General features: G+C 46.7%; 2 protein-coding genes across 3 annotated transcripts; both read left to right on the top strand.

Moving 5' to 3' along the window:
• The first annotated feature begins 20,756 nt into the window (after nucleotides 1–20,756).
• LOC138789319 (uncharacterized) lies at nucleotides 20,757–21,254 on the top strand. Its single transcript, XM_069967923.1, has one exon. The coding sequence runs from the start codon at nucleotides 20,757–20,759 to the stop codon at nucleotides 21,252–21,254; it is 498 nt and encodes a 165-aa protein (XP_069824024.1).
• A 19,587-nt stretch (nucleotides 21,255–40,841) lies between these two features.
• On the top strand, nucleotides 40,842–56,268 carry CCDC71 (coiled-coil domain containing 71). Of its 2 annotated transcripts, none has more exons than XM_069966802.1 (2): nucleotides 40,842–41,086; nucleotides 55,106–56,268. In XM_069966802.1, the coding sequence occupies exon 2, from the start codon at nucleotides 55,134–55,136 to the stop codon at nucleotides 56,247–56,249; it is 1,116 nt and encodes a 371-aa protein (XP_069822903.1). In that variant the 5' UTR covers nucleotides 40,842–41,086; nucleotides 55,106–55,133; the 3' UTR covers nucleotides 56,250–56,268. The 2 variants fall into 2 exon arrangements, with proteins under 2 accessions (XP_069822903.1, XP_069822902.1); XM_069966801.1 differs by having other exon boundaries at nucleotides 40,843–41,086; nucleotides 55,103–56,268.
• Nucleotides 56,269–56,486: the final 218 nt, after the last annotated feature.

Here is a 56,486-nt window from a genome sequence, read left to right as displayed (position 1 = left end):
AACCTTGTGTTTACAGCAAATGTACAAAGTGAATCAATTGCTTTTTTGGATCTTAATTTGCATTCCTCAACGACAACTGGCTGTATCACAACTTCTTTGTACAGGAAGCCCACTGCTGGCAATACAATCTTACATGCCAGCAGTAATCACCCATACCACACTATTAGATCTATCCCTGTTGGAGAACTAACTCGTACTAAACGTTCTTGTTCAGATCCGGAGGAATACGAAACACAATGCAAACAGGTGTCTAAACGCCTAAAACAAAGAGGCTACAAAATGTCTATAATCAATAGAGCCATTAACATCACACAACAAAAAGAAAGACAGACACTATTAAAGGAAAAAACAAAACTTACTACAACTACTAACAGGGGTGATAACCCTCTCACCTTCTCCACTCAGTATTCAGTAGAGTACCAGGAAATTACTAAAATACTGAACAGAAACTTACCCATTCTCAGACAGGACCCTATACTCGCTGAAATTCTGGAACAGGGACACCGCTGTGTGGCACGCAAGGGTCGCTCCCTCAGGGATCTGCTATCACCAAGCATGCTACAGGATAACATTCAGATCACTAAGTGCCGCAATATAGGAAACTATATGTGCGGTACCAACAGGTGTCAAATTTGTAAATACATCAATACCTGTAATGTTTACACGGACAGCAGCAATAAAAACTCATATAAAATCCAGGATTTCATCAACTGCAACTCCCACCATGTAATATATGTAATCGAGTGTACATTATGCCATTTGAAATATGTAGGCTGTACTATCAGACCACTGAAAACTCGTATTGGAGAACATCTCCTCAACATCAGCAAAAGTATGGGACTCAGCTCATCGGGAGCTGCAAAACACTTCATTGAACATCATGGCAGAAACACCTCCTCCTTTTCCTGCTACGGCATTAAAAAAGTCCATAAACCACAACGAGGGGGTGATTGGAGGAAAAGACTTCTACATAAAGAGGCGGAATTCATTTTTAAGTTGAACACGAGAGTACCACATGGTCTAAATTATAAAAATGACTTGCTTTACCATTATAGATGAGCTCATGGGTATTCTCGTGTGAACTGGGTTCAACCTAATATGTGCGGTATATTTTGCATGCATTAATTTAATTTTTCCATTAATTTTTCCATTTTTTCTTTTCATTTGTTAGATACTCACCTATATGTATAATGATTATCTTATTTATTTATATTCACAGGAGTGCACAGTGTATACTTACCTTCACTGGTATATCATTTATTATCATATGGGTTTGAGTTACCGCCCCGTATGCATACGAACATATCGTCACGTGAATTCCACACCGGCCCAACCAATTTGATTGATTTATTTTGCAGGCTGTGACGTATGCTGGGCGGATTGGTTTACAATAGCTTTTAACCTCACTAGTTTTCCTCTATCTTTGCATACAACCATGATTAAGCGCGACAGCGCGAAACGCGTTGGTTTTAACTAATTTTTACTATTAAAAGTTATGTTTTAATTTCATCCCTCTTGCCCTGGGAGTGCCGGCCTATTTGCAACTTCTCTACTATTCCTTTGAATCCAGCGTCTAGCACACGCCAGGACTCGTGCACCCCGCCTAGCACTCTTCATTCACCTGGAGCAACTCGGCAACTTCGCTTGGGTGAGCTGATCCATATCTCCATAAACACGAGTTATTATTTGGATTTTGTTCGATCGCACTGTAGTTGTTTTGCTTTCCTGGAAATACTTGTATTTACAAGAAATGAATAGAGATGAGTGCAACTCGGGCATGCCATGTTTTCCAGAACTCCTTAGGGTTGCATCCAATTTCTCCAGCCACCGGTATTCAAATGCCGATCGGACTCGAGCATGCTTGAATTGCGCTCATCTAGAAATGTACATTGTTCCTAACAATAGTTATCAAGAATAGCCACAGCAGTGCTGAATATGTGATTCATTAAGTTATCATCTGTCACACAAAGGCTACTACTAATTTTGCTCAAGAATATCTACTTGCTGAATAAGAAATTGGTGCCAAACTTCTTCCTTATTTCACCTGTCCAAAGGTATGTCTGTCAGGTGTCAAGATGATGGGTGCCATTTTGCACTGTTAGCACTCTCCCCTATTCCTATTGCGCAGCTGAAAGTAGGGGTAATTGTCACCTGGGAAAACCTTGCCTATGAGATAACCGTCCTACAGATACTCAAGACAATCCATCTACCAAGGATTGATCCAGAGTGGAGCAAAGTGCCTAAGCTGACAAACTCCATTCATTCCTTTTCAACCTATTCAGGGAACCTTGAGGGGTTAGCTACACCCAGTTGTTCAACCCTGGGACTCGTACTACTACACCTGACACTCTGTTGGCTCTTCTAGCAAAAGGTGGTCTTTTTCTTCTTTCTTCTCAGTCCTATCAATGAGTACTAGATTCGTCACTACAAGTCACACACTACAAGTGTCACGACCAGTCACACCAAACACACAGAGACAGTGAGCCCTGAGCTCAGCCCCTCCCACTGTCCCTACCTAATTGCCGCAATCTGCCCTAAAATGGCAGCGGACAACTTGGCGGCGATCCCTGGCCTGGATACGTGATACAATAGACAAGACAAAACGAACAAACACAATAAGAATGGTCAGCAATCTGGGTCACAACAGTCTGTCAGCAAAGGTACAAAATCAGGATCCAAAAGAGTAATCAGAAAACAGGCAATAAGGTCGGGGGCAGGCAGCAAGCAAGCGAGGTCAAAAGAAACTAAGCAGGAGTCAGGAGAAAACAGAACACACAAGCAGGCAGAGACAAGTCAATAACCGGCAAGGCACAGGCAGAAGCTGAAATCATAAATAGGACACCAGGAACCAAGTCCAGAAGATGATTGGAGGGACCAGCTGTCAATCACTGAGGCAAAGGCAGGTTAACCGTTACATGACCAGGGAAGCTTAGAAGCACAGACATGGGTGGGGCAGGGAAAACAATTAGCAGACCAGAAGGAATAAGACACAGTTCAGACAGGGCAAAAACAAGGCAAACTAAACACAGAATAAATGGAAGATTATGGACAAAATCGCAGTTTTTGGCGCAGAGGTCTAATCTTCACAGCAGAGGGTGGCACTGATGCCTTTTCAGGCGCGATCATGACAACAAGTTCTCCCAACAGAGTTATGCACTACTAGGCAAGGCCCCAAGACAGCCCCTTACTACACCTAAGTAACACCTACTACCTACTATTTACTACCTACACTACAAGCACCTAAACTAAGCACTCTGTGTTGTCCATCAGGAGAAAAGACATTGTTGTATGCCCATTTATGTGACTATCTTTTGCACATTTTCGCCTTCTACTGTATTGCACTAAAGATTCTAAGTAAAATGTCAACCTGGTTAAGTGCTGGACTCTGTTCTCATTTTGCACCTGCACCCATACACCTAGTGCTACCTTTACAAAGCCTAGTGTTACTTGTAGTATACCCGGGGGTCGGCATCACCACTCCTGGCCACCATGACAAGTGCCCAGTCAAAACACCACCACCTAAACCACTGCTAATGCGATGCCCTGGCCCCTGGGGGCCACTTCCGCAGTGCTGGTGTTATGAGCGGGCAATGACCGGGGCAGCTGCAGGGGTTATACTTGTCACGGTATAGGCCTGAGGGCGGCACAGCTGTAGGGCCGGTCTGTGGAATCTGCGGGTGATGATGGGCATGCGATTCTTCGCTGCACTTAGTCAGGGCGCCAGTTAGTGGACACCAATGCCAGGGTTCAGTAACAGCGGTTTTATTATAGATGAGGTAACTAGTAGCAACAGTTCTGTCCGGATGCAACCGGGTATATAGCAGGCTTTGACAAATAAGGCAGGAGTGGTGCTGCATAGGCTGTGAGAATACGTGCCGGATGATGGGAGTAGGAGTATGAGAGAAATAGCATTGCTGGGTGGATTAGCTTGAGAATAATACTTGCTGTGAATCCTTGCAGCGATGAGGAGAGATAACGGAATGACACCCAGATGAGAGAGGAGACTCCGGACACTTGAGCAGGCAGATACAGCCAAAGACTTGAATATAGCAGAGCACCTGATCCACACTTCTAGTGGTGAAGTGGGAGCTGCAGAGAAGAAGCCCAACTCCTCTGAGGCAGGAGAGGGACGACACACATCCTCCTTGCTTGGAAGCAGGGGGAAGACTAACTTGTCAGGAGGAAGCGGGAGGTCACATGGTTGCTCCTGGCCAGAGCTAGTCGGCCATTGGAGGAACCATGGTTACAGGTCACGTGATCGACAGCCTTGCATACCACTGTACAATGCAATAATACACAGGAATACATGAGAATACACATGAGAATGCACATTACCAGAGAATACTAGGGGAAAACCAGCAGCAGTTGCAGTGCAAACACTTACCAGAACAGGCATTGACACAGCAAGAGAAATGGCCATAACAGGAGCAGTAGTCTGCATGTTCTGGGACACTGCATACCTCCCTAGCAAATTTGAGCCGACCTCGGCGAATCTAGAAGGCAGCAAACATGAATAGACTGGACAATCAAACAACAGGAATGAATGATGAGAGTGAGTGTGATGAAGTGTGTGTTTCCCACGCCCAAGGCACAGGTGAGAAGAGAGAGAGGATGAGAAACCCTAGTGGCAGGACTTCATCTAGGGGTGCCTGACGTACTCCGGCGACCAGGTAGCTAGTGCGTGAACCATCTGACGTGTAAGCCAGGACAACTTAACTGCTGGCGGGTGACCCTCCATATTCCAGCCAGTTAGACAGTAGGTTTTCTGTTAAATGTGTTACCCTACTGGAAAAGAGAACTGTGAAGACCTGTGTACTACCTTGGCGTGTCTGAGTAGTGTCTTGGATACCTGGAAGAGAAAAGAACAAAATAATAAAAGCAAACATACATGGGGAGCTCCCTTTCATACCACTCAATCACACACACAAGCACTCCACAGGCCAAACACACGAAAAGGTATCCAAGGTGCGATATGTATGGACAAGTGTGAAGGTTAGGTATGACTATGTGTGATAACTACTGTGTTGGGACAAGACAGAGGTGAACAAATACTGGAAACAAAAAGGAAGGGAAACACAAAAGACAACAAATACTGCAAGGTCTTGAGGAGAACTGGCTCACATGAATCTGAATGAAACCTGAGAGAAATCTGAATGAAAATCTGAGGAAAATCTGCATACGAACTGGCTCAACTAAATCTTTCCAGCTATAGATATGATAATAATACACAATAATGAGACTGGATGAGAAAATACACTCCTACATAAACTGGACTTTCTCTGAGGTATATGTAAACTGACTTCTCTTACTCAGAGGAGGAGCTATCTGACTTAGACACTGGAAAATATACTGTTTTACAAAAGAGGCGCTCTACTCTGAGGCAATCTATGTAACCTTGTGCTTACTCAGAGGAGGAAATACAAAGACTTCGATAACACTGGAATACAATAGTACAATAAGTGCAATAATACCCTGTGTGGAACACACAATCACAGGAAAGTGCATTAAGAAGGAATGGATTAAGTGTCTCTGTTATGTAGAGTCTCTTTTAGGTAATTAGACATCGTCCATGTAAAAGGCTCTGGGACAGGCACTAGAGAACCTTTTGTTATTGTAAGTGTCCATCAGCTCATGGCTGGTTAGTACAGGGAACTTGGTCAGGAGAACCAGGCACGAACCTTGAACGTTGCAGGAACTGGAACAAAACAGTTAGACAACAAAACAGTTTAAGGGCTCTGGTCTCTGTAGCGGATACTTAGCAGAAATGTCCTGGAGGACCCTGAGCAGGCTTCTTCTTTTTCTTCTTCCACGGATAGCGATAGCGTGAAGGGCCTGGAGCAGAAGCATCATTGGATGTCGTAGTGACTACAATGCTGGGCGTCACCGTGGTGATAGGAGAGATGATGGGGGCCACATGATAGGTGACGGTCGTGGTAGAAGAGGCAGCCTTAGCCACAGCAGTGGGGGCAGTAGAGGGGTCTGCGGTAGTAGACGGGCCCGCTGTAGTGGAAGCTGCAGGAGTAGCGCTAGGCATAGTGGTGGCAGCTGTAGTGGCAGGCGACATGCCAGCAAGGGCCTGCTGAATGTCCTCGATCAGCTGCATAATCTTAGGCCCCGGCCCGAGCATCCATTGCGGCAGGGGCGGCGAATCACGCCCTGGAGGTTGCCACAGACCCGGGGATATGAAGGCCTTAGCAGAGTTCTCCCGTTTAGGGCCAGGGACTGAGGACAACAGAGTCGGTCCACTTACAATCTGTTCGCTGTCCGGTGATGAGGACCCTCCGGTACAAGAAGCGAGGTCAGCGGTGCTGGAGTGACCGGGTCCCAGAGAAATGCTGGTCTCAGGTATGGGCCCCTCATTCTGATCAGCAGAGGCCGGGATGAAGGCCCGGCAAAGACTTCCGTCGTCCGGCGGGGCAGCGGCCCAGCTGGTGTCGCTGTAGGATGGGAGCGGTGCTAGCAGGCAGGCAGGATTGCTCTCCGGCAGCTCCGGCATCACTGGTGCTGCGGCTGCAGGCAAACGTTTCTCGGGGGCCGCCATCTTGTCACACTCTGGACGGAACTTGTAGCAGGAAGGGGAGGAGCGCCAGGCTGGAGGATCAGGTTCCAGAATCTGCCCAGCAACAGTGACGTCATCCGGCCCAGGCAGCCAATCAGGAGCAGCCAATGGAAAGTCTATGGCGCCGGACGATTCCCGCGCTTTGGCAGCATGGCTGTCAACCCCCTCCTCTCCGGGGTATGGCGCAGCCAGAAATTGAAGAAGACGGCGGCCATCTTGTGTACTGTTTAGGGCCCGAAACACCTCAATCACCCCATAGTAATCGGCAAAGTCTCTGGGGGGGGTAGCAGTACAGTTCTGGGGACACTGACAGTTGGCACAACACAGTGTGTATCCTGTTCGTGACGCCAAAAATGCGATGCCCTGGCCCCTGGGGGCCACTTCCGCAGTGCTGGTGTTATGAGCGGGCAATGACCGGGGCAGCTGCAGGGGTTATACTTATCACGGTATAGGCCTGAGGGCGGCACAGCTGTAGGGCCGGTCTGTGGAATCTGCGGGTGATGATGGGCACGCGATTCTTCGCTGCACTTAGTCAGGGCACCAGTTCGTGGACACCAATGCCAGGGTTCAGTAACAGTGGTTTTATTATAGATGAGGTAACTAGTAGCAACAGTTCTGTCCGGATGCAACCGGGTATATAGCAGGCTTTGACAAATAAAGCAGGAGTGGTGCTGCATAGGCTGTGAGAATACGGTGCCGGATGATGGGAGTAGGAGTATGAGAGAAATAGCGTTGCTGGGTGGATTAGCTTGAGAATAATACTTGCTGTGAATCCTTGTAGCGATGAGGAGAGATAACGGAATGACACCCAGATGAGAGAGAAGACTCCGGACACTTGAGCAGGCAGATACAGCCGAAGACTTGAATATAGCAGAGCACCGGATCCACACTTCTAGTGGTGAAGTGGGAGCTGCAGAGAAGAAGCCCAACTCCTCTGAGGCAGGAGAGGGACGACACACATCCTCCTTGCTTGGAAGCAGGGGGAAGACTCACTTGTTAGGAGGAAGTGGGAGGTCACATGGTTGCTCCTGGCCAGAGCTAGTCGGCCATTGGAGGAACCATGGTTACAGGTCACGTGATCAACAGCCTTGCATACCACTATACAATGCAATAATACACAGGAATACATGAGAATACACATGAGAATGCACATTACCAGAGAATACTAGGGGAAAACCAGCAGCAGTTGCAGTGCAAACACTTACCAGAACAGGCATTGACACAGCAAGAGAAATGGCCATAACAGGAGCAGTAGTCTGCATGTTCTGGGACACTGCACTAATAACATCTAACACCCAAAGGTTGCTGCAGGTTCATCTGCGGAAGCTGTGGCTGCAGTCGGTGGGGGACCCAGAGACATGGCAGGAGGACATAGGGGGAATGTGGAGAGGTAAGCAAAACATCTTTATTATTTTTTACAGTTACTGTTGACAAGCCGATAACAATGATTTATTGGCCACACAAAAGATCCAGTCAGCCATGGGCCCTTTTACATTGGCCAATCAGCGGGAATTCTCATTCACCCTAAAATCCAACTGTATAAACATCCTTTAAACAGATCGTCCTTCAACATGCTAGACAGAGATTGTCCCAGGGAGCAGGTGTTCTATTATCTTGCAATACCTCTAGAGAAGGAATGAAGCATTACATACTATAGGCCTATGGCTTTATCTAGTTTTTCTAGGCAGCGATAGGCCTGCATCACACTTCTTCAGCCACCGGTAATCAAATGCAGCGACTTCCAGATTCTTTCCGAATCTAGAAGTCCCGGCGTGCTTGAGTTGCGCTCATCTCTATGTCCAATACTGTATGACATGAAAATGATTCTTCACTGGACTTTGGGTAAAATATGTTTATTGAACAAATAGGTCCTCACTACTAGTATTTCTGCAGTGTCATTTGCTTTATCCCAGTTCAGCAGCATCCATACATTTCTTTATTGTATCTGGGTCATGTGATCACCATCTCACATGTTGGGTGAAAGTAAACTAATCTGTAATTCCCCTTTAAATGTAAATCTGAATGTTTTGATCTGATTGTCATGTTCACATGCATGCTTAGATCCATTAATCTAATCAGATATGGGTAATCCGTGGGTACCTTACCAAGGCTGTCACTACATCTTTATCTAGCATAGTGCATTTACATGTTACATTACATGTCCTGTTCCAGTCTTATCTTATTAGTACGCTGATTAAAGTGTCTCTCCATGAGCAGCGTCACATTCCCCAGAGATCAGTTTTACATGTTTAGCGCTTCCCAGTTTGCTGTTTAATGCCTTCTGTCTTCCTTATTAAGACTTAACTCGATACAAACTACTATTACAAGCTGTTATCAAGTCGTGCGGAATTGCTCAGCGCGCAGGAAGATGAGAGGCCAATTAATTGCCTACATCTATAAAGACTCCTGGATTACAGAATGGGCCACTGGGATCAAATGTCATCAAAAATCTTAGCAAGTGCTGTACCATTAGAGGTATGGGCGGCAAACCAGAGGAGGAGCAGATGACACCGGGGCGAAAGATGTAGGATGTAGGATGGCTTGGGCTTGGACAATAATGTATGTGTGTGGTATAGGTGTGTGGAGTGCCAGTGATGGTGTAGTGATGTGCACACCACACACCTATGCCACACTCTTTAATAACATGAACCAGGCACATTTTTACTGTAGATCACAGAAATATTCCACAAATGGAAACACTGCCTTTTAATACAAACCGTGGTGATAACTGGAGCAAGTGTAATTCACAAAGTTCTAGGTATATTTCAGGGTACCTGAAGTTTGCAGTCCTTACTCTGGCCCATGGTCACCCAAAAAGACTTATAATTTCAGTGGTGTATTGTCTCCGGGCTTCAGTTCTGCCATGATTTACAAAAAATTGCAGCTTTTATAACGCAATTTTTCACAATTCAGGACATCATGACATTATCTGTCCTGTACTGAGCACTACGCTAGTGCTACCATAATAACTGTGGGGTTGGGGGGCCCAGGCTTGGTGAACAGCCCGGGGCCTATGGTAAAGTTAATCCGCCCCTGCTGGTAACTCTTGTGTAATGGGTTCTCTGGCTGTATGTTAGACAACCCACTATAGTGTGTCTATTCAGAGTCACACTATTTTTGGACTCCCAGCAAGCTGACACTGTCATGATGGACAAGTTTCTTTCCAGCTGGCCTACCTATGCTCCCTAATGAACAATCCCACTCTGACCTCCATTTCGATCAAGCATCTTTGACAAAAAGCTCACCCCCCCCCCCCCCCCCCCAACCTAACAACTTTTCACAATCTAACTGCAGGACTGCTTGACACCACACATGCATCTATGCTCTGGTCTTGGGCAAGTACACACATGTCGCCTGTCCTATCAGCAGCTTAGCAGCAGAAAAATGCAAAGGTCTATTTCAGGCTCTTCCTGGGCACCCCTTCCTGCCTGTCAACAGCTGTAAAACTAACCATTCTAGCTGCCAGCTGTTATAACAGTACATGGCAGCACCTTGCCAGTTAAGCAATCCAGGAACCCTAAATCACATGTACATTGCTTTTTATGTGCACTGTAAATACAGTCTTAGTGAACAATAAAACACTAGACACCAGACAACTAAATACCCTTTTAAATGAAAACATATTGCCTCTTTTCCTGAAAGGGAGGAAATTTAAGTCTACCTGCCTTAAGGTCCCCATACATCTTATGCTTTTGCCTTCGGGTTCGGCCATCAGTATAAAGGCCCTATTCCACAGAATGATTATCGGCCGTATTATTTGGCCGTATACCCGGGCAGCCCCCCCCCCCCCCCGCAGCTCCCTCCGGACTCACCCGCTCACTGCCTGCCGCGTGTAGTAGCGGCAGCAGCAAGCGGGGAACGAGGAGCTCCTCATTTTTGGCCCGTGGAATAGGGCCTTAAGATGTATGGGGCTCTCCCATCCGACCATAGATAGATGATGTTCTGGGAGCGATAAGTCAAAGCCAGAGCGCTCTGGCTGCGGCTTAACCACCCCCCATTGAGAACAAAGGATCGCTTTGCCGTGCCGAATGTTCCTGTGTATGGAAAGGACAGGCACGAGACAGGAAATATGCTGGGGACCAGGAATGACATAAGGAGCCATGCTGAGGACAAGGAATAAGATAAGGAGCCATGCTGGGGAACATAAATAAGATCAGGAACCATGCTTGGGAACAGGAATAAGATAAGGAGCCATGCTGAAGACCGGAAATGAGATGTGGGGTCATGATGATGACCAGGGATGAGATGAGGAACAATGCTGGGGAACAGGAATGAGATAAGGAGCCATGCTGATGACCAGAAATGAGATGTGGGGCCATGATGAGGAACAGGGATGAGATGTAGAGCCATGTTTAGGGCCAGGGATGAGATGGGGAACAATGCTAGGGAACAGGAATGAGATAAGGAGCCATGCTGGTGACCAGGAATGAGATGTGGGGCCATGCTGAGGACCAGGGATGAGATGGGGGAACAGGAATAAGATAAGGAGCCATGTTGGGGACTAGGAATGAGATGTAGACCCTTGCTGAGAAACAGGAATGAGATAAGTAGCCATGCTGGGGAACAGGAATGAGTTAAGGAGCCATGCTAGGGAACAGGAATGACATATAAAACCATGCTGGGGACAAGAAATTAGATGAGGAGTCATGCTGGTGACCAGAAATGAGATGTGGGGCCATGATGAGGAACAGGGATGAGATGTAGAGCCATGTTGAGGGCCAGGGATGAGATGGGGAACAATGCTAGGGAACAGGAATTAGATAAGGAGCCATGCTGGTGACCAGGAATGAGATGTGGGGCCATGCTGAGGACCAGGGATGAGATGGGGGAACAGGAATAAGATAAGGAGCCATGTTGGGGACTAGGAATGAGATGTAGACCCTTGCTGAGAAACAGGAATGAGATAAGTAGCCATGCTGGGGAACAGGAATGAGTTAAGGAGCCATGCTAGGGAACAGGAATGACATATAAAACCATGCTGGGGACAAGAAATTAGATGAGGAGTCATGCTGGGGACCAGGAATGAGATGTAGAACCATGCTGGGGATTGGGAATGACATTGTGAGCCAGGTTTGGGAACAGGAATGAGAATGCTAGCATTACTCTGAGACTAGAAATCAGATTGTAACAAGGAATGAGAAGGGAGTTGTGCTGAGGACCAGTAAAACACATGGTAAAAGAATGAGGCAGTATTATGTGGTTGTTACCTAAGTTAGGGCCCTCACTCTATCCAAGATCAGCACTTGCTTGCAGAGCTTTTACAAGGCTCCATTAATTGGGCAGCCAGGATAGGGATCATTCCAGTTTACACAGGAAGATGAGCGGCCAACTAGCGATGATTTTATTGGTTGCGCAAGAAATGTATTAGGCGAAGATTAAGTAATTTGTCGACTGATTTCTGACCCTTTTACACAGACTGATCAGAAGTGAGTGTTCCTGTTAGCAGATAATGAGCCCCTGTAAAATGACCTGTAGATAGGCACGTCTACATATACATTGGCTTAAAGCGTATGGAAACTATGAGGCAACTTCTGAAATAGTGCTCATTATGATATCCTACCATTTAGCTTTTCAGAGAAGAAAGGTCTCAGACTTATTTCCAGATAGTAGCGGGAGGGAAAGAATCCTTGGACAGCAGCTACTGTAGAAGCGAGAAATCCTGTCATCATAGACCGTCATCATATGGAGAGAATTCAGGTGTGTTTGAAATGTTCTGCTGATAGTTGGAATAAAGCTCATCCGTCCATGAGAAAATGCTCTCAGACGGCTCCCAGAAAGATCCTTGTCCTTCATATGATGCCACTGATAGTATATGGCCAGTCTGCACTAATGGCCAATATGGATTATAATATGGGGGTCTGTGTCTGCAAAATGATTGCTCTCCAGACGATAATTTGTCCTACAACTGGTCAACTATCAACCTATTGCTTCGTAATGTGTATGGATCAAACAATATGTGGTTATAGTTATAGGCTATGTTCACACTACGTGAACGACTAGCTGTTCCATGACCCGGCCGGGTCACGGAACGGCCGGTCTCTGCCAAGATCATCCTGGCCGGTACTGCAGAACCAGCCAGATGATCTTTCCGGCCACAGTGTTCTGATGCGGGTGCATCAGCGCGCCCCCGTATCAGAACCTCCCACAGCACACAATGAAGCCAGCGGCCGGAGCCACTGGCTTCATTGTGTGAACCGACATAGGTTGTTGCGGCTGCAATTCACTGAATTGCGGCCGCAGAAAACTGTCATGTCAGTTATTTGCGGGTCCGCATGGGATCCCAGCCGGAGTGTATACAATGTGTATACGCTCCGCCCGGGATCCCATAGAAATGTAGGCAGTGTTCACAGGTGTAGAAAGTACGGATGTTGTTGCCGATGGCAACAACGGCCATACTTTTACGTAGTGTGAACATAGCCATAGCCAGCGAGATGGGAATGCTATCTGTCTGTATTTCCCTGTACACATAAAGTAAAGGTGTGCCATATGACAACTAACCATGTGCTCTTTATATCTACATCCTTTCCATTGAGAGATTACGCTTATTTTCCTGGATTAGCCTTGCAGTATTCTGGTAATTACAGCTCTGGTCGCTTATGTTTGGAAAACAACCAATTTGGCTCAGTATCAAAGATACTTTAGATATAAAGGATGTGATTTAATTACAGGTAACCAAGTTACATATCCAAGTGGTGGAGCTCCCACAGGGGTGCATCTCCCTTCTACTGTGGTCTGACACAGTGCTTTCTGCTGCCACCTTTGTGCGTGTCAGGAACTGTCCAGAGCAGAAGCAAATCCCCATAGAAAACCTCTCCTGCTCTGGACAGTTCCTGTCACGGACAAAGGTGGCAGCAGAGAGCACTGTGTCATACTAAAAAGAAAACGCCACTTTCTGCAGGACATACAGTAGTGGCTAAGTACTGGAAGACTGGAAATTTTTTAAATAGTAATTTACAAATATGAATAACTTTTTCTTTATTTTTTCTCTATCCAGAGTACCCCTTTAAGAAGGTGTTTTGAAAAGATCTCCATTTTTATCTAGAGGTGATAGCAAAATGAGAAAGGAGAACACCAAGGGAGACATTTATGAAGCGTACGCCTGAGGCGTACGCCACGGAGAAAGGGGCGTACGCCTGCCGTACGCCCCGCTTGCCGGATGGGCGGGCTGGGGGAGCTTTGGGGGGCGGGGAGGAGGCGTGGCCTCCTCACACGGCTCATTTATCACGATTTACACCTGCTCGCAGGCGTAAATCTTGATCCAAATCTACATCTGCTGGAAGCCGGTGTAAATTTCGTACACCGGGCACAGGTTCAGGCGCCCGGCTTGTACTTGTACGCCAGTCTTCATAAATCCCCCCCCCCCAAGTGTCTTATACTTTCCGTGCCTGCATAAACTAGTAGCTGAAGACTCCCAAAGTAGCTGAAGGTCCCAAACATTTCTCACACAGCTGAGGATTTGTTACAGTGTTTTAAGCTGGGCAATCCTGTGTGACGTATATCCTCTATAATAGACTGTTACCTACTTGTCTACAACAACAACCTGAACAAACGTCGCCTGTGTAAGATAGGGATTAGGTCTGTAGGACTGTTCAGCCTATGTGTACACTATATAGTGTATACAGCAAGCAAATATATGGGAAGTGATGTGTATTTGAATCTGAAGTATATTAGAAGTGGAAGAACTTTTGAATTTCACATGATTAAATCGAGTTTCTAAATGACTGGAGGAGCCCTCTAAACTAAAGCTGTCCATACACTACACATTACATAAACATTTGTTTACTGGACCCTCCCAACCATTTAATGTGTGTGGTAGCCCCCTGACTCTCCCCCGATAACAAATGTCAGGAGAAAGAAGGGAATTTACACTGCCAGATATCCCACCATTACAGGTGTCTGGCAGCGGCTTACTGCCCTTTTTCATTAGAAACATATGCATGACTGGCTGAGGGTGCATGTATATGCAGCAATTTACCTGACAGTCATCTGATATGTATAACCATTAGCCAGCTTAATACTGGTATCTTATAACTATGCAGCGATATTAAAGAAAAGGCTAATATCAGCCACACACACTGATGTAATGTAAATGTATACAGTCATTTACAAAACTGGAAATATGTGACATAAAAAAGTCACCATGGGAGACAGGGACTTTCCTGAACTCGCTAATACTCATCTCTAAAGTCTACTCCTGACGTGGCTGATAACAGAGAACAATAAACAGCAAGCAAAAAAAAGAATGAGTTCATGTCCCTTCACAGATACTGTTAGATTTCTGTGTAGACTGGTATGTAGGTTTCGGCCTACAATCCATGATGACAACCTCTTTGGTCACCTCTAACGTCCTTGGATTGCTGCAGTCATATACCTTTAGTAACCCATATCCTCTAATCTTACATCACTGTAAGACCATGAGGCCTGGTCTATCCATTCTTTGTACTGCTGTGAGCAATGCAAAATTTAGGCCATTGTTTAGGGGTCGATTAGGTATCGGGGTGCAAATTACAGTAGATCAACCAGAAAGGGTTACTCTATGTGGCTAATGTCTTTCTGCAGAAGCAGATGTTCAGCTAATCCACCAGCTGTGTCCACAAAGGAAAAAACACTCTCAGCTCTCCGAAGGTCCATGCAGATTTTTTTTCTTGTTTTTAGATTTATTTTTTTCAAATGTCCCTGAGAAATGAAAGAGTGTGATGAAAGGAAAGAGCCAACCACCAATCCACAGCACATAATGCAAAGCCTGCTCCAGGCGGTGGAGACACAGCTCACTGTGTGTGGGGGAGGAGGAGGAGAACTGCAGTATGCAGTGGGGGAGGGGAAGAAGTATTATCCGTGTTCACCGGAAACCCCGTGGCTGTGCCTTTGATACATTCCCTAACTGACAGCACATTAGCATTCAGCAATTGTGCCCTTCGCCCTGCCGGAAAGAAGAAGAGGTATGATTGAGAATTTCACATATCCCAGGGGTATCAATGGGCTTTTTGCATTAGAGGCATCTGTCATGCATAAAAAAAGGACATCCTCTAAGACTGTGGATGGAGGGGGCAGGATATTTTTAGGCTGCACCTCATCCATAAAAGGATGGGAGCTCCACCAGCCTCAGTGCAACAATTTAGCTTGGGTTGGGCATGGACATTTGTGTAGAGGAGAATGTCTTACAGACAGTAAGGAATAAGGTAGATAGAGAGGGCCAAGTAGCCATGACATTCTGTGTAAGTGTTGATGGAATTTTCGCCTAGGCCGCCTGCTGTAGTCATCTACTGTGCATGTTGGTTTATGGTTACTAAATATTACGCAAGTCTGTGAGTATCGGCTGTATTTATAGCCGTAGGCGGCCTTTAAATGACCGATTTGAGTGTGGCCTATAGTGCACTACAGTGTACAGCAGGATCTGCTTAATGTAACTGCCAGGATAAGTACTGGTGAGTATGCATTAAACAGATCTATAGTACCCCATATGGCCAATGGAGGGAAAAAGTGCATCATTTTGACTTCTGTTGAGGACAAATGCAGTGGGATCTGCTGCACTCTGTGTTATTCTATTGAGGAAAAGGATATATACTGAACAATATACAGCATTTTAATATGAGACCCTATGTATGACAGATGTCACTGTGCCATGTTGAGGACTTATCCTGATGTGTATGCTGGTGTGAAGCCTTAGATTTTTTTAAGCCAAAGCCAGGAATGGATTTGAAAAGAGGAGTACTCTTAGGGCCCTATTACACCAACAGATTATCTGACAGATTTTTTTGAGCCAAAGCCAGGAGTGGACTATAAACAGGGAACAGGTAACAATGGAAAGACTGAGATTCCTTGTCTTTTCAAATCCACTCCTGGCTACAGATTTTCAAATCTGTAAAATAATCTGTTGGTGTAATAGGGCCTTTAGTCTTTCCTTTATTACCTGTTCTCTGTTTATAGTCCATTCCTGGCTTTGGCTCAAACAAGTCTGTCAGATAATCTGTTTGTGTAATAGGGCTCATCAGACACCAGCCCTTAACTAGCCAAAAATGTCCAACTTGAATGTATTTTTACCTGATCTTAACCCCCTTGTGTTGAAGGATTTTCCCTCAGTGATAAGATAATCACAGAGTATCCTTCTGCTGCAATTTGTAATCTGAAGGGGAACTCTAGCAGCAGGTCTAAGGTTTCTGCACAGCGCCTCCACAGGACAAATGAAGCTTTACACGATTTTCAGACTGGGGTTCCTTGAGTCCACACTAGAAGGGATGATCCTGAAAGGCCCCCTCCACAGATCACGTCACATCTACATTTAAAGTGACTGTACCACCAGGCCCAGGCTGAAGCACTGGAGGCGGGCCGACCCAGCCCCAGTGGGAAGAAACCCCAGCCCCTCCATGACATGACTCCATTAGATACCCTATCATAGAGGGGCAGGGGTTTCCTCCCACTAAGGGTGGGTTGGCCCGCCTCCAGTGCTTCAGCCTGGGCCTGGTGGTACAGTCACTTTAAATGCATGTTGTTATCCTTGTACTCCAGATATATCAGAAATATATGCAAGAAAATAAACAATATATTTAAGAAGTAATAATCAGCTATAATTATTTTCTGAGAATCATGGACTTTAGTGACAAGTGGGTGGCTTCAAAGTCAGTTCCAAATGGGATGACCTCTGCTTGATCACTGGAACCCATCACTGTGTCATAGCTAGAGCCCACATGGGAATCTCCTAGTACCTCTAGTACTTTGATGGGCCAGTCCAACGCAATGTACAGATGTGCGTAATAGGTCTTCCAGATTAAAGGGAATGTACCATCAGGCTCGGGCTGAAGCACTGGAGGCGGGCTGACCCACCCCCAGTGGGAGGAACCCCCCACCCCTCTTTGGCGCGGCTCCATTAGAATCAATGGAGCCATATGATAGAGGGGCGGGGGTTTCCTCCCACTGGGGTTGGGTTGGCCCGCCTTCAGTGCTTCAGCCCAAGCCTGATGGTACATTCCCTTTAAGGAGCTCTCTCTTCTTGAATATTGGCTAATGGTGTGTTTACACAGACAGATTTATCTGACAGATTTTTAAAGCCAAAGCCAGAAACAGACTATAAAAAGGAAACATGTCATAAAGGAAAGACCTGCAACTTTTCCTCTTTTCAAATCCATTCCTGGCTTTGGCTTCCAAAATCTGCCAGATTTGTCTGTCTGTGCCCCATGAATCCTGTATAGCCCCACCACCACACAAACTCACCTGTCCTGCAAGCTGCTGACAGTGACAAGAACCACCACCCCCCCTCCTGGATGTCAGCTTGCAGCGCGTCTCCTCGCTCTTCCTATGCCGTCCTTACAGGTCACTTTTCATTGGGTGCTGGTGCCAGCCGCTGCAAGTTGCCGTCCAATGGGGGGGGTCTTGTCACTATGAGCGCTGTAGCTACCGTGAAGGCTGACCACGCTTTGCCAGGGCCCATAAGAAGTTGCATGGAAGACCTGTGGCGGAGTCTTTCCCCTCTTGGCAACATGTATTAACATGATGCTGGGAGCTGGGAAAGTGTTTGAATATTTGCGGTAATATTTAAGAACTTTCCTCGCTCCTGGCATCATGTTGATGCCTGATGCTGTGTAGGAAAAGACTCTGCTACAGGGCTTCCCCAACTGTGCCATCCGTGTTTCATGGAACATTGGAATAAGCCCTATGGGTCCTTTTACATGGCCTGATAGGGGGGCATGCAAGGATGCAAATGAGCGCCAATCAGCACTTGCTTGCAGTGTCAGCAGTTTGGAATGTGAATGGCAGCTGACAGATTGCCATTAAAGGGAACCTGTCACCCCCCGTGCCGGGGTGACAGGCTCCCGACCCCCCCGTTAGAGACCCCTATACTTACCTCATCCCGCCGGGTCCCGCTTCTGGATTCGGTCGGGTCCCGGAGATCTCAGCCGCTGCAGCCCGGCGCGCGAGCTGAGAGATGAGTCCAACGCTCATAGAGAATGACGGAGCGCTGGACTCTCCTGTCATTCTCTATGAGCATTGGACTCATCTCTCAGCGCGCGCGCCGGGCTGCAGCGGCTGAGATCTCCGGGACCCGACCGAATCCAGAAGCGGGACCCGGCGGGATGAGGTAAGTATAGGGGGCTCTAACGGGGGGTCGGGAACCTGTCACCCCGGTACGGGGGGTGACAGGTTCCCTTTAAGGCTATATTCACACAACATATTTTTATGAAAAGAACAGCCATTGTTTTGAATTTACACAACAGCCGTTCTTTTCATAATGAAATGATTTGTATTGAAGTCAACGCAAACAACGGCCATTGTTACACACAATGGGGGACATTTGTCAATGAAAAAAGGCGTAGTTTTCAGCGGAAAATGGCCAATAAAATATTCTCATCTGGCCATTTTCCGCCCGCTACGCCAGGTGGGCGGGGAGGGGGTGTGGAGGGGGCGGAACAGGAGGCGCGGACTCAGAGTCCGCTCTTTTCATCAATTTGTTCGCCATAAAATAGTCAGGAAACCTGCTCCAGCACTGAGCTGGCGTAGGTTTCCTGGCGCGCAAACTCGCCCGCACGGGATTTATGTAGAGGCAGTGCGCTTCTACATAAATCTCTGTAATGTTGTAGCTATGGGGACATTTTTAAGTCAGGCGCAGAAAACACCGGCCTTAATAAATGTATTGAACAATGGCCGTTGTTCGCAACAAACGTGAAAATCATGATCATGTCAATTATTTCCGGACGTTGTCGATGCAACTTTTATTTAAAACAACGGCTGTTGTTTGATACTCAAAACAACGTCGGGAAGCCTTTTTTCCCCGTGAGAAAATATCCACTTACCTACCTGGCTCCAGTGCTTGGACCCGCATCATGCTGCTCCGGTCTCCCCGGCTGCTTCCTGGTCTGAGACGGGACTTGAGACATGACGATTCAGGCCTGCATAGCCATTCAGTGATGTCATGTCACGTCTCAAACCCCATCTTAGTCCAGGAAGCGGCCGGGGACAGGGGGAGGTGAGTAGATCTTGTTGCTTTTATCCACCCCCTCCCCAGCTATAGTGAAAAAAGGACTCCGGCCTGGATAGCCCGTTTAAATCAGTTTGGCGCACTGGGAGCAGGACTACCGCCATCAGTGCACCAATATGCCCCCTGCCGACCCATCCCTTCTAATGCATAGCAGTGGTAACCCCACCCCCAGTGTATCAAACTGCCTTTCTAGCCTACAGATTTAACAACAAATTGCATGGAAATGGCCCTGAGATGAAGGTATAAAACTTGCCTTCATCCTCAACACCCCATGTGCTATAAGGAGATATCAGCAGGTTAGAGTCCTATAACCTGTTGATAGTTTTCCCTTAAGTTAAATATTTTTGCAAATATATTTATTTAGCAAACTTGTTGCTGCAGGTCTGACCTTGGAGGAAAAGGAGACTTTATCAGTACTGCTGACAATCAGAAGAGCAATTTAGTTCAATGCAAAGGGTGGGTAGGTGGGTGGTTGGGGGGCTTAACAAAGGGGTAAAGGCTTAGCAGGAATGCAGACAGAGCTTAGTGGTGTACAGGAATCTTAGGTGCAGAGGTCCTGCACCTACTTTTCTATTACAAGGTTAATCAGTCAACAACAACAGGTGAAGGCACCATTAGGGAGCCCCTCCACCTTAATCCGATTACCCATGCCAACCCATAATTTACTTATCCTTTGCTATAATGTGCCTCAGCCCCCAAACGCTGACCCTCCAAGAACCCTTTTCAGCCCAGGCCACCTTGAGCCCCCTAACGCTGACCCTCTGAGAACCCTTTCGAGTTCAGGCCTGCCCAAGCCCCCTAGCGCAGACCCTCCTGGCACCCAGACCCACCCCAGCCCCCTAACACGGACCTTCCCGGTGCCCTTCCCAGCCCAGGCCACCCCGAGCCCCCTAACGTGGACCCTCCTGGCGTCACAGTATATGTCCATTGTATTTTACTTTTTTTTTTAATTTCTAGGATTTCTTTCTTCTGGGTGCCTTGCTTACTATGGCCTTTCCCCATTGACCTGTCTGGCAGGGTGACCCCACCAGTAGAATTACTCCCACCAGCTTAGCTCATTGGATCACCAAAGCACGCAAGCTCCCTCACCACGTCAATGTGAAGGCACCATGAGGGAGCCCCTACACCCTAACCTGATTACCCATCCCAACCCGTAATTTACCTGTCCTTTGCTATAACGTAGACCCCTGCAGCGCCCTAATAAGCCAAGGGCATCTTAGCCCCCTAATGCAGACCTTCCCAGCACTGTTCCCAGTCCAGGCCCACCCCAGTCTCCTAACGCAGGCCTTCCCGGCGCCCTTCCAAGCTCAGGCTCGACCCAAGCGCCCTAATGCGGGCCCTCCAGGTGCTTCCCCAGCCCAGGCCCACCCTAGTCCTCTAACGCAGACCCTTCTGGCGCCCTTCCTAGCCCAGACCCAGCCCCTTAACGCAGAACCTCCTGGCACTGTTCCTAGCCCAGACCCACCCCAGACCCCTAACTTGGACTCTCCTGGTGCCCTTCCCAGCCCAGGCCTGCCAAAGCCCCCTAATTTGGCCCCTCATGGCGCCCTTCCCAGCTCAGGCCCACACCAGCCCCCTAACATGGACCCTCACGTCGCCCTTCCCAGCCCAGGCCCGTCCCAGTCTCCTAAAGCAGGCCTTCCCGGCGCCCTTCTAAGCTCAGGCCGGCCCAAGCCACCTAATGTGGGCCCTCTAGGTGCCTTTCCCAGCCAAGGCCCGCCCTAGTACTCTAACGCGAACCCTTTTGGCGCCCTTCCGAGCCCAGGCCCACCCCAGCCCCCTAATGCAGAACCTCCTGGCGCTTTTCCCAACCCCCAACGTGGACCCTCCAGGCGCCTTTCCCAGCCAAGGCCCGCTCTAGTCCTCTAACGCGTACCCTTCTGGCACTCTTCCCAGTCCCCTGCCCCCTAAAATAGACTCTCTTGGCGCTCTTCCCAGCCCGGACCCTCCCGGCGCCCTTCCTAGACCAGGCCCACCCCAGCCGCCTAACCCAGACCCTCCCGGAGCACTTCCCAGCCCAGGCCTGCCCCCTAACACGGACCCCCGTAGCACCCTTTTCTGCCCAACCCCAGCCCCCTAACGCAGACCCTCCCAGCACCCTTCCCAGTCCAGGCCTGCCCCATCCCCCTAACACGGACTGGGATTGGGATAGGTTGCTATTACAGTGGTACCTTGCTTTAAGAGTAACTTGGATTAAGAGCGTTTTGCAAGAAGAGCTCCCTGTACTGGGTGGGAGGGAAACTCAGGGAGGGGCATGGTCTGCATAGCGGGGTTTATAGCACTGTACTCTGACCCAGGAAGTCTCCCTCACCTTCCAAATCATGGCAGATCCACTTCACGCTGGAGCTTACATCAGGGGACAGGATTGTGGAGGTAATCTCTTCATAGCTGTAACCCCTATTTCCCTGGACAGAGAGCGCTGCTATACTGTGCTCACATATGTTCTACTCATTCCTTCATGCTCCCTGCAGTCTGTCAGTCCTTGTGTTTCCCATTCTATCCATTCCTGCTATTACGTGCCTGCACTTACACTTAGCCATTCACATTGCTGTATAGAAAAGTTTCTCTCACTGTCCTCCTGCACAGCTCTGTGATTCTCCCTTCCTGATTTGTCCATGCTGAACACACGCCCCTTCCCCACTGTTGTCATGTGACCACACAGACCTCTGACAGCAGCCCTGCTTCTCTATTCTAGCCTGTTATACTACACTACTGCATTGTGGGTATTTGCATCTCCATCCTGTATCTACAAACTGCTGCAGTTTTTTTTTCAGGTTTATGCACATAGTATACATTATTACACCACATGCTGATTGCTATACTCTACAGCAACCTATAATATTACATATTCAGCTGTTTCTAAATGTTTGTTTCATTAGTTTTACATGTTATTCAGAATAAAAAATGATTTTTTGGTTTGTGGAACCAATTGTCTGCATATCAATGATTTCTTATGGGAAAATTTGCTTTGGTTTATGAGTGTATTTGGATTACAAGCACTATCCCGGAACATAATATGCTCGTAATCCAAGGCACCACTGTATTATAATTTATTTATAGAGCGCCCTTAATTCCAAAACACTATACATGAGATAGGGGGTAACAAACAGAAACAATACAAGGTCAAAAACACATTACATGAAGGCAAATGGCAGACTGATACATGGGGGAAGAGGACCTTGCCTGCCAGGGCTTACAATCTTTACACACACAGCCCCACACGCAAATGTTCCATTCTGACAATTTTTTCCAACATGTCAAAACAAATATAATGGTTGAGTTTGCCTTTAAAGAGGATGTACCACCCGGCACGGGGAAGTCGGTGCTGCGGTCCGTTTTTTGGACCTCCGCCCGGTTCCCGTGCACGGCATTGTTCGATCCAGTGGTACCGGCCGGTGCTGAAGCACTGGAGGTCGGCCGGGCCGCCCCCAGTGGGAGGGAATTCCCTCCCCTGTATGACGCTGCTCCATTCATTCTAAGCGAGCCGCATCATACAGGGGAGGGAATTCCCTCCCACTGGGGGGGCCCGGACGGCCTCCAGTGCTTCAGCACCAAACGCTACCGCTGGAACGAACGGCGCCGTGCACAGGAATCGGGCGGCGGTCCGAAAAACAGACCGCGGCACCGACTTCCCCGTGCCGGCGCCGATCGATCCGTGGGTTCAGGTTAAAGAGGATGTACCGGGTGGTACATCCTCTTTAAGTATGCTAATTGTGTATAGCAAGGTTCAACATTGTGGAGTAGCTGAACTTTTTCCTCCAGTTTAGTGGAGAGCGGACTTGCCAAACTGTTTGGGTCCTACAATGTTGTCGGAACCTGAACACTGGGCATTGTTGGATGTTGAAGTTGGATGTTATGCTGTATCCATGTTTTCCTGGCAGCCCTAGGGTGAACACTACTCCAGAGCTGTTCTCTATTCTGAAATTGAAGGCAAGAAGGTGCATTTATACACAGCTCGTCTCAGTCACCACATACAAGACCACCACCTCGTCCAGACTTAATTTTAAGTTAAATTTTTAATCCATCATACATTATGCATTCTGTCCATTTTCATTGATAAGACCACTCCTATAAAATACCACTTTTCAATAAAATTTTGATTATTTTATCAAAGGGGCTTCACTGTATTTCCATGTTCCCCTACGCCTCTATCTCTGTGACCATGCCTCATACCACTGTGTCTTCTGTGTCTAGTTGCATCAGTCTCCATGGAAAATAAATTCCTACACTGGGGTACAAACATCCACATGACAGCCCACATGCAGAGCAAGCAATGCAAATGCATCCTGTTTGGGTTTCCATTCATTTCCATAGAAGGCACAGCCTGTGAGGATACAGCTAGAAGAATATGTAAATAATATAGTAATATCCAGCTATCTCAGCCTTACCTTTATAAGCTGTTCCCAATTTATAATCAGCTCCCGACTCTGGCTTAAATAATTGCAATAATCCTACATGGCCGCATGGATTGTTCGTTGATTGTTCCTGTAGTCCAGCCACTTGTTTAGTCTGGCTTTTTGAAGGCTCTGTAAATGAGTGCTGATCACAGGGATCACACTTGCTATCTGGAAACAGCATTGTACTACGAGCTATGCTATTTCCTTAATTCTCAAGTTACAGTAGTAACTTGGTGTTATGCTCTTTATAGAACTTCCATTAAAGGGGTTGTCTGGGATAATTTCTTAATTAGCCATGCTGCGGGGAACTATCAGTAATGTATACTTGTCCCGCTCCCCCGCCACTACCGATTCCCTGTCCCACTCTGCGCCACTGTCAGCGCTTCCACAATATCCACTAACATGCTGTTCCTATAAGAAATAGGTGGTCCGTATAGACTCTATGCTGAGAGGCATGTCAGTGGATGTTATCAAAACAATGAGAGCGACGCAGAGTGGCATAGGGAATCGGTAGCAACAGGTAGGAAAACATAACTGATATGTCCCCTGCAGCCCCGGCAGCATGACTAATTAAGAAATTATCTTGAACAACCCCTTTAATGGACTTATCAAGACTTAGAAAAATATAGCCTATTTCTTCCAGAAACAGCACCACTCTTGTGCCAAGTTTGGATGTGGTTTTGCAGCTCAGTTCTATTGAAGTGAAAAGAGCTGATTTGCAATACCGCACATAACCTGGAAAGGTTTCCCTAATTCTGGATTCACATATCCGCAAATTTGCCGACCTTACAGATCTGTCACTACAGTTCCGCGGCAGGAAAGTTTCCCCGCTGCCAGCATGATGTGTCAATCTGGCTAGATTTTCCTAAAAGTGAAGAGGGCTTTAGGCGATCTATTAGATATGCCATAAATGTCTAGATGTAAATTCTCCTTTAAATCCCTTAAAGGGGTACTCTGGCAGAACAAATTATTATTTTTTTTATTTTTTCATTAAGTTATATAACTTGGTAATTTAACTTTATTAAAGAAAATATACTTTTTTTAGTACATATTTCTATTGACTGGCAGCAGTAGGGGGAGTCCTCTTGCTGCCACCAGTGGCTGTGTCGGAATCAGCAGTACTATTTATATGTAACTGTGCCAGGACCAGGGCTTCTGCAGTTCGCGACACAGCCACGGAGGGGCCTTGTCACTCTTACCGCTGCCAATCAAATAATACATTGAAAAGCATGACATTTTTAAAATATTTTCTTTAATAAAGCTACATTACATTATTACTTTTTTCATTGGAATACCCCTTTAATGACCATATTTAGACAGCCACAAAAAAACGCCAAAAAAGTCAGCGCAAATTCACAACAAATCTGCTATGCTTCTAAGCACCCACTGTGAAATGTTAAGTGGGTAGGTCTGAACTGGCTCTGATGGATCTGATTAGACAGTAATGTCTGGAGTAACCCAAGGAATTAAAGAGATTACTCCGAGCAACCTCGCCAGCACATATACATTATTTCCTTCACGGCTTGCCTCTTACATAAACCTGATTAATCCTGACATGTAAAGATGCTGCATGACCCAGGCTTGTAACATCACAGCTGGTCTTTTATCCCGCACAAGTGTAATGTATATCCGGACGAGCGGAACTTCTCCCTAATGAATAAAATATAATATATGAAATACTATACTAATAATCTGGAGGTTTCTATCAATTACCAGTAATGGACTCCATGCTGCTGTGTTGACCGAGAGGTCATTTGCTATAGAAAAGCTGTAAAAGTTCGTAAAAGTTGTTGCAAGGCTACCTTCAAGAAGTGCCAAACTGGGCATTTAGCCTAGACCTGTTACTTAGTGGGCATGGGGAAAAGAACGCCAGGAGAAAACTGAACCCATCCAGTATTATATAGCGTTATATGGTTTTATTGTTTAGGATTTAAAGGGAAACTCCATGTAAAGCTTAAAAAAAGCTTCCTGGTTGAGCAGTTCCCAAAATGCAGTACTGGTTCCAGAATGCAATGCTTTCCCTCAGCTGTTCATCACAGTCCTCCACCCTGCCCATTTCCAGCCCAAATCAGTTGTAGAACATCTAGGCTGTGTTCACACATTGCAGTATCATTGCGTTAATGAATTATTTGCAGTATTTTATCATTTCATTGTAGTCCCACCAACACAGCGCACTACCTGCAACACCACACTGTATTCTCTACCTGTAACACCACACAGCTCGCTGTATTCTCTACCTGTAACACCACCCAGCACGCTGTATTCTCTACCTGCAACACCACACAGCACGATGTATTCTCTACCTGTAACACCACACAGCACACTGTTACTACCTGTAACACCACACAGCACCCTGTATTATCTACCTGTAACACCACACAGCACACTGTATTCTCTACCTGTAACACCACAGCACGCTGTATTCTCCACCTGTAACACCACACAGCACACTGTTACTACCTGTAACACCACACAGCACCCTGTATTCTCTACCTGTAACACCACACAGCACGCTGTATTCTCTGCCTGTAACACCACACAGCACGCTGTATTCTCCACCTGTAACACCACACAGCACAGTTACTACCTGTAACACCACACAGCACCCTGTATTCTCTACCTGTAACACCACACAGCACACTGTATTCTCTACCTGCAACACCACACAGCACCCTGTATTCTCTACCTGTAACACCACACAGCACACTGTATTCTCTACCTGTAACACCACACAGCACACTGTATTCTCTACCTGTAACACCACACAGCACGCCGTATTCTCCACCTGTAACACCACACAGCACACTGTTACTACCTGTAACACCACACAGCACGCTGTATTCTCTACCTGTAACACCATACAGCACGCTGTATTCTCCACCTGTAACACCACACAGCACACTGTTACTACCTGTAACACCACACAGCACTGTATTCTCTACCTGTAACACCATACAACATGCTGTATTCTCTACCCGCAACACCACACAGCACTGTATTCTCTACCTGTAACACCACACAGTGCACTGTATTCTCTACCTGTAACACCACACAGCGCTGTATTCTCTACCTGTAACACCACACAGCACACTGTATTCTCTACCTGTAACACCACACAGCGCTGTATTCTCTATCTATAACACTGATATTGGAATTAAGTAAAAAACTTTTTGAATTCTTTTTTTTTTTTTTTTTTCATCTCCAGACACATATTATAATCAAGCATATTTAATCTTTGAGGTTGAGCCCTTTTAGCCATTTTGCTGGCGTACGCCAGAAGTAACCCCGCTCGTCTCATAGGTGGGGAAGGGGGAAAGTCAAGGCAGGGAAGAAGGCATGGCCCTCTGCCGCGCCTAAGCTATCATGGTTTCCAGGCGTAAACCATGCAGAAATCTTCATCTGCTCTGGAGCAGGTATAGATTTCTGTGCAATTCCTGTGACAGGCGCAAATCCCGCCAGCTTTACAAAAAGGCATGCTTCTTAGTAAATCCGGCCAGGTAACAATCCGGTTGGGGACACCTATCTGAATACTGTGACTCCCTGTAATCTGGAGAGTAAGACCCTGTATGAAGTGACAGCTCACAAACCAGCACTCCCTTCATTGTCTATGGGAGAAGCAAAATGCTATGTACAAAGGTGATTTTTTTTTCTCCAATAATAATTGAAAACTAGCGCTTTTGGAAACGACCTGAAATTATTTACCAGAATACACAGAACGATGGTTGCTAGTTACGATCGTAATCCCGATCATTCGCATAGTCGTACACTAGAGTACACGAACGATCGTAATAACAAATAAACAATGTGTACATGCACCAAAAGATTTGTGAACAATAAATGATTTTATTGTCAGCTCAAAAGATGCTCAAAACACTATTTGGAAATAAAGCCCACAAAAAATGCCATAATGAAGTACCAAAAAACACAAAAAAAATCTGTGATGGCCTAAAAGTTTTTTTTTTTTTTGTTCTTAACACCAAAGAGGGCGGTCAGCAATTAGCAATTGTCATATTACATTAGTGGTTACCATGTGTCACATGGGCTGTCAACATTGACCAACCTCTAATAAGAAAAAGACAATGTAGAAAAGGTGAAGAAGGGAAGAATGGCCTAGAGCCATGCAGGAAAGTCAGCGGGCAAGTCCTTGTGTGTCATGTGTATTTTCTCCCGCCAGAGGAGGGTTAATGTGATGGGATTTGGTAGTAGGGTGGCTTCGGATGTGGCTGGGATGGCGGGAGGGGTCACAAAGTTAGGGGTTGGTCAGCAGGGGGTGGAGGCCAGTTTGCAGCTCTGCCCAGGAGCACGTAATACTGTTAAGATGGCCCTGAAAGTAGTGTATAATATAGAGGGGAAAATGATATAGCGCCATACAGTGACATACTGTATATGGCATCATACACACATCTCTATAGCACATGAACAATTATTCAGCATCCCTGAATACCTTGCTAATCTTATTTTATCTAAAGCCGAGCTGCTGTATGTGAATGAGTAGTGTGCACTGTGGGATAGATCTTCATCACCAAGGACGAGGTATTGGCAGGAAGTCAAGGCAGCGCTCATTTGTGTAGGCAAAGATGAAGCTTAAATATGCAAATTACCAATGAATGAATTACTGGTGAATTTTGTCTGAGGACAACACAAACCCTTGGTAGCATTTAAAGAGCTGGCTGAGATTGCATAAACATGGATTCTATCTACAAAAAAACAACGGCACACCTGTCCATAGGGTGTGTCTGGTATTGCAGTTCCATTGAGGTGAATAAGGGTGTTTTTTAGGCTGTACGCTTTGTTGCTGACTAGTTTATGTGCTTCCCTTGTTGGAGGATTTCATTATGTGTCTGTGCAGCATGGCAGTAGGGAGGTTTCTCGCTCCATGGCTACGCTGCTGGACTACAGAGCAGGGGCTTGGGTGGGGAACCCTGTATTACAAATAAGTGGGAAGTGGCTGCGCTTTCATTGTCCTGCTTTTGTTTTGTTTTTTTTCTAGCATTTTCTAATTTTAGTGTAAATTACTATAGGTGTTTTTATCCCTTGTGGGTTTTTCAGTACATCGTGTGATTTATCATGCAATTCCTGGCCTTATTCCCACGCTGTGTGTACGGTCTGTAAATATGAACAATGTTCTACAGAACATTTGTCATAATGTCGCGAGCTCTAAAACTGAGGCTATGTTTACATGCTGTCAAAATGATGACCATTTTTATTGGATGGCCATCATTTAAGGACAAATAATGGCAATTGTTTGTATAGTATTGACTATTATAAAATAACGGCCGTTGTTTGTTTTTAAATGACAGCCGTCCAATAAAAATGGCCATTATTTTGACAATGTGCAAACATAGGCTGAATCTTTGTGATACATTACTGACACTGTGTGCGAAGATTTTAACTCCATTCCGTAGCACATCATCTGTATTTACAGACTGTGCATGGAATGTATGAATAAGGTCTAAAGGGAAAATATGCATATAGATATGACTATCTTTCTGGCATTTATACCTACTCTCCTAGAAGTCTGAAGGGCAAAAACACCCATTTTTCTGTGGAAAAAGCCAAATGCAATAATTCAAAGACTGCAAACACACTGAAAAACATCAAACTGCCCTGAAAAAAACTTCATTTTTCATATTGGCTGGATTTCTCCTTTAATAAGGGTAAAGGCCTTAAAGGAGAAGTTCGGGCAAAAGCATTTTAAAAAATGTTATTAGTTTAGACAAATTCCTAATATACATTATTTATGGGAAATGCACATTTACTGCTATTTCCCTTAATTTAGTAGATCACGGAGACTTCAAAATCTCAGAAATAGCGTGACGTCACAAACCAGGGTGTAATTTGAATGGAGTGTCCAGCAGGGGGCGCACTATATATATAGAAGTCAATGAGTACCATTGACTTCTATATATAGTGCGCCCCTGCTGGACACTCCATTGGAATCAATGGCTGTCTATGGAACAGGTGAGTCTGCACACTGTACTACTCCCCCATCATCTGCTCATAGTATGAGCAGATGATAGGGAAGTAGTACCAGGGCCATCCCCATTCCGTCCCCCTACCCTGCTGCCGCCACATATGCCCTGGTACTACTTCCCCATTATCTGCTCATACTATGAGCAGATAATGGGGAAGTAGTACCAGGGCTATCCCCATCACCGCCGCCGCCCCTGCTCATCTGGCGGGTCCGCTGCTGTAATTGAGGCACCTACCCCCCTGAGACTGGGGCCTCAATTACAGCAGCGGACCCACGGGACGACCAGGGTCGGCGGTTATGGGGATAGCCCTGGTACTACTTCCCCATCATCTGCTCATAGTATGAGCAGATGATGGGGAAGTAGTACCAGGGCATATGTGGCGGCAGCGGGGGGTGGATTGGGGATGGCCCTGGTACTACTCCCCATCATCTGCTCATACTATGAGCAGATGATGGGGGAGTAGTACAGTGTGCAGACTCACCTGTTCCATAGACAGCCATTGATTCCAATGGAGTGTCCAACGGGGACGCACTATATATAGAAGTCAATGGTACTCATTGACGTCTATATATAGTGCGCCCCCTGCTGGACACTCCTTTCGAATTACACCCTGGTTCGTGACGTCACCAAATTTCTGAGAATTTGAAGTCTCCGTGATCTACTAAATTAAGGGAAAAAGCAGTAAATGTGGAACAGGTAATGTATCATCCCAGCGGCAGGGGGTCAATGGGGCGGGGATTCACATACCCGCAGCGGGATGACAGCAGTCTTATACAGTACTGTACAGGATGGGAGATGGTGGTGCACTGACTGTACTGTATATGCACTCCAGCAGTCTTATACTGTACTGTACTGTATGTGAAGCCTCACCAGTGTTAAACTCACCACGTACAACCCACCATTCACGCTCACAAAAACCTTCAGATACCAAGTGCTTCAAGACTGGGTGCCCAAAAAGTGTTTGAGAACCGAGCAAGAATTTGGGAACCAAAGCAAACTTTTCTGGAAAAAAACAGTTTGAGTTCCAAGCAGTTTGAGAACCGAGGTACCACTGTACTGGGGTGCTCACTAAGTGCATATGTCCATATACCAAATGATACTTTCAAAAGATAAAGTAGTGGCACTCACCAGTATAGATTGTTGTGCAGGTTCCTTTATTTTAATAACGCGTTGACATGACCAGGGCGGACGCCAGACAGGCGCAGGTACTGACAGGTGCAGGACTAACATGGACTAACTGGCTGAGCTGGGTCTATCAGCTGGGTTGTGACGTCTGCTCTGGTGGAGATCCCTACATGGGTCCCAGAGAGGCAATCCAGTGCTGTAGAGGCACGGGGAAAGGTGAGTTGGTCTAGTTTTTTTATTTTCCGCCTGCCCCTGCTGTTAGGAAAATTTTGCCCCCAGCCAGACTTCACCTTAATAAATAAGGGAACTCAGGCGAGTCGGGCAGATAGGTGCAGCAACATAATGAAGAATGTATACTTACCTATCCCCGTGCCCCCCGCAGCGTCACTGACTGCCGTCGGACATAATTTTCTCCTAGCTTCCTGGTACCTCACAACCCGCTCAGCCAATCAGTGACTGCAGCAGGGTCCCCTCCCACTCACTGATTGGGTGAGTGGGTATTTCATAAGCCAAGTTGTGACGTTGCAGGAGCTTCAGGAGGCCAGTGAGGGTCCGTGATCAGTGATCCAGCACTGCAGGGGCACTGGGACAGATATGTATACATTGTTTATTATGTTCCTGCAGCCCCTCCCCCACAGTATTTTTTGTTTGCCGGAATTGTCCTTTAAAATAACAGCTTGACTATCAAAATAAATAAATAAGAATTAATGACAATAACTAGCTTAAAACATTAAGGGCTCGTTCACACAGAGCAAAAGCAGCTGAATTTCTGCGATGAATCAGCGCTGAAATTTCAGCCGTTAAAATAGGTGTGTTGAATGGAAATTCTGCTCTGCAGTTCACACGGTGGAATTTCCGCACTGAACTAATCCGCTTTCCGCCAGAAGAATGAACATGTTCATTCTTCTGCTAGCGGAAGCCTACACAAACCAATGGGGGTCTGATTTTCTGTTTCAGCGAGGAATACGCGCGTATTGAGCGCGGAATACAAAAGTATCAAAACGGATCCGTTTTTTTTTTACGGACACAAAAACGTAGCTGACACTACTTTTGTGTCCGTCAAAAAAAAAAACGGATCCAATTTTTTTACAATGGAAGTCAATGGAAAAACGGATCAAAACGGATGCACACAAATGCATCCGTTTTTTTGAGAAAAAAAACGGATGAAAAAAAAAACCCGATTGCAAAATGGCAGTGTGAACCCAGCCTTACACTCTTGTGGGAGCTCTGTAGCTGTCACTGTTAAGGAGGCACTGTTGTGGTCACTGTTAAGAAGGCATTGTTATGGGGGCACTGTAGCTGTCACTGTTGTGGGGGCACTGTAGCTGTCACTGTTATGAAGGCACTGTAGCTGTCACTGTTATGGAGGGACTGTAGCTTTCGCCCTTTGGAGGCACTGTAGCTGTCATTATTATGGAGGCACTATAGCTAACACTCTAATGGAGGCTATCAATCATTTATCAATTAAAATCTCTGCTGACTCTGGGTAAAATAGTCAAGTGGGTGTTCCTACTCAGTGACTGACAGCTCTGTACAATTCTACACAGTGGGCAGTAACCTGACCACTCACTTGACTACTTAGCCCAGAATGAGCAGAGATATAAACCTAAAGTATATATCAATCTGCCCAGCTCCTCCTGCTCTATAACCTGATGCCTGAAGATTGTGTTAATTCCATTAACAGAAGCCACAAAGTTTCACTGGATCTGCAGTACTATGAATACCAGGGAAGCCTGACAGATCCTATGGTTTAAAATGGAGTCCATCAGGTTTCTCATTTTGGCGGGACAGTTAACGCTGTATGCATGGAGCCTTATGGTCGCATTGCAGCTGGGGCTGTTATGGGGGCACAGCGGACACTTACTATGGCCACAGCACTATTAACTGTTAAACCAGTATATAAATAATATATCTGGGACCCATCTGAATCATAGTGAGAAATGTTTCTGTTTCAGCGAGGAATACGCGCGTATTGAGCATATTATACAAGCGGAAATTAGGCGCTGAATCAGCGCGGAAATGGGGAAAAAAAGGAGGGAGGAGGATTCTAGTATATATTCTGGTATAGTCTAGTTTACTCGCAGAATACTCGCTGAATTTCAGCGCTGAATGCATGCGGATTCAGCGCGGATTCCTCGAGTAATCCGCGCTGAATTTGTCAAGAGCTGATTACGAGCTGAACACTTTCCTAGCGGAATACGCAGGGATTCTGCTTACATTCTGCTTATATTCTGCTCGGAATTCAGCGTCAGTTGATTTCAGGCGGAAATATTTTCTCGCGTAATCCGCCCCTTTTGCTCTGTGTGAACGTAGCCTTAAATGTACTGCTTCCCACAAACAAACAAAAACGCAGTGTGAACCCCGCCTAACCCTAAAATATATACATTTGTAAAAACTAATTAATGTGTGTGCGTATTTTTCCCCAATTTTTATCACCACCCAATACATATGTATAGACAATGGTAAAAACGACATCACAATGAAATTTGATGATTAATATCCATCCCTACTTAAAACCACTAGAGGTGTCGCTGCTCTGCGTCCACCCACGTAGTAGATTATTCTGAGGCATAAACAAGCCACCACTGTGCAGATCATCTCTCTGACAGCAGCATCAGCGGGAGGTAACCTGATTTCCCAGCAAACATAATAGAATCCAAAGTATTTAAATGTCAACTTCTTATTTGTTAAACTGGCAGCTTTATGGCTTACGCAAATTCTCAGGCCGTAAGCGAGACGTGTTTATATCTGGAGTCGATAAAAGGGCAGACTTGCTGCCCATTGTCCCTACAATAATCCTCCTGTAGCCATCTTTATTTAAATGGATAATTCCATGACGACGAAGCTCATTTATCTTCTTCACGGTATAATCCGCACAACTTCTCACCGACGTTCTGTAGCGCAAATGTCCAAAATTACATCTCTGTTAAAAAAAAAAAACATTGCAAAAATAAAGAAATGACAGGAACAGCTAAACATGAGGATGACCAGCTTCAGCCCATTAGGTCCCTACGTATATAGGATGACACGTAAATGACCTGTGGCCATTGTTTCTATGGTGATTGTTTCCCGTTGACCATAAATGTCTATAAAATTTGGGCAGATGGACCCAGTGTAATCCATTTTAGGAAGCAGAACGGCCATCCTATTTATCACTGACCACAGGAGACCACAGTAATAAACTGGTGATCAAAACCGCATTGATTTTCTGAGGTAATTTAGGGGCAACGCTACTTACCCAAGCATAAAGAGGACTTCTATATAAAATGTAAAAATAATGGCCATATATTAGAGATCAGAGCAGAGGGCATAGTTTAGTCATTAGGTTTTATTTACTTACAGAGATTTTTGTTGTCGTTGTGGCAGCCATTTTGCTAAAGTGACAGGAAGTGCAACCATATTGGTTGTCACTACTAAATTGGCTTCACATAGCCTGAAAGTCTACTGTTATTCTGTCTCTATGTTCACCCCAAAATACAAAGTAATACTTATATTATCAGCTTCTAAGATGATGACTTAAGAGACGGCCAATATGGCTGCACTTTCTTTTGTCACAAAATGGCCGCCGTAACAAAGATGGAGGAATACCAACATCTCTGGAAGTAAAATTAGTTATGTAAATAAAGGAAATATGTCACCATACTATGGTGTCCTGTACTAGAGACCCTAGAGTAAGGACCGGTCTGCTGTACTATAGCCCAAGCAGTATGGTAAAAAAGTGGGGGAAGGAGAGTGCTCCCCTATAATACATATCTATAGACTCCAGTAGTTACACAGTTACCCTGGCAAATTTACTTTCTGTCAGTGGGGCACTGTATGGGGAAGCATTTTCTTCTTCCTTATTGTTGCCTTATGGAGACACCACAATGGGAGCACTGTTATGATTCCTATGTGGCTGGCAGTGTTTTGGAGGCACTGTTACAGGGGCATAGATAAGAGGTTTTTTTTTGCTGTCACTGGTATGGGGGCACTGTAGCGGTCACAGTTTGGAAGTGTTATGGGAGCACTGTTATGGGGGAACTGTAGCTAGCTCTGTTGTAAGGGCACTGTAGCTATCACTATTATGGGGGCACTGTAGCTGTCACTGTTATGGAGGCACTGTAGCTATCACTATTATGGGGACACTGTAGCTGTCACTGCTAAGTAGGCACTCTAGCTGTCACTGTTATGAAGGCACTGTTATGGTCATTGTTATGGGGGCACTGTAGCTGTCACTATTATGGAGGCACTGTAGCTATCGCTATTATGGGGGCACTGTAGCTATCACTATTATGGGGCACTGTAGCTGGCACTGCTAAGGAGGCATTGTAGCTGTCACTGTTATAGAGGCACTGTTATGGTCATTGTTATGGGGGCACTGTAGCTGCCACTGTTATGGGGGAACTGTAGCTGTCACTATTATGGGGGCACTGTATCTAACACTTTTGAGGTTACTGTAGCTGTCAATCTTATGGAGGCAATGTAGCTAAGGCTGGGTTCAAACTGCGTTTTTGCAATCTGTTTTTTTCATCAGTTTTTTGCAAAAAACGGATGAAAAAAACAGATGCATTTGTGTCCATCCGTTTTGATCCATTTTTCTATTGACTTCCATTGTAAAAAAAAAGTATCAAAACGGATCCGTTTTTTTTTTACGGACACAAAAACGTAGCTGACACTACTTTTGTGTCCATCAAAAAAAAACGGATCCATTTTTTTTACAATGGAAGTCAATGGAAAAACGGATCAAAACGGATGCACACAAATGCATCCGTTTTTTGAGAAAAAAAAACGGATGAAAAAAAAAAAGCGGATTGCAAAAACGCAGTGTGAACCCAGCCTTACACTCTTGTGGGAGCTCTGTAGCTGTCACTGTTAAGGAGGCACTGTTGTGGTCACTGTTAAGAAGGCATTGTTATGGGGGCACTGTAGCTGTCACTGTTGTGGGGGCACTGTAGCTGTCACTGTTATGAAGGCACTGTAGCTGTCACTCTTATAGAGGCACTGTAGCTGTCACTGTTATGGAGGGACTGTAGCTTTCGCCCTTTGGAGGCACTGTAGCTGTCATTATTATGGAGGCACTATAGCTAACACTCTAATGGAGGCACTGTAGCTTTCATTGTTAAGGAGACACTGTTGTGGTCAGTTAAGGAGGCACTGTTGTGGTCACTGTTATGGGGGCATTGTCATTTATCAATTAAAATCTCTGCTGACTCTGGGTAAAATAGTCAAGTGGGTGTTCCTACTCAGTGACTGACAGCTCTGTACAATTCTACACAGTGGGCAGTAACCTGACCACTCACTTGACTACTTATCCCAGAATGAGCAGAGATATAAACCTAAAGTATATATCAATCTGCCCAGCTCCTCCTGCTCTATAACCTGATGCCTGAAGATTGTGTTAATTCCATTAACAGAAGCCACAAAGTTTCACTGGATCTGCAGTACTATGAATACCAGGGAAGCCTGACAGATCCTATGGTTTACAATGGAGTCCATCAGGTCTTTCATTTCGGCGGGACAGTTAACGCTGTATGCATGGAGCCTTATGGTCGCATTGCAGCTGGGGCTGTTATGGGGGCACAGGGGACACTTACTATGGCCACAGCACTATTAACTGTTAAACCAGTATATAAATAATATATCTGGAACCCATCTGAATCATAGTGAGAAATGTGCTATTGCAGGGTGGGCAATAAGTGGCTGTACTATGGGGGCAATATGTGACTGTACTATGGAGGTAATATGTGGCTGTACTATGGGGGCAATATGTGACTGTACTATGGGGGTAATATGTGGCTGTACTATGGGGGCAATATGTGACTGTACTATGGGGGCAATATGTGACTGTACTATGGGGGCAATATGTGACTACTATGGGGGCAATATGTGACTACTATGGGGGCAATATGTGACTGAACTATGGGGGCAATAAGTGATTGTACTACGGGGGCAATATGTGCCTCTACTACGCGGGCAATATGTGGCTGTACTATGGGGGCAATATAAGGCTGTATTATGGGGGCAATAAGTGACTGTGCTATGGGGGCAATATGTGACTCTACTACAGGGGAAATATGTGACTTTACTACGGGGGCAATATGTTGCTGTACTATGGGGGCAATATGTGACTCTACTACAGGGGCAATATGTGACTCTACTACGGGGGCAATATGTGGCTGTACTATGGCGCAATATGTGGCCAGGGGCGGTCTTGGCATTTCTGGGGCCCCAAGCGAAGTTATGTCTGGGCCCCCCCCCTCGACACGCGTTCCAAAACAATAAACCGCTGTGTGTTGCCCCCAGTAGTATATACCCCTTGTGCGCTACCGCCAGTAATATATACTCCTTGTGTGCTTCCCCCAATAGTATATACCCCTTGTGTCCTGCCCCCAGTAGTATATACTTCTTGTGTCCTGCCCCCAGTAGTATATACTTCTTGTGTCCTGCCCCCAGTAGTATATAGACCCCTGTGTGTTACCCCAGTTATATATAGCCCCCGTGTGCTTCCCCAGACGTATATAGACCTCCTGTGTGCTGCCCCAGTTGTATATAGACCCCCTGTGTGCTGCCCCCAGTTGTGTATATACCCCTCTTCACTCTTGTGGCCGCAGGAAGGGTTTTCCCTGCGATCACAAGAGGCCGCACTCCCCTTGTCCTGGCGCCGATGCTCCAATGATGTCACTGGAGCTCCGGCAGCACAAGGACAAAGCTGCCACTTGTGACCGCAGGGAAAACCCTTCCTGCGGCCACAAGAGTGACTGACAGGAAGGGAGCCAATGTCTCCCGCCCTGTCAGTGCTGCTGCATGTAACTATGAGCGCTCATTACGAGTGCTCATAGTTGCAGTTCAGATGGCAGCAGCGAGCGGGGCAGCGGCCCTGTCCGGCGGTCTTGAGCACAAGAGCGGGGCGTGGGGGCCCCCCTGGATGTTGGGGGCCCCCCTGGATGTTGGGGGCCCCAAGCGATCGCTTGGGGTGCTTGGTGCCAAAGACCGCCACTGTATGTGGCTGTACTTTGGGAGAAATAAGTGACTGTGCTATTGGGGCAATATGTGGCTGTACTAGGAGGGCAATATAAGGCTGTACTATGGGGGCAATATGTGGCTGTACTATGGGGGCAATATGTGGCTGTACTATGGGGGCAATATGTGGCTGTATTATGGGGCAATACGTGACTGTACTATGGGGGTAATATGTGACTGTACTATGGGGGCAATATGTGACTGTACTATGGGGGCAATATGTGACTGTACTATGGGGCAATATGTGACTGTACTATGGGGGTAATATGTGACTATACTATGGGGGTAATATGTGGCTGTACTATGGGGGCAATATGTGACTGAACTATGGGGGCAATAAGTGATTGTACTACAGGGGCAATATGTGCCTCTACTACGCGGGCAATATGTGGCTGTACTATGGGGGCAATATAAGGCTGTATTATGGGGGCAATAAGTCACTGTGCTATGGGGGCAATATGTGACTCTACTACAGGGGAAATATGTGACTTTACTACGGGGCAATATGTTGCTGTACTATGGGGGCAATATGTGACTCTACTACAGGGGCAATATGTGACTCTACTACGGGGGCAATATGTGGCTGTACTATGGCGCAATATGTGGCTGTACTTTGGGAGAAATAAGTGACTGTGCTATTGGGGCAATATGTGGCTGTACTAGGAGGGCAATATAAGGCTGTACTATGAGGGCAATATGTGGCTGTACTATGGGGGCAATATGTGGCTGTATTATGGGGCAATATGTGGCTGTACTATGGGGGTAATATGTGACTGTACTATGGGGTAATATGTGGCTGTACTAGGAGGGCAATATAAGGCTGTACTATGAGGGCAATATGTGGCTGTACTATGAGGGCAATATGTGGCTGTACTATGGGGGCAATATGTGGCTGTACTATGGGGGCAATATGTGGCTGTACTATAGGGCAATATGTGGCTGTACTATGGGGGCAATATGTGGCTGTACTATAGGGCAATATGTGGCTGTACTATGGGGGCAATAAATGGCTGTGCTATTGGGGCAATATGTGGCTGTACTATGGGGGCAATATGTGACTGTACTATGGGGGTAATAAGTGACTGTGCTATGGGGGCAATAAGTGACTGTGCTATGGGGGCAATATGTGGCTGTATTATGGGGCAATACGTGACTGTACTATGGGGGTAATATGTGACTGTACTATGGGGGCAATATGTGACTGTACTATGGGGGCAATATGTGACTGTACTATGGGGCAATATGTGACTGTACTATGGGGGTAATATGTGACTGTACTATGGGGGTAATATGTGGCTGTACTATGGGGGCAATATGTGACTGAACTATGGGGGCAATAAGTGATTGTACTACAGGGGCAATATGTGCCTCTACTACGCGGGCAATATGTGGCTGTACTATGGGGGCAATATAAGGCTGTATTATGGGGGCAATAAGTGACTGTGCTATGGGGGCAATATGTGACTCTACTACAGGGGAAATATGTGACTTTACTACGGGGGCAATATGTTGCTGTACTATGGGGGCAATATGTGACTCTACTACAGGGGCAATATGTGACTCTACTACGGGGGCAATATGTGGCTGTACTATGGCGCAATATGTGGCTGTACTTTGGGAGAAATAAGTGACTGTGCTATTGGGGCAATATGTGGCTGTACTAGGAGGGCAATATAAGGCTGTACTATGAGGGCAATATGTGGCTGTACTATGGGGGCAATATGTGGCTGTATTATGGGGCAATATGTGGCTGTACTATGGGGGTAATATGTGACTGTACTATGGGGTAATATGTGGCTGTACTATGAGGGCAATATGTGGCTGTACTATGGGGGCAATATGTGGCTGTACTATGGGGGCAATATGTGGCTGTACTATGGGGGCAATATGTGGCTGTACTATGGGGCAATATGTGGCTGTACTATGGGGGCAATATGTGGCTGTACTATAGGGCAATATGTGGCTGTACTATGGGGGCAATAAATGGCTGTGCTATTGGGGCAATATGTGGCTGTACTATGGGGGCAATAAGTGACTGTGCTATGGGGGCAATATGTGACTGTACTATGGGGGTAATAAGTGACTGTGCTATGGGGGCAATAAGTGACTGTGCTATGGGGGCAATATGTGACTGTACTATGGGGGCAATAAATGGCTGTGCTATTGGGGCAATATGTGACTGTACTATGGGGGCAATAAGTGACTGTACTATGGGGGTAATAAGTGACTGTGCTATGGGGGTATTAAGTGACTGTGCTATGGGGGCAATAAGTGACTGTGCTATGGGGGCAATATGTGACTGTACTAAAGGGGTGTGGCTGTACTATGGGGGCAATGTTCTACATGGGGGCACAGATGACCTTGGTAGCCTTCTTGCCTGAAGCACCATGTTGTTGGTGGGTGACCGCCATTGGGGTACATGAGGACAAAGCTTATTATAATATACATATTGTTAGTTGTGGCACATTTTTGTATGGCCAGCCCTTTACCAATATCACTTGGTGCATTATACCGATAGTGGGGAGTACTGGGGTCTAGTCTTAGGTGACACCCTGGTATGAGAAGGAGTTGGTGACATTTTAGAGCCTCCCTTTAAGAAGTTTGTATGGTTGTACAGTGCCTACCCATCCATGCAGCACAGTATTAGACAGTAAAAGCCCATGGCTGCTGTGTGTACGGTCAGGTCTCTTCTCACCACCCTAGACTTGCACTACTCCAGTCCCAACCCTCCCCAACCCCCAGCCACCGCTCCAATGTGTGGGGGAGGGGCGGGACACAGTACGTGCGCTATGTGCCAGCTCAGGCTCGTCCAGCAGGTGGCGCTCGCCGGGCCACTCACCCTGCCATGGGACACGACGGAGGCGTTATTACCCACCATGGACGTTGGGGGGCGGCATAAGCTCGGGCGGAAGCGAAACGGCGTTTCCGGTGCTCAGCGGGGCGGCCATTTTTTTGTGTAGAGCGGCGGAGGCCGTGCTGGGGTGTCACCAGGGGGAGCGGAGACGGTCCCTGAGCGGAGGAGGCGGAGACCGGAGAAGCGGCGGCGGCAGAGCCCGAGCAGGTACGGGAGGGGAAGTGGCGGGGGGCGGGGGCTGCGCGACCGGGGAGGGACCCATCCCCCACCTCATACCGGATCATCGGGAGCCGCCTCCCTCCTCTCCAGACGGCGGCCGCCTGTGTGTGTACAGTGCCCTGGCGTCTGTCTGCCCTCCATCCCCGTACACACACATGTATATCCACCATTATCCATCACACAGAGGCTCCAGCTCTGGAGAATCCATTACAACTGCTGAACTAGTTATTCCTTAAAGGGCCACTCCAGCTGTGACCACATGTTCTGTTATGGTGTATGAGTATATATGGTATATGAGCTCTCAAGACTCTTAAAGGGGGAGTCATCAATTCCCAGGGATGCCATCCCACTAGGTGGCGCCATAGAGCAGATGTTTTCCCCTAATACTCTGTATGATGACTTCTTCTCAGTATCCCGCCCTTTGGTGCCAGCCCCAGTGGTCACTAGGCTCCTAGGTGGTTTCCAGTCCAGTGATATTGGGAGATGTGGCCATTATTATTATATGGAGATCAGGACCTTATTTAGTCCTGGACTGGATGTTATTCCACAAACCTATAATTAATCAGGAGGTGAAGACCCCCTCAGTCTGTAGACGTCCTCATCCCGTCCTGAACATTGTTGTGTGGAGTATGCCTTAAAGGGGAATTTCCACCATAAATGTAAGTAATAAGTGGTCATGGGGGTCTGATCACCGGGACCCCTTGTAGTCTTGAGCAGAGGACCCCTAAATGCCATAGTTGTGTGACAGCGAACGTACTTGAGTGCCACTGTATTTGTCGTCTTATGTGAGTGCCGTATGTATCAGTTTTCAGTACTCATAGGCAGTGAATGGAGCTGCGGTTTAGTCTGTGCTCTACCACTTCCATTCAGAGTCCTCCTTAGAGATCCCAGAGGCTGCATGAGACTGTTCTAGATCTTTCTGAAAGCGGTGGTGATAAATCCTGTACTGGATGTGAGACGAGGACTTATCACCTTCCTATGTCTGCTATGGGGACACTGCCCTCTAACCATTCCACCCCAGCGCCAATGGTGTATAATGATATTTTTTTTTCTTTTTAATTACGCCTCAAAAAATCAATTCTACATCTGTTTGTCTTCCCATAGAATTTAATGGTAAAATGCTTAGAAATGTTTGACGACAACCTGGTCCGTCTAGACTGCACTCATATTACTGTGTTTCCCCGGAAATGAGACAGTGTCTTATATTAATTTTTGCTCCCAAAGATGCGCTATGTCTTATTTTCACGGGGTGTTTTATTTTTCCATTTAGAATAATTCACACTTATTGTTCAGGAAAAACTGAACATTATATATTAGGGCTGGGCGATATGGCAAAAAAATTAAATCTTGATATATATATTTTTTTGGACGATTCTCAATTTAAAGGGGTAGTCCACCCAAAAAAAATTTCTTTCAAATCAACTGCTGCCATGAAGTGACAGAGATTTGTAATTTACTTCTATTAAAAAATCTCAAGCCTTCCAGTACTTATTAGCTGCTGTATGCCCAACAGGAAGTTGTATTATTTCCAGTCTGGAGAGCAGGAGGGGTTTTCTATGGGGATTTGCTCCTGCTTTGGACAGTTCCTGACATGGACAGAGGAGGCAACAGAGAGCACTGGGTCAGACAGGAAAGAAAACACCACTTCCTGCTGGACATACAGCAGCTAATAAGTACTGGAAGACTTAAGATTTTTTAATAGAAGTGAATTACAAATCTCTGGCACTTTATGGCACCAGTTGATTTGAAAGAAAATTTTTTTGGGTGGACTACCCCTTTAAGGGTATATTCACACGAACGGACTGGCAGCAAGATTCTCACTGCGAGTCCGTCAGGTCCTGGCAGTTCCCACACACTATATACTCGCTGCGGTCTGAACGACCGCAGCGAGTATGTAATTCTGCCGCCCTTAACCCCTTCTGCTCCCGGCCTGCTCCCCCGCTGTAAGCATACATTACCTCTCCTCGCTGCACGGGTCCAGCGTCCTGCTCTCCTGCCCGGCCAATCAGTGTGTTGCCCAGCCGCAGCCACTGATTGGCCAGGCGGGAGAGCAGGACGCCGGACCCGTGCAGCGAGGAGAGGTAATGTATGCTTACAGCGGGGGAGCCGGCCGGGAGCAGAAGGGGTTAAGGGCGGCAGAATTACATAGTATGTAGTGTGTGGGAACTGCCAGGACCTGCCGGACTCGCAGCGAGAATATACTCTTAATCTCGATTTATTTTTTTGCTAAATAAACTGAAATTTTTTCTCGCAGCGTCGGATACTATTTTAATGAGGTTTGAGACAACAACTGTATTGCTTTCGAGTGTAACAGTGCTCCTCCTGTGACTGGGGGTGACTGAGGGGGATTGGGGCTGCTGGCGGTGACTGGGGGGGGGATTAGGGGTGGCTGAGGGGGACTGGGGGTGACAGAGGGTGACTGGGGCAGGAGTGCATATAGCCCTCCTCCTCTTACCCCGGCACACAGGTTCCCCTCCCGGCCACACATGCAGGTCCCTGGTCTCTGGAGGAAGCAGTAGGGACTGCAGGATAGGGGTCCGATCCTGCTGTACAGCTTCAGGACCTGCAGCGATCACCCTGGAATCCCTGCTGTGTCCTCTGGGGAGCGGGATGCTGTGTATAAGGGGCAGGGGCAGGTCAGCAGCTCCTGGAGGCCGCCCGCGCCGCATCTCTCGGGACTGCCCGCCCGCCATCTGCACAGCGCCCCTCTCCGGACTGTTCGGGCAGCCGCCCAACACTCTACAGCGCAGCCCGCCCACCCCTTACTGTACCGTGCCGTCCGCCCCGCCTGCAATGATTTTGTGTGACAATCGAATTTACGATTTTCACAAAAAATGTAATTGATTCAAAAATTCTGGGCAAATTAATTTGATTATTCCTCCAGCCCTACTAATTATATATATATATATATATATATATATATATATATATATATATATATATATATATATATATATATATATATATATATATATTAGTTCCTGTGTATAGGACTACTTTCTAACCCAGCTGGGTGTCCTACATGGCAATTGCTGAAAAACTTTGGAACCGGACTGGAGAATCTGCGACAGTATGAAGGGCAGAGCAAGCTGCAGGCGTTTTTTATTAGTTTTAAAGGATTGGAAGAGGGGTAGTCTTATACACGAAGTATATCCCAAACTCTATATTGTAACTGGAAAAGTTGGGGGTCCTCTTATATGCCGGAAAATACGGTATGTATATTTTAGTTGTCATCACAAACCAGCATAACCAGGCAACCCACCACCTCCCTCCACCTTCTCCTCTTAGCGGCATGGTGGCAGAGGGTAGTGGTTGGGTTCTTACTTTCGAGCGATTACTTATTTTCAGGGGGATGCCTTATTTTAAAGGGGTGCTCAGGCGGGGGGGCACTTTTTTGGTGGGGGACCGGGGAGCAGGTGGCTGAAATGAAAGACGTCCACTTACCTCCCTGGTTCCAGCGGCAGGTCCCGCATCACGGCGCTCCGGTGCCTGGTTCCCAGCCGCTTCCGGGTGTCTGACGCCGCCCGAGACGTGACGTCTCAGGTCCGCTCAGCCACTCAGTGAAGGAGGCGGGATCCGTTTGAAGTCCGCTCGGATCCGGCCTCCTTCACTGAGTGGCTGAGCAGCCCTGAGACGTAGCGTCTCGGGCGGCGTCAGATCCCCGGAAGCGGCCAGGGACCGGAGCGCCGTGATGCGGGACCCGCCGCTGGAACCAGGGAGGCAAGTGGACGTCTTTTATTTTACCCACCTCCTCCCCGGTCCCCCCAAAAAAGTGCCCCCACGCTGGTGCACCCCTTTAAGCTATCCTGTAAACCCCCCACTATGCCTTATATTCTGAGGATATCTTATTTGGGGGGAAATGGGGTATTCCCCTTCTTGTTATCTCTATGTTCACATCTGCTGGGAGTTTGTTCCATCTATCTACTACTTTCAGTAAAGTAATATTGCTTCTGATCAACCCCCCCCCCCAACTAACCTCAGATTATGTCCTCTTGTTGTTACCACCATAAAAAATATTTGCGTAGTGTTAGGCTATTTTAGGTCTTGCCAGTTTTTTTTAACATAAATTCTGAAAAACACATAGCATGGGCGTGGTTACATGAGGTTGGTTGTTGAGCAGTGCTGCCCATGTTGGGAGTTGTAATTGTGCAACAGCTGCATTAGTTGCTTTGTAGCAGTGTGCACATATGCTCCCAGTTTTCCATTGTCAGAGTCATCCCCATAGTTTTGCAATTCTCTACAAGTTTTGAAAAATGTTTGACTAATGGTTGGGAGGCAGCGGCTACAATAGGAAGTGTGGGGGAGGGGAGACAAGGACTAGATGGTTTGGTTCTAGAAGCAATCCTATCATTATCCCGTCATGCTAATGACCAGGGACGGCCATCACTGTCATGGATAGGGAGTCAGGTAGATTCCACTGTAGCGTATTCATCATGGGGATCGTGATAAATACCTAGACTCAGGTAAGAAAGAGAATGCTATAGACTTCGGGGAATTGTTGGCTGGTCTATGGTCTTCTCTCTGAATGGGCCCCACTTATCATGAGACAATGGAATCTGCTATTAAATATGGTATCTTAGAGTTTCCAAAATGGAAAGTGTGGTGGCTGATATGGCTGAGGTCAGTGGGGTAAGCATAGTGACTTCTCTAGTTGGTCATACCACAGTAGCTCTATCCGCAATGGCTGATAACAGAGCGCAATAGACACACTCTGGGTCATATATAAAGTGTATGTGTATGGTGGGCTCCCCTAGGGGTCTATTGGAAAGAACGTAACACGAGACCAGATGCAGTGTTGTTTCATTGGGACGCATAGTACTGATGATCCTAAATAAAGTCCTCTTGCTTCCCTTTTTTGGGCCTTGGTTGTCCTATAGAGTATTTATAGGGTTAGGATATTTTTAGGGCACAGTACAAACTGGAAAGTCCCATTTTCAAATAGGATATAAGCCTCCAGCCGATAGCTCACAGGAAACCAGGGGGAAGAAGCCCAGAGCTTCAGAGAAACTCGTCTCTCTACAATTATAGAAAGTTTTGAAAACATTGTTGGGTGCAACTTTTGATTTTCCTTAAACCCTATCATGCCCGTACTTTTTAGATGCTTTGGATGTCTACAGTTTCACACAGGAAGTTATATTTTTTGCTGGTATAATTTAACCCCTTTGTGCTGCAGCTAGTTTGGGCCTTAATGACCAGGCTAATTTTTCAAAATCTGACCTGTCTCACTTTATGCTCTTATAGCTCAGTGATGCTTTAACGTATGCTAGCGATTCTGAGATTGTTTTTTCGTGACATATGGCACTTTATGTTAGTGGCAAAATTTGGTCACTACTTTGTGTGTTTTTTGTGAAAAACATCAAAATATCATGAAAAATTAAAAAAATTAGCATTTTATGAACTTTTAAATTCTCTGCTTCTAAAAAAAGAAAGTCGTAGCACATAAATTAGTTACTAAGTCACATTACCAATATGTCTTCTTTATTCTGGCATAATTTGGTAAACATATTTTACTTTTTTAGGGTGTTATGGGGCTTACAAATTTATCAGCAAATTATCACATTTTCGTGAAACTGATTTTTTTAGGGACCAGTTCTTTTTTTAAATGGATTTAGAAGTCTGGTATCCTGAAAACCCCCATAAGTGACCCCATTTTGGAAACTACACACCTTAAAGAATTAATCTAGGGGTATAATGAGCATTTTAACCCTACAGGGGCTGGAGGAAAGTATTCACAATTAGGCAGTAAAAAAATTGAAAATTTTAATTTTCCAATAATATATACGTTTAGATTAAAGTTTCTCATTTTCAAAAGGAATATGAGACAAAAAGCACCCCAAAATTTGTAATGCAGGTTCTCTTGAGTACAACGGTACCCCATATGTGGGCGTAAACCACTGTATGGGCACACAGCAGGGCTCAGAAGGAAGGGAGCGCCAATTAGCTTTTCCAATGCAGATTTTGCTGAAGAAGTTTCTGAGCGCCAGGTGCGTTTGTAGTGCCCCTGTAGTGTCAGCAGAGAGAAAACCCCCCATAAGTCACCCCATTTTGGAAAGTACACCCCTCAAAGAATTCATCTTGGTGTGTGGTGACCATTTTGACCCCACAGGTATTACAGGAAAGTATTCAAAAGAAGACAGTAAAAATGAAAAACTGGAATTCTTCCAATAATATGTTCGTTTAGTTTGAAATTTCTCAATTTCACGAGGAACAAGAGGAAAAAAGTACCCCAAAATTTGTAACGCAGGTTCTCCTGAGTACAATGGTACCCCATATGTGGGCATAAACCACTGCATGGGCACACAGGAGGGCTCAGAAGGGAAGGAGCGCCAATTAGCTTTTTCAATGCAGATTTTGCTGCAGAAGTTTCCGAGCGCCAGGTGCGTTTGCAGCGCCCCTGTAGTGCCAGCGGAGTAAAATCTCGCCATAAGTCACTCCATTTTGGAAAGTGCACCCCTCAAAGTATTCATCTTGGTGTGTGGTGACCATTTTGACCCCACAGGTATTAGAGGAAAGTATTCAAAAGTAGACAGTAAAAATGAAAAACTCTAATTTTTCCAATATTATGTTCTTTTAGTTTGAAATTTCTCAATTTCACGAGGAACAAGAGGAAAAAAGTACCACAAAATTTGTAACGCAGGTTCTCCTGAGTACAATGGTACCCCATATGTGGGCGTAAACCACTGTATGGGCACACAGGAGGGCTCAAAAGGGAAGGAGCGCCAATTAGCTTTTTCAATGCAGATTTTGCTGAAGAAGTTTCAGAGCGCCAGGTGCGTTTGCAGAGCCCCTGTAGTGTCCACAGAGTAAAATCTCCCAATAAGTCACTCCATTTTGAAAAGTGCACCCCTCAAAGAATTTATTTTGGGGTGTGGTGAGCATTTTGACCCCACAGGTGTTTGAGGAAAATATTCAAAAGTAGACAGTAAAAATGAAAAACTCGAATTTTTCCAATAATATGTTCCTTTAGTTTGAAATTTCTCAATTTCACGAGGAACAGGAGAGAAATGTCACCCCAATATATGTAAAGCAGGTTCTCCTGAGTAGAACAGTACCCCATATGTGGGCATAAACCACTGCATGGGCACACAGCCGGGCTCAGAAGGGAAGGAGCGCCAATTAGCATTTTCAGTGCAGATTTTTCTGAAGAAGTTTCTGAGCGCCAGGTGCGTTTGCAGAGCCCCTGTAGTGTCAGCAGAATAGATTCCCCCCAAAAGTCACCCCATTTTGGAAAGAGCACCCCTCAAAGAATTCATCTTGGTGTGTGGTGACCATTTTTACCCCACAGGTATTAGAGGAAAGTATTCAAAATTGGCCAGTAAAAATGAAAAACTCGAATTTTTCCAATAATATGTTGGTTTAGTTTGAAATTTCTCAATTTGACGAGGAACAGGAGAGAAAATTCACCCCAAAATCTGTAACGCAGGTTCTCCTGAGTAAAACGGTACCTCATATGTGGGCATAAACCACTGTACAGGCTGGTTACAGGCAACGTGGGCTGGTTACAGGCAACGTGGGCTGGTTACAGGCAACGTGGGCTGGTTACAGGCAACGTGGGCTGGTTACAGGCAACGTGGGCTGGTTACAGGCAACGTGGGCTGGTTACAGGCAACGTGGGCTGGTTACAGGCAACGTGGGCTGGTTACAGGCAACGTGGGCTGGTTACAGGCAACGTGGGCTGGTAACGGGCAACGTGGGCTGGTTACGGGCAACCTGCTGTGCTTACAGACAATCTGGGATGGTTACGGGCAACGTGTGGTGGTTATGGGCAACGTGTGGTGGTCACGGGCAACCTGCTGTGGTTACGGCAACGTGGGGTGGTTACAGGCAACGTGGGCTGGTTACAGGCAACGTGGGCTGGTTACAGACAACGTGGGCTGGTTACAGGCAACGTGGGCTGGTTACAGGCAACGTGGGCTGGTTACAGGCAACGTGGGCTGGTAACGGGCAACGTGGGCTGGTTACGGGCAACCTGCTGTGCTTACAGACAATCTGGGATGGTTACGGGAAACGTGGGGTGGTTACGGGCAACCTGCTGTGCTTACAGACAATCTGGGGTGGTTACGGGCAACGTGGGGTGGTTACGGGCAATGTGGGGTGGTTATGGATAAACTGAAGTTCTTATAGGCAATCTGGGGTGGGTACCTGTAATCTGACATGGGCACCGCAATCTGGAGGGGGTCATTGGCAATTTGGGGTGGTCAGAGGCGACGTGTGGTGGTCAGAGGCGACGTGTGGTGGTCAGAGGCGACGTGTGGTGGTCAGAGGCGACGTGCGGTGGTCAGAGGCGACGTGCGGTGGTCAGAGGCGACGTGCGGTGGTCAGAGGCGACGTGCGGTGGTCAGAGGCGACGTGCGGTGGTCAGAGGCGACGTGCGGTGGTCAGAGGCGACGTGCGGTGGTCAGAGGCGACGTGCGGTGGTCAGAGGCGACGTGCGGTGGTCAGAGGCGACGTGCGGTGGTCAGAGGCGACGTGCGGTGGTCAGAGGCGACGTGCGGTGGTCAGAGGCGACGTGCGGTGGTCAGAGGCGACGTGCGGTGGTCAGAGGCGACGTGCGGTGGTCAGAGGCGACGTGCGGTGGTCAGAGGCGACGTGCGGTGGTCAGAGGCGACGTGCGGTGGTCAGAGGCGACGTGCGGTGGTCAGAGGCGACGTGCGGTGGTCAGAGGCGACGTGCGGTGGTCAGAGGCGACGTGCGGTGGTCAGAGGCGACGTGCGGTGGTCAGAGGCGACGTGCGGTGGTCAGAGGCGACGTGCGGTGGTCAGAGGCGACGTGCGGTGGTCAGAGGCGACGTGCGGTGGTCAGAGGCGACGTGCGGTGGTCAGAGGCATCGTGGCGTGGTCAGAGGCATCGTGGCGTGGTCAGAGGCATCGTGGCGTGGTCAGAGGCATCGTGGCGTGGTCAGAGGCAACGCGCGGTGGTTACGTGCAATCTGGGGGGGGGGTTACATGTAATCTGGCATGATTACGGGGAACCTGGGGGGGTTATGTGCAACCTGGAAGGGTTACAGACAATCTGGGATTGTTACTGATAAACTGAAGTGCTTATAGGTAATCTGGGGTGGGTACATGTAATTTGGGGTGGTTACGGGCAATCTGGAGGGGGTCACTGGCAATTTGCGGTGGTTACGGGCAACGTGCGGTGGTTACGGGCAACGTGCGGTGGTTACGGGCAACGTGCGGTGGTTACGGGCAACGTGCGGGGGTTACGGGCAACGTGCGGTGGTTACGGGTAATCTGGGGAGGGGTTAGGGGTAATTTGGGAGTAAACTGCAATTATTACTATAATAAAAAGTGTGTGTTTTATTTTTTTGTATGTTTGTCACTTTTTGTACTTTATACATTCATTTTCACTGTATTACTATGATTACTGTGATATTTTCTATCACAGTAATCATAGTTCAGTGACAGAGACCAAATTGGTCTCTGTCACTTTAAATTTTCAGAGCTTGGCTGGTTGTGAAGCGCATGCGCACTTCATAACCAGCCAGGACGTCGAGGAGGAAGGAGCTCCGTGGATCCGGTGAGTATATGGGGAAGGGAGGGTGACTCGGGGACGGGGGTGACAGGGGGGGTGGGGGGCGACTTGGGGGGTGGGGGGACATCATTTTTTATCCACTGTCACCAATCATTTATGGTGACAGGGGATAAAAAGTGCCGGGAGCACATGGTACAAGCGATCAGCGGTATATAGTATATACCGCTGATCGCTTGTACCGGGACCCCACAGGGGGGTCCCCGATGACTGCCCCATGCTCTCCGCTACCTCCGGTGGCGGAGAGCATGGGGCTTTCATTCATTTTAACTTTTTAATCGCTGTGAACCGACGTTAGTCGGTTCACAGCGATTGCGGCGGCCATCTTGGAAATGATGGCCGCCGGGGGAGGGGGGTTAGTTATCGGGGCACTAGGGGGGTCTGATCTGGGGTCTGATATACACTTATTTCATCTCCCCCCGCCGTAGATTCACGGCGGGGGGAGATGAAAGGTGGCGGCGGCACCGGTAATCCTCTTTACCGACGGCCGCCGCTATAACGTTAATAGCGGCGATCGTCGGTAAGGGGGGGGGGCCGGGACGGACCTCACACACTGCCCCAACCCCTCAGCTACCTCCGGTAGCCGGGGGGATGGGGTGGGGGCCGTCCCGGCCCCGCAATCTTATTCTCTGCCATCGCCGTAAAAAGCTGATGGCAGCAGAATAAGGCCCATTAGTGACCGCCGTAGAAAGCCGTATCGGCGGTCACTAAGGGGTTAAGCTAAAAAGTGTGTTGAGATAAAGATATATACACACAATTTGGTGGAATGAAAAAAAAATTGCGGCATAATTTTTTGGGTCCTGGAAAACAGTGATACGGCTATAGGCAGTATCCATGTTTTTCTGCCAGCCCTAGGGCTGCATCCAACTTCTCCAGCCATTAGAAGTAGGGATGGACCGAACCTGCCGAGGTTCGGGTTCATTTGAACCCGAACGTTCGGCAGCAGATTCCCGCTGTCTGCCCGCTCCGTGGAGCGGGCGGATCCAGCGGGAGTAACGCCTGGAAAACTGGGATACAGCCTATGAGGGTATAAACCCACACACCGTATATGCAGCGTTTTTACTGCTGCGATACGCAGCAAACTCGCAGCAGATTAGATCTAAATAACTGAACACAGCATCAAATCTGTACCAACAAATCTGCTGCGTATTTGTTGCATATCTGCTGCGTATACGGTGTGTGGGTTTATACCCTAAGGCTGTATCCCAGTTTTCCAGGCGGTCCTCCCGCTGGATCCGCCTGCTCCACGGAGCGGGCAGACAGCGGGAATCATTACCGAGGGTTCGGGTTTGTACAAACCCGAACCAAACTCTGTTCGGACCATCCCTAATTAGAAGTCGAATGCTGAGCGCTCACTGCTACTCAAGGCCCATTTTTCAAATATGACCTGTCTCACTTTATGTGCCAATAACTTTGTAATGCTGTAATTTAAATATTTGATTTTTTTGTGACGCATTGTACTTTGTTAGTGATGAATATTGATCGATATCATCTGTCAAAGGGGTAGTGTGGCGTTTCAAAATTATTCACTAAATAACACACATTACAAAGTTATACAACTTTGTAATGTATGTTATGTTAGTGAATGGCCCCCTTTCCCGTGTGCTTTTTTTCCCTGCACTTACTACTGCATCAAGGCTTCACTTCCTGGATAACATGGTGATGTCACGACCCGACTCCCAGAGCTGTGCGGGCTGTGGTTGCTAGAGAGGATGATGGCAGGGGGACACAGGGCAATGGAGGGACACTGAGCATCCTCTCCAGCAGCCACAGCCCGCACAGCTCAGGGAGTCGGAGAGACATCACCATGTTATCGAGGAAGTGACATCACCATGTTATCCAGGAAGTGAAGCTTTGATGTAGTAGTAAGTGCAGGGAAAAAGCACTTCATAAGCATTTCCCGTAGTAAGTGCATATTGGTGATTGGTATAACTTTTGGGGGGGGGGGCAATAAAATACTTTAATAAAAATTTCGCCCGATTTCTCCTTTAAAGAATTCACAACAGTCTATAGGAACTTTAACCCTTTAGGTGGTTCACAGGAATTAAAGTAGCACAGTAGGTATTAACAGAAATATCTCAACTGAATATTCATTAACCGGAATCCATAGTTTTGGTAGTGATTTTTTGACCCCAACAGATGTTTTACAGAATGTGTTAAAATTAAGTCGTAAAAATAAACTTACTTTTCCAATGTTATATTGTACCAGCTTATTTTAAATTTTTACAAAGACAGCAGGGTACAAAAATAGTTACTGAATTTCTTCTTTGTACAGCAGAAACAGTGATCATAAGCTGATGTTTGGGCTCACTGCAGTTTAGAAGTGAAGGCGCGCCATTTTGCAGGAATTATTTTTGGACACCTTACACCTTGCAATACCATGTAGACCCCAGTGACCCAATTTTAGAAACTATATGCTTCCAAGATTTTTTTTCTAGGGGTGTAGTAAGTAAATGCTGTCCCCCCCCCCCCCCCCCCAAGCAGATTTTTCAGTGCGGATTTAATGCTGTGTAAATCCATTTAGTCAAATCTGCAGCGGATCCGCAGCAGAAAATCAGCTACGATACGGTACGTGTGAAGCTATGCTTAGCATAGATTTTGCTCAAACTGTTTTGGGGGACCATGTGCATTTGCAGTGTTCCCTGGGGTACTAGTACAGAGGAAACCCCCAGAAGTGACTCCATTGTGGAAACTAGACCTCTCAAAGAATTAATCTAGGGGTGTAATGAGTGTTTAGACCCCACAGGTTTCTGAAAAAAGTCTTAGAGTAGCTTCACACGTAGCGACTCGCAGCCTTAATAACGCTGCAAGTCGGCTAGGTCCTGGCAGATCACTTTCACTACATACACGCAGCGGTCATTCAGTCGTGTATGTAATTCTGCCGGCCGCTTAACCCCTTCAGCTGCCGCCCGGCTCCCGCTCTGTATACATTACCTGTCCTCGCTGCACGGGGTCCCAGCGTACTGCTCTTCCACCCGGCCAGTCAGTGGCTGCGGCAGGGCAACGAACTTATTGGCCGGGCGGGAGAGCAGTATGACGGGACCTCGTGCAGCGAGGACAGGTAATGTTTACAGAGCGGTAGCTGAAGGGGTTAAGCGGCCGGCAGAATTACATACACGCAGCGGTCGTTCAGACCACTGCGTGTATGTAGTGAAAGTGATCTGCCAGGACCTAGCTGACTCGCAGCGTTATTAATGTGTGAAGCTACCCTTATGCATTATGCAATAAAAAGTTACATTTTTTTTTACATAAAAATTAAAATTTGCCTTAATGTCTAATTTTCTCCAGAATTGCAGCAGTTTAAATACCCCAAAACTTGTTGCCCAGTCTCTTCTGAATATAAAAAATTAATTATAGTACAAATGCAGTGCTTTTAGCCACTTAGCATCTTAAAGAGAAGTAATAAGTTATCCTTGTCATAGTGCTAAAAACTTTTAACAGACGTCATGAAAAAACGAGCTCTCATCTATATTTGTTGCTAAACAAAGGAAGTCACGAATCTCAAAATATGTGTCATATATATTTTTTTAAATTATTAAACCAAAGAGCCTTCTTACCGGCGCTCCCCTTCTGAGACATAGAGAGGTGGATCTAAGTCCCAATCATTGCATGCAGATATCACCACGTTGCACAGTGTTACCGCAACATGGTAGACACTGTGCAGCTATTGGATGTGACGATCTGGGCTTGGACCCAGGAACTTGGTAGCCAGGGAGCAGAAGGCTTCAGCCATCTTTTGCACCCCGGACAATCCCTTTAATCTTACAACCCTTTTCTGCAGCTGTTGGCTGCCCGTCCCCTATTACAAGAGGAGATGTTTGGCCGGCAGACAATTTTTCCGCTTGTCATAAATGGCCTAATCAGCTGGTACCTTTGCTATTCATGGGTGGCCTGTGGAAATTGATATGAAAAAAAAGTATGATTTTTGTATGTGGAATCTTGTGTACATGAATGTATGATGCCCGTACATGACTCCACATTGTATCTTTCTATGCAGTATATGGAAAACAGAAGTTTCAACATGAATAATGGTTGTGCCATGTCTTAAAGCGAATGTACCATCAGTACATTCGCTTAAGTTTGCACATGAATAAAGTGGCACCTTTTTTGAACCATGTCCCAATCCCAGCACACAGCGCCGGTCTATTATTGTGCATTGGCCCGGGCTGAAGCACTGGAGACGGGCCAGCCTGCCCCCAGTGGGAGGCTACCCCAGCGGGTGCTTCAGCCCGGGCCGGTGTGCGAGTAATAGACCGGTGCCGTGGTTCAAAAAAGGCACCGTGGCACCAGCTTCCCTGTGTCTGCATCGCTCTATTCATGTGCAAAACTTAAAGCAAATGTACTGATGGTACATTCGCTTTAATGTGTGGCTATGCGCTATACCTGTGCCATATTTATGATCCTTAGATTCATTAGATTAACCTTATGTAGTATTTGGTCATACAAGTATACTAATTTTGTGTCTTGTTTCAGTAGGAGCCAACAAACTCTTTAAGCTAATGCCATGAATGTTGAGAAGAGTCAAATGGAAGAGAAGGCTGTTCATTCGTGGTCACGGCTCTCCTCCATTGGGAAGAGTGCCTTTGAGGAAGCTCTGAGAGTGTTCAACCCGATGTCAAAAGACCTGACAGACACTGAGACACAGCTGGTGACTTTTCTTCAAGGCCTTCGGGAGGAAGGCTATCAGCCCACTATACTGAGCAGTAAAGATGTTTATGGATACAATTCAACCACAGCAGACACACCGCCACCGCTGCCACCACCACCACCAGCGGCTGGACCAAAATGTCCCCAAAAAAACAATTCGTCCGTCTCCTCATCTAGATCTCACTCGAAAAATCAGAATAGCAAACCAGCCAACACAAGAGTAGATATTTCTGTCAGTGCTGCTAAAATTTCTGGCAAACACCCAAATAAAAACTTACTTTTGACTTCGCTAAAGCAATCTGACACTGAGAAGACAAAATGCTCATGTGTGGGGTTTTCTTCTGATGTGTATCCTGGAGTCTTTCCTGCTATGAAACTTTCTGTTGTTTTAGAGGCATTGGTGCCCTTTAAAGCTACAGCCCCCTCGTTGGCAAGCCTTAAGGAACAGCCCCTAGTCATAGCATCAAAGCAAAACGCTAAGGGAAAGAACAACAAAGCCTACCAGTCCATAATGAAAGAGACTTCCTCTTTAAATGGAGTCGTTTTGAATGGGATAAATGGCAAAATTTTAAAGGAGAATGACGCTTGTAAGGCCTTTGAGATTTTGAACGGGCGATTCCTGGTAAACGCTCACCACCATTGCAATGGTATAGCTCAAACAAAACACAACTCAAAAGTACAGAGAGATGTTACCAGCAGAGAGGGAAAACAGCAAATGGGGGACAGGGACAGAAAACGGAGACTCAATGAGGTCTCTGAGGAGGCGCCGGTCCACAAGAGGATACACATAACTCTTCCATTGGTGAAAAGGTCGCCATTTGATAAGGACAAATATAACTTGTTCAAGTCTACAATTATTAAAATAGACAAGACTTCTGATGATGATGAAGTAAGAAGGAAAGCACAGCAAATCCTACGGGTGAACCTTTCTCCAGTTCTCCGAATCCAGCCTTTGTTTGTCGGCCTCCAATAAATAGTTTTTGTCTCCGAAGTACTCTTTCCTTTTTTATTTTCCTCTCCACACCTCAGATGTTGGGAGCTGAGCAGATGTATTACGATTTCCATAATGAAAGCTGCTGATAATTTGGAGCCCTCCCTGATTTCCGTGGCCCTTTTTTGTCACTTTATTTTTACAGTATATTTGCGCGCAGTGCTACAAGAACACTCAGCCATGTCTTATAAGAAAATGTGTTGGGGGAGGGGGGGTTTA

The sequence above is a fragment of the Dendropsophus ebraccatus genome, chromosome 4 (assembly GCF_027789765.1).
Source record: "Dendropsophus ebraccatus isolate aDenEbr1 chromosome 4, aDenEbr1.pat, whole genome shotgun sequence".
NCBI classification, from domain to species: Eukaryota; Metazoa; Chordata; class Amphibia; order Anura; family Hylidae; genus Dendropsophus; species Dendropsophus ebraccatus.
Note: the sequence above shows the minus strand (reverse complement) of the source record. Positions and strands in the feature narration are given on the sequence as shown.

Coding starts and splice junctions, on each gene's coding strand:
- LOC138789319 (XM_069967923.1), top strand. CDS start 20,757: ATGCAGACCTTCCCAGCACTGTTCCCAGTCCAGGCCCACCCCAGTCTC.
- CCDC71 (XM_069966802.1), top strand. CDS start 55,134: ATGAATGTTGAGAAGAGTCAAATGGAAGAGAAGGCTGTTCATTCGTGG.